Raw genomic sequence first — 72089 nt, 5'->3', positions numbered from 1 at the left:
ACGATGCGAAACTCCTAATGCCCGATTATTTACGAGGCAATTCAAAGTCATAATTTAAATACTAAGTGTTATTGTTAATATCAGAGGCGAGGGCCGATCGGGGGCCGGGGACGGGGAGGGACGCGGGGGGACACGACCGCGATCCGGGTCGCAGTGGTCATTAGCACGCCCGGTCCTGCAAGAATGGCCGCTAGATGTGTGCTTATCCCGGCAATAAATCATTACAATATGCAATATAATGCCGGAGAGGTCTATCTGCTTTTTCGCAGGCAGATGCTCTTTATGCCGGCCCCGGGAGGCCGCCTTTAAATCGTCCTTCTTTATTGTTTGCCGGCGACGGCCTACCTGTGTTTAATTTTAACCTTTTGTCTCTGTTTAATTTGCGACGGAGCGACCCGCTCCAACGCTTATCTCGCCCTCTCGGAACCGACCGGCGGGATTTTGACCAACCCAGCACATTCAAACACCTACCCCCTTTACATTGATAGCTTACGTCAAACTAGATAGTTTTAATATATTGTCAAAACTTAAATCTAAGCCAACTTGAGTTTACATCAATATGGGAAAAATTATACTTCAGAAAACTAATTCGATGTAAACCCAAGGGAATCGATCGCGTAACTTCGATCTTAACACGTTACTGGCAAAAATCATTATTAATTAAATAATTAAAATCAGGTCGACGTAATGTGATAAATTTATGGTAAAGTTCGTCGCAGGTATCGGCGGTGGAAGTATACTGTAAACTGTTTGATGACGTACCTGCTGATGACTGTGACGAGAAAGGTAATATAAAGAGTATACTGAAGAGAGCTCAGATAGAGAGTTAATGAGTTTTCTTTTCGATAGGTCAGCCATTAAGATCGTGTTGTTCCAGAGTCAAGAGATGTTATGTATTCTTCAATGTACTCTTCAACGTACTTTGTCTTTGCATTTCCCAGATTGTTTCCATACAATCTTTTTTATATTTGATTTCTTCAATAATTAGACATGTTTATTATGTTGTTTTAATCAAAAAGAGACTGGTGGCTCCACCACATTTCGCGTTGATTAAAATTACTGAAGTTTAAAACGTGAGCTGAACGTAAGTCTCTCACATTTGTTTACTCATATATTGTCTTGAGCTTTAAGAATTTAGTTTGTTCCTCCAACTGCTTTGATATCATCGCTAAATTACCCGCCAATTTCCATTTTTCCCGTATCACTTTTTCCCCAATTCTACTGATATGTATTATGAATATTTAGATTTTTTCCTAGAAAGTCTGCCTTGTAATCGGCCATGGTTCTAGAAGCAGTGTGTCGATTGCTGTGCGAGAATTTGAATTATTTCTTCAAAATATTTTTTTCAAAATCTTTTGAACGGTAGTCGCATGTAAACCTTTTTCGAACAATATGTTTCCAACGTTGCATCAAAACAAATTAATCAGTTAACACGCGGCTTGAAATCAAAATCGTTTGATTTGTCGAAATCTAATATGTTACGTTGACATTGCCATTGGAGCATTGATTGAAAGTTTTAGCCCAATTTTGTACACTAATAACTGGAATTTATTTATTCCGGCATACAAAAAACATTCCTTAAACTTCTATTTCACGTATATGGAATTTAGAATGTCCATATAGCGTTTGTTTAAAATTTATACAGGTTGATTTGATAAGTTGGTAAACAGTGTCTACAGACATAGTTGATCAGCACGGCCCGCCGTTGTGTGGCCCGTTTTAAATATTATATACACAATTACACAATATTGTATACAAAATATTATAGATATACAATTATATAAAAAATATAAAGAAAATGAGTCTCATAAATTATCATATTATGATGCGAACTAAAACTAACGGGATTTTATCGAATCAAATGGTGTCTTCAGACGCTTATATCATTTTTTAGAATGCAAAACGAATTTTCAACCGATTTGAAAATACAATCGAAACCGTAGGTACCGTATGAACGGGTGAGTAGAAAGTAAATCATATTTTTAAATGTTAAACTGACATTAAAACTATAAACAAAACGCAAAAAGCAGACTGAATACAGTCACTCCAACACTATAAGCTAATTCCCACAGTACATACATGCTTCAGAAAACTACAGAAAGCTTAAATCCCTACGGGAAAAATGGGAACTACTATCTCCCAATGAGGACCCTGAAAACGTGAAATTAGCTTTTTCTGCACTTACAATTTTGCAATGGATTCGGAAACCAAATAACTTGGATTAAGATATATTGAAAAACTATTCTAAAAATATACAGTGAAAATTCTAAATATACAAAAGACAATTTCACGCTTTTACCTCTTTTGTTAAAACTCCAATAGATTAAGCAGATTACCAAGGAAAAATAGGTACCAAGGTGGTTCCCGGTGGCGTAGAGGTACAGGCTCTCATCTACCAATCTGAAGGTAGTGGGTTCGATTCCCACTCCCGGCATTTCATCAGCCGACTATTTTTATTAAAATAAAAATAGTTTGGGTACCTAGGTCGACTCAGCCTTAAATGAGTACTTGGGATTCACAATCCTGAGGTAATAATAGGCGGTTGAAGCGTAGTGCTAGCCACATTACCTTCCTTGTATACCGAACGGCTCTAGTATGGCTTGCTACTCCTAAGGCGTTAAACGCTATATACGGGAGCTATGATTATTATTACCAAGGAAAAATTATAATGGCCGGAGACAGACATCCACAATGAACCGAAGCAAAATTATCTCAAAAATGCAAATGCCAGCGTACGACTAGCACCGCGATACAAAAATGTATTTTCCGTACAAAAATAGGTAATAAATGCTAAAGTGGTTTTAATCCGGAATAAAAGTACTAGGAAAGTTCTTTGAAAGTAGAACTTGGGCGAATGACAAGAGTCGTACACCAGTAGAACAATCAAAATATCGAAAAGTTGTGTTAATTAGAAACGCGGCGGCTGCGGTGGCAAACTCAACAAAACAATTAGGCGGCCGGCATTCGATTTTCTTGGCATCCCGGTCAAAATTTCAATTTTAATAGGAGCGGCTCGGGCGCCAGCAAGTAAACCCATCAAACTTGTTAATTACCTGTTGGGTAAAATTCCCTTGAGAGTATTTTCGGTGGCGTAATTTCCACGATTGTCGGTATCAGACTCCTCTTTCTCGTCTGAGCGCGCTGCGCTATCTCTAATTTCCTCTCCCTTGGCCCGAGGGCGAGACGCGCCACACACAACGGAGCCCACTCGTTTTGTTTCGTTTCTGCTTGTCTTGATGGCGGTGGTTCCGCGTTTCTGCAGACTTTTAATTCTGGGCCAGGCTTTTATTGAGCAACAGTTATTTCTCCGAATCTACCTTGTTAAACGGGAGAATTCACCTTTCGTAGCAAATGTTTTCCTTTTCTTGTTTACAAAATGGGTTCATTTTATTTGATTAAATTCTAGATTGGATTAATTTTTGTAGTATATATTTACGTTATTAGTCCGGTAAATCAATTTTTGAAGTAAAAGTGAGATAGATGTTTATAGACGAGGGGACATAAGAGCAGAGTTTAGAATTTTGAAACGGTTACTGTAAAAAACGCTCAACGCTATGCGGTAAATAGACCGAAACAGATCAAGGTCGCGTTTCTTCGCCTAAATTTGGCGCGTTTCGGGTTATTTCGTGGTGTCTTGATCTATTTCGGTTTGTCTCGGCTTAATTTCGGTTCTTAAAAGCGCTTCAAAACTACTTGTGAAATTGCGGCGAATGACGTAGAGGATTTTTTAGCGTTTCCTGTTGTCTCGTTCAATTTTGTTTCGTTTCGAGCTATTTCCAAAACGTGGCGGTATCTGTACCCGAGGCAAAGGACTTTTTTTCATAAATTTCGGTGTAATAGGTAAACCTAAATGTTTCTAAAATATATGTTGTTACGATGATATTTCGTTAATCTTTTATGTTGATATATATTCCACAAAAATTATATTTGTTATAAGACGCGTTTATAATATGTAGAGTAGATATTTAAGAACAAAACTGGGGTAGGTGTGTAATCTGCAGGAATATAATTAAATATTTTTGTTATAATGAATTAGTATATAAAATTGTATGTTATGTTTGTTTACGCGGCCTTAATTGATTAATATAACTTGATGAGTAATACGGGCAACATCATCAGTATATCGAGTTGATAAGGAAAACTATTGATTGGCCCTATGTCAATAAAAGTATGGTCCACGAAAATTTTTGAAGTGAAACTTCTTTACGCTCGATGGGAGTTAAAATTGAAGGCCGCGAATCAGCCTTGATTAGAGGTGGGAATTCTAGTTCCTTGGGAGGAACTAGTTCCTTAGTTCTATTTCCTCCAGAGGAATAGTTCCTTGAACTAAGTCATTAGTTCACAATAGTTCCCGACTAACACTGACATCCCCCTTGCTTGCTAATGCGTTTCGTTGTCAGTCAGAACTATTCAGAGTATGATCTGTATAATTTTTATAATGTATGGAGATGTAACGAGACGTGTAATTTTGTATGTTAAAACATATATAGGGAAATTGGAAGAACTTTCGTTGCACGTCATTAATGACACCATGCGTCGTCTTATGGAGTTTGCTAGTGGTCGTATTATGATGTGCAACGAAAGTTATTTTAATTTCCCTTATAGGTAAGATTTATTGCAGATAAAAATATAAAAAAGAAACTCAAATCAGAGTTTAAAAACTATATCACAAATCAATTAGAGCAAATATTACAAAAATTTTACGAAAAATTGCATTTTTCCTCACTTCAAGCTTTTTGTTTTTGTCTAAAAATTCAGAATATCTACTTCGTTTTATAAGCTATTTCTTAATTTTAAGGACCTAAAGTGAAACATTCCCATAAAATATTTAAAAAACAAACAAAAAATCAAAAACAGTATCCACGACAATTTTCTGTGGTAATTACGCCGCGCCGCGCCAGCTGTGGCAATAGACAAGGTCGAATCCATTGTCGTCGCCTTGTATTATATCTCGGATCTTGAACCGAGTGAATAGATTCTCGTGAACTAGTCTTTTAATAGTTCCTCTATGTCCGGATCCGATAACATACGGCTGGCACTCCCCACGCCTGCCTAGCATCAATCGCGCTGGCTGATCCATACGTAAACTAGTCTTATTTAGTTCCTCTAGTTCCTTTAGGTCCGGATCCGATAACATACGGCATATGGCTGGCACTTCCACTCCTGCCTAGCATCGATCGCGCTGGCCCGATTCGTACGTACGTAAACTAGTCTTTTATTTAGTTTAGTTCCTCTAGGTCCGGATCCGATAAAGTGCGTCTGGCACTCCCCACTCCTGCCTACCATCGGGCTACGCGCGCTATCCGATCCGTCGCCATCGCATATCATTCTATATCGGTCACAGTCTCGATCTCGGAATAGGTCCTGAGGAACTAGTTCTTTGAGAAACCAGGAACCAGTTCCTTCATTCCGGGTCGGAATAGTTTATTGGAACTAGTTCGTTCACGATATATGTTGTAGAGTAACCTCAAGCCTTGATTGATGGCTGCGTGACGGTATGACTTTATAATGACGCGTAGGTCATGCGAAGCATCAGATCAAACAATTGATCGTTGACAGGAGACAGGAGATATGCCTTATTTTGATTATTTTATAGGGTTATGGCACAGGTTATGGTTGAGAATTGTTTTTAGTTCGTTTAATTTAATAATTACTAAAACCAGCAGTTCCAAAAATATATTTAAAAATAAAAGATAAAAATACAAAATATTTATTATCTATTAACATGGATTTGAAACGATAATAGGTAAGAACACTAAATTGATTTGAATAACGCTAACATTTGCCCATAAAGTAGTGTTGCTATCATAATTTCTATGAAAATGTGACATCTGATTTTTCCCATGTAGTCTCTTCAAATGGTCTAAAAGGAATGGCCCATTATGCAGTAAAGACACTGTTGTTGAATCATTGGTAGGTCTTTTGTGGGCATTTCACAAATAAAATCAATTGTCTCATCAAAAACTGAAAATGCAAAACAGACAAGTAAGCTTTATATGTATATATATATTCCATATAAATAACCATACTTACGTCTATTTATGTTCTACAATCCAACCATATTTTAACCAATATTTTAATATCCTAGCCTAAGTAAACAATCAAAAATGTACTTTTTATATCAAGAATAGTAATGGGTATACCCAGTTTCGAAGGATTTCAATAAATCTTTAATATCCAGGATTAAAAAATACGATTCTTGATTTGAGGTTAAGTCATTCTTTACAAACATGAGGTTATCCACGGGCCACGGGTCATCCTGTCACCAAACTAGTAAGGGGCTTTCTTTAATATATCGATAACATATTTTTCTACACAGAAAAAATACTCTCGTTTTTCCCCTTTGTATGGCAAAAATAACTAAGCTGTAGTATGTTTGGGACTAAGCGTATATTGCTTTCTTTGGTGCCTAATAACATATGCCTATAAAGTTGTGTCGCTATCTTAATTTCTATAAAATGTTTAACAAAAATTAAAAACATAAAATTAAAAAAAGCTAGAATAGTATACGGTTTTCTATTAACTCTATTTTTTTGAAGTTTATAAAAAGCATCCATAAAAATATATATCCTTCAAATCCTTCAATTTAATAGTTGTTAGTAAGAAGTAACATAGTGCACACACCGTTTTTTTTTAAAGCAATGTTCTCTTATTGTTTTAAGAAAAAGTTGTAAAAGATACTTTTGTATATAATTATAACATGGTTTGATATAAATCCATTAAAATAAGAATAATTAGAGTATTTTTTAAATAGTTTAATACCGTGGATTATATCGGCCAAGTTTCCGAAAAAACGCTTAAACACGTATATTTTATTTTGTTTTTTTACATATTTTAAAATTTTTAAAAATGTGTACAGGTTGTTTGAAAAAATCTGGTCATTTATTAATCACGATCCTGCTTAAAAGCGCTTTGACGTAAAAGCTGATTTTTGAAAACAGATTGACTTAATATACAGGGTGTTCCATTTAAGAAGGGATTTTTCGAAGGTCCACTCACACTTTTTTGAAACCATCCCTCAAGAATTAAAATATTTTTATTAAAATACATCCTGAGTACATACTTTAGGTTTGCACTTAAACAAAAAATGCTCAAGTTTTTATTCTGTTGTTTTAGATGCCCGAGATTTGCCGGAATTTGTATAGGCTGTTTCATAAAATATGACCATTGAGTAATCACGATTCTGCTTAAATTGCTTGACGTTTAAAGCTAATTTTTGGTAAACGGATTGACTGTGGGGTGTAGAGGTTCGATAAGGAGGGGTTTCTCGAATCTCAAATTCCAAGAGGGTGAAAACGCCCCTTAAATATTACAATATTTGTTATTTAAAAACGGTTAGTCTTTTCGGGAAAACGCTTGGACAAGCATAATTTATTTGGTTTTTAGATATTTTGAAATTTTTAAAAAATCATACAGGGTGTTCCAAAAAGTTGGGTAATTTCTTAACCACGATTCTGCTTAAACTGCTTGATGTAAAAAGCTTATTTTTGGCAAACGGATTTTTCGAAAGTCACATTCCAACGAGATGAAACTACCCCTCAAATATTACCAAGTTATATACTAATATCGCCATATTGTTTCTTCTCATGCTGACATAAATTTGAGAAAATTTTATCCAGTTTGTATGTTAATGGAAATTCTTGCTTTGCTTTATCATCACCATTACAAATGATTAATTCGACGCGAACGAAACGCTGATACACGCTAGTGGAAATATATTTCTTTACTATATTAAGAATATTAGACAATAATTAAAACTAAATATTCTTGGCTAACTTTAGAGGAATAGCCAATTTAATCTACCATAGGTAACAGTTTTCTAAATGCACTGTTTTTGATTTTTTATATCAGTATAATTGTATAGTGGTATTACTTTACACTCTATTACAAACTAATGATTTTAATTCATATTCCATGTTTAATTATTTTTCTGAAGCCACCACAACGTTTGACCTTAATTGCTCCACGAAATAGGACGATAAATATAAGCCTTATAAAAGTCTTATAAAAATTTTGTAAAAAATGATCGAAACGTTTTCATCCTCTTTTACGCAAGATATACTAACGTTTAATGATATCAGGTAGTAATTATTTCTAGCTGATATCATAAACCTTAACAGGGATAGGAGTATTTAGGCCGACAACTTAATACTCCAAATCAATAGGCATCTACCTCAGCATCCTTTAGGTAAAAATCTACGCTATCGAAAGATGCGTACAATTATAATAATAATTTCGATAGGAACTATCGGAAACAATAAACAGACATCTTATTCGATAGTCAAGCGGTACTAATAGCTATCAACTCAGTAACCATCAATTCAAAGTTGGTCAAAGAATGCCTAGAAAAGCTAAACAAATTAGGCAAAGCAAATTAGGCAGCTCACCAAGGGATAGAAGGCAATGAAAAAGCAAACGATCTAGCTAGAAAAGGAGCGAACACTCCAACTGGACCAGAACCGTTTTGCTTGCCAAGTGGAAACCAGCTTAAAGCGGAAGTTAAGAACCTGGAACTTCATCCTGGGCTCCATGCGTAACCTGGATTGGGAATAATCTACCCCGGTCTAAGATACTCGAAGATATTTCTCAGAACTGACGACCGAGAAAAATCAAAGATTTTCCTTCCCGATCTTCAAATTATCACGTGGTTTTTATCAGGACATTGTCTCTAGATACTGGCTTTTGTCAAAGACCTCAGACTGTATGATGAGTTATAACTCAAGAAAAGGGGACACTCAATAGATCTGTAAGGTCGCGGTTAGGTTGTTACATTCTACATCCTATATATTAGGATGTAGAATTTTTGGGATTATTAGATTGTAACGTTTTTAGTTCGTTACATGTATTTTTTATATATAATATATGATGTCTGGCCTATCATCACCGGATTCCCTCTCGTTCAGGCCGGATAGTTTATTTGACGCGTAATTTTTACGTTCTCTAGTCGGCAACTCTGCTATCGTTTCACTCTTCTGTGGAGGCGCTGTCAACATCGCTTCTGTCGACTCTCTCCGTGCTTAACTTCACTTGGCTTTGACCGTCCGACTGTCACCGTCAAAAAAAATCCTTGCTTCGAGAAACTGCAATTATAAAAATCTTGCTGTATAATTTGAATCAGCTGCTATTTCGAAGTTACAGGGTAGATTTTTGGATGTCCCAACTTAACCTGTATTTGTATTTTGCTGGCACGTTGGCGTCCCTTTTCTTTTGTCCTCCAGAATGTTACATGTAAGAAAGGACAGTTTCTTTGTTTATTATTGAGCCCTCGGAAGTAATTCGAGGGTCCAAGGTACGGACTATTTACAAGGTACGGGCATTATCCAAGGTCCTAGTAGTGTTCCAAGGTACGGGTAGTGTCCCCATATTGCCACAGTATGGATACAGCGTAAGCCCCATGCTGCTTCGCTCCCATTTCTAAGCCTATTCAGTAGCTACGGCTGTGTCAATTCATGGTGTCCTCATTCTGGCCCCTTTTGTTGTATTGGATGGCCGAGTACAGAGATGCGAGACCACCTCACGCTGTTACTGTTTGAAGCAAGATTATATAAAGAACAGCTAAGTTTAGATTTAAATTTTAGCTTATATTTAACATTTAACACATTTTCAGTCTTAAACAATAACGTACATCTTAAGTAATATCGTACAGACTATGTTTAGTGGTTAGATTGTTAAGAACATTCATCTCGATTTAATGTTTAAAATATAATTTAGATCTTAGGTTTCATTGCATTACGTCTTGTAATGGTATTACTTTTATAGATATTATTATTGCACTATTTTAACAGATGAATAACCAAACATAGATTCTAGAATCTAAAGGTTGCAACATCTTCGATTTAACATCACATAAAATATATCAAATTAATTAAAGTAATACTACATTTCATACATTCTCTTAAACTTTACATGTCTTGTATTTTATCATAGTTGTTTTCAAGATTTAGTACAACTCTTAACACCACTTTCTTTGACATATAACTACTATATATTTACTAGAACTTTACAATGTCATGTACCAGCAAAGAATATCATGAATGAATATAGTCACTAGTTTTAAGTAATAAACAACTGTGTTTTTTTCTCTGTTCATGCCTGGCGCCCAATATTTATAATTTCGAGTTATTATTGTTAATTAGTTCTTTCCAGTGAAATACCTTATCCACGACTGCTCTACCAACGAAAAGCTGCCGTTCGCAGTGGTAATGTTTGTAAAAAACGCTACAAGATATTATTAGTAAAAACAAAAATACAAAATATTTCATATAATACAGAAATTTTAAAATTATTAATGTTACCCTATTGGGTCTTTAGGTAGTAATTATCTATTTGAATTTTGATTTTATGGAATGTCAATATATCAGAACGACATACCGTATCTCAAATAACATACCGGAGAATAAATCTTAAGCGGGCGTATCTAAAAAATCGATAAACTCTTATAATCCCCGTACCGGCAGGAAGTGAAAGACGAATGTTACCCATAATGGGGGTCATGCATCACGGCCCGATGAAAGTTGTTCCTGCAGATCAGCAGCTTCAGCAGGAGGAGACTGTCTATCCTTGCCACCGCGGCGGTGAGTTACGGCGGCCGCGCCTACCGATAAAGCGCTTTAATTAAAATGCCGTCTTCGCAGGATTGATGTCCTGCAGGGATGGGAAGTCGTCCGCTTTTCGACACGGGGATAACGGATTTTGTTTGCCGTCGTGCGGTTTTGTTCTTTCACCGTTTATTGCCTCACCTAAATATCGATTCAAGTCATCGAATAAAAAGACTAAGAAGTGGGTGAATAGTATATTGTTTTATTTGTAGTAAAAATTACACTTTTTCTGGTGAAGCTGTACGTTTGACATTACAGGCGAGGCACAAAAAGTCACAAGTTTTTTTCAAACGTCCACAAATAATATTTTAAACAATTTCAAACGTTGCGAATAATTTAAAAAGATTTAAAAGTAATACCTTGTAAATAATTATATAACAAGAAACTATAAGTACACTCGTTGAATTTGACATTTTATATCTATCTATGCCTAGGCGTTAAAATGAATTTTTGATATTGTCAATCAGGTCGCAAAAATTAATACTTTTGTGACGTTTGAAAAAAAATACTATTTTTATATTCATGCATTAAAGACCGAAAGGATGCCATGTTGCGCGAAATAACTTTTTTTGTCAGATTTGTCATATTTATCTTGAGAAATTATAATTTTTGAAAAGTATTTATGCTAATGTTGTAATATTGTTTGTTTATTTTTCAAATGGTTTCAAGTAAGTGTAAAAAAAACTCTGGAAAGACTTTTTAGCAGGGCTTGCAATACAGGTTCGACTTTCTAAAAATATAAAAATTATGGAACACAATTAAGTAATTATATTGTACTATTTAACTGGAAATATTGTCCAAATATTTTTAACAGGAAGTCTGATAATACTAATTATAGTTACTCATATATAACGTTTACATGCCTTGGGAGTAGCGAGATAGAGCTTGCTATACAAGAGCCGTCCAAATACAAGAATGAACTCACTTTGAAAATTAGAAACAGAAAATGTGTGTCGCCACACCAGTAGAAAATGTCTACTAGTAATGAGCAAATTAAAAAAAAATTGGCGCCGGAATATGTTAATAAAAAGTTTATAGGCAGTTCTTTTAGTTTCAAAGTAAAGGAATTTTTCCAATTTTTTTTATCTCAAAAACTGCGACTTTGACTGATTTTGATGTTATTACAAATTTTGTTACAAATATTATTCCTAATCTTAAATTGAAAACCGCGTTTCGCTAGCTACTGTAATTTTAGAGTTACGATTTTTTAAAATTTTTAACCCCTTCCCATACCCCCTTACCAACCCCCTACCCCCACCAAAAACTAATGGCTAGATTCTTCACAGTATTTTTGTGCCGCAGTATTTTTGTGCCAAATTTGGTTGAAATCGGTTTAGCAGTTTTTGAGTTATCGTGTTACAGACAGACAGATAGACACCATGAAAATATTTTGTATTTAGGTCATTTATGACCCAAATAACTCATTTTGAGTGAAATTAAAAAAACTTTTTTTTGCCGATCTTAATAGCCTACCATACCTATTGGTATGGTCGGTCGGCTAAAAATATATTAAATACCAAGACTTGGACAAGCCCCCTTGGTGGTTTGTTGGTAATATTAGTCTTGCAGTTTAATAAATAATCTTAGTCTTGGTATAGTTTTTGTTGGATCCAGTCTTGGTTCTGGTCTTGCTGCAAGAGAATACCATTCATCCAAGGAAATGTTATGAAATATTAAATATTGTTATTCTTAATATTTTACTCAAATTTATAAAAACTAAGTAAAATAGAAATAGTAAGTATGTTATTAATACTATTAGCATTCAGGATGATTCTACTAGTTTTAATTTCTTTTATTTAAGTAAACAATTCTGAAATTTGTATTAATTGTTGTTTATAATTTTAATAAGAGTTTCGTATAAAAATATATTTCTCCATAAAAAATAAAATAGCATTATATTGCTAAGTAAGTGTCTGAAAAATATTTGGTTTGTAAACTAAGATGGACCAATTTATCGGCAACTAGTAAATGCAATGTGATTATTTATTTATTATTATTAATATAGTAAAAAATAAATAATACTTCTCAAATAGGAAATTGAAAAACTTTTTTAAACAATTTAAAAATTGTTGAGGAAGAAAAACACGCATTTTATGCATAATCTAATATTTTATGATGAACCATTTAATATGTGGCTCATTTAATTGTAATATAAAAGATACCTATACAGCTTATAATAATTGTTTATTTTAAAGTTAATGGATATATTTAAGTTTGTTGTAAAAGTAACTAAGGTCCCACAGATGAATTTCATTATTGACGAAATACCCAATAATAAAAATATAACTAGTTTTAAACGATTTTCAGACCAATTTTAGTTGACTAAATGCATATTATATTGGTTGAATCAAAGTACATTATATATAGCAAGGTAGCATTGAAATAAAAAAAACTAAGCATTATGCTACAAGGATCTCTCCGGTACATTTTATCCTCAAAATCTCCTACATCCCTGACACGGCAGTTTCCACTGCAGACTAAAAAAAAGTCAGACCGTTCCAAGACAAACAAATACCTGCAATTTCTTGCTGTCAGTCAATATCTAGAAGGTACCCCTTTCTGTCGGTCCTCCTTCGTGCCGACGCCAAGATGAGACGCTGTCAACTGTCAGTCTCCCGGCTCATCAAACGTCAGGAAATGTGAGTTAGCGACCAGGAGCGCAGCATTGAGGATCGGTGTAAAGGAAGTCGAGAGGGGAGTTTAGATATTGGAAAGGAAGTTATATAACGAGTACGTGTATTTACAAATAATAATAACGATGTTGTCATGCAACATAGTATATAATATGATTTAATAAAATTATATTATTATAAACAATTATTTCAAACTACTGAAGCTAGAGTCGGTTAAATGGGATAAGAATTGCATTTTGGTGAGGTCAAACCTTGGTTAAACATATGCGCCTTTTAAGCGCCATAAAGGTTGATTCTCACTATATCTTCCGTTTCCATTCCATAACCATTCTATATCCGTTCCGTATTTTTTATTTTATTGACGCCATACGTAAGCTTCCGTTCGGTATCAGTTCCATACTTTTTATTGTACAATTTATATTTTTACGAAAGTTTGATTTTAAAAATTTGTATCTTTTGAAAAAGGTAATAGATTTAATTATGAAATGAAAGAATAAATAAATATCAGCCAGATGTTAACAGAGCTGGTACAAATGTAAGAACCTTCCAACGCTGTTTCCGATAATAGGCATTGTCCTATTCATTTACATGATATAATATTTTATGTAAACGGAAGGAAAACGGGAAGTAGCTGATACGGAAGGTATAGTGAGAATCAACCTTTATGCGCTCATTTATTAAGCTTTTCAGCGATATAACCTATAAAATGTTTTTCTTCAAAACAATACTGAGTTAGCCAATTCTTATCTTTTTATCCCTCGGACAGGCGCGTACTTTAGAATTACACGCCCGGGCGCGTAGCGGTACTCCGTACCGCATTTATATTTTATTATATATAAGTATTCTGTAACTTAAAATATTTTATTGTAAAATTTAGCATGCTAAACCGTAACATGCAACATTTTTACTTGTTACTTTGCCAACTCACAAATCTAACCTAACCGAACATATAATAAAATAAACCAATCAAAACCTTTTATAATATTGAGAAAAAAATATTTTTGAACACTGGAAGAAAATGAAACTTTATTCTAAATGTTTAGTCCTCTTCTATAACTCTATGACTGTAGCTTTTGCGGACAAATTTGTTTCATTTGTTGCAAAAACAAGTAGTTTTATGGGTTTCACATACATGGCAGGGACCAAGGTGCTTCTTATTACTAGTACCAGTACTTCTTATAACTAGTACCTTTATCTCTGGAGCATATTTAGCGAGGCAAAGAAAATATCTGCGAAAAGTTTGTATACTGGCCCTTTCCGCCATTACTACAAATTATATATATAAAATATATTTAACATATTATAAAAGCAATCGAAAAAATTAATTAACAATTTAAAATTACACCAAATAAAGCAAAATAATTAAATAATGTGATAACTATTTTACTTACATAACAACGCACTTAGCGGCACGGAGTACCATAACTTCTGTAGTTTCCCGGTTTACGACAGAATTGCTACTGAACCAAATCGCTGGATACGAAACTACTACGACCCGGGGTGTCAAATATACCTAAATAAGAATATTTAATGGCACCACCGATCTACGTCCAATGGATATTTTGTTTTAACCAAATTAGTTAAATTGGTGGTAACTGAATTGTTAATATGAATTTTCCAAATGAAGAAAAGCCTGTGAGATTATTAGTTCAGACGTTGAATGATCTCTTTTTAAAGACGGTTTTCAAGACATGTTAGAAAATTTTAATTTAGAGATTCGCGCATCAATAGAGTGGTTCCAATATGACTTTTATTATGGCGCTCCCCCTCATAACGAAAGAAATATTAAAAATTGTTTATATCATAATTATGCAAACTCAGGGATAGGAAGGGGTGGATCAATGCTATAGGCCTCCTCATTCACCTGAGATATCCGTTTTAGATATTTTTAATGCGGTATGGTTAACAACAAGATTTACAAGACAACATATAAATCAAGAGGGGCACTGGAAGGGGCAGTACGGGAGAAGTTTATTAATATCGACCTCCATTTTGTGAAAAAAAGTTTCTTATTCAGTTTTAAGAAAATGTACTCAAAACAATGGCGGATTTTCTGAATATTTGCTGAAATAACTAAAAGTGTATGTAGTGATATTATTTTATTAAGTTTTAATTTGTTAAATGTAAATTGTAAAAAAACAGTTTTATAAAATATTCTGCCTTTTTATAAGTTACAAATCATAATGGAATAAGAATACCATGCCAACTAAATAAAATTAATCAAAAAAGATAAAAATTGCCTGTAACTTCGTAATTTTGCGAAAAAAAAACATATTATGGCTTATATCGGTTGAAAGCTTCAAAAATGGCGCCAAGTCATTACCAACTATGTTTTCCATTTAAAAAATATATGTTTGTCATATGTTAAAAACGACACGCTTTAGAAAAAAAACGGAGAACACAATGCCATTAAAGATGTAATTATCTACTGAATTATCTACTTCTATCTGAAAAATGTTTGTTTAAAATAGATTATAATGGAATTAGGGAGCATTTTTAAAATAGCCGAATTTTGTTTTTTTTGTACCTCTAGTTAACCATAAACTTTTTAAAAATCCGAAAGATGGAAAGATGCATATGTTTGTACTCACAAAACTGCAATTCTTTCCAAATTTGACCGACTCTCTAGTTTCAGTAGTTTCCGAGATCAATAGAGACCATCGTAGAAAACTCACCCTGTATAAATTATTGTTTTCTGTAATGTTTAACTAAGTTTTCTTGAACACTTGCTAGTATTTTTTTATTTCTAATATACAGAGTGAGTCTTAAATAAGTGCAAATATTTTCAGGGCTGGTAGATCTCGATAAAAGAAACATATTTTCTCTTTACCGTTTTTCAAATAAATCTAAAATAACTGAGATATTTTACTTAGAAAATTTCCAAAAAAAAAAAGATTATTTGTTAAAGTTTTGATAACCATTGTATCTTTTCTGGATTTTCCTTCTTGTAAATTTAATCTACTACCTATGTTGCCATATTATCAACAAATCATATTGTTTAACTAAAAAAATGGTCAAAAAATTTTTCAAAAAATTTCCAATATCGAAATTTTTTTTCTCGCAAAAAAACCATAATCGTGTTTCTGGGATCGAAATATACTACTCCTAAAAATATTTGCACTTATTTAAGACTCACCCTGTATATTTCGATATTTAATATACTCTTATATCTCAATGGTCTAATTTTTCTGAACTTAAGTACTCTTGGATTTAAGTACTCCCTAGCAGTAATTTACAAATTTTGGTTGCAGTATGGTAAAAATAAATATAATTAAGTTGGCTCTGAAAGCGACAGCCAAATAATTTACTTTGGAAACAAATTTAATTATTTTTCAGCATTTCAAATTATAATAACAGTGCCGGAAATGAATGAAGCTGACAATCATACAAATCATACATACAAAGTGTTTTCATTCATAAATAATTTTCATGGTTTAAATATATTTGTTCCTTTTTGAATATTTATTATACTGACGATTCACATAAAATACCAGCTAAATTTGTAATTACGAAAACAAAAGATACGGTAAAATAAAAGTATCTTATTTTAGTATAAAATTTTTCAGTTTTTTTTATTAAAAAATGAACAAGCATATTACAGATATATAATTAGAATTTCATGAAATATAGGCTAATAAGGTTTTTTGCTAGTGCAGTTATTGAGACTAACTCTCTTATTGAAAACACTCAGGCACGAGATTTGTATCATATAACGCTGTTTCGGGTATTAAGAAATAAGTCAAAATGAATCCGAACTAGGCGTCGCCACAGAGTGGCAGAATTTAAAAAAGGTGGTCATAACTGGTTTCCGAATTTTATCAGTAAATACATTATTTTTAATCTAAATCGGGTCACAAGGCACACCTTTGAATTGGTACAACATATTTCTCATTTTTATCAGTTTAGTATGTCCAGTATTTTATCAAACGTCTTTGTTATTGAACATCGATATGTTTCGAATTTTGATACGCTTGATTTCAAATAATTAAAAAGTGGTAGCCGTTTATTGTTGAGAAATGGATATTACAGCGCCAAGTAAGTTATAGTTTAGTTTCTAAGTAGTTGCTAGATTGACCGGCAAAACCTTTTATTTTTACCTATATAATTTAATTTCAAAAGTAGATGCAAAAACTTATTAAAAAATAATAAAACGTATCTAAAAAGTATAGTGCCCTCTCAGTCCCGATAACGGTTTTCACACCGTTTACAGGGTTGTTCACCACATACGACACGGAGTATTGTAGCTAAACGATGAGATTTTTACAAATTGTAAGTTTGGGGTTCGTTGAAGGACTATTAGAGCTACAATTTAAAAATATTTTTACAAGATACAGAGTGTCCCAAATACATAAAAAATATCAAAGTTGTATTTTTTTAAATGGAACACCCTGTATATTATTACATTTTTAGTTTCTACGATTAAAATAAAGGTAAATTTGATCAAGGTTTATTATACTTAAACCTTACCGTTTTTGAAATATTTTCAATTTTGTGAAATTGCAGTAAAAATTTTAAAGCTTCATTTCTCCAAGGGTATCAAAGTTTTTAGTACTAAATATTTACTGAAGTTTATTTACTGATCAGTTATTGTGTTGCAATAATAAAAATAATACTACCTTATACAGAGTGTCTAAAAATTTATTTTAAATAATTATTAGCTTCAAACGGCAATAACTTCTTTAATTTAAATGGAATGCCCTGTATATTTCAGAAGAATCAGATGCACAATTAAATTGTCTATCAAATTGTATTATACCATTTTTTACCTATCCCTTCAAGTTTTCGCAGAAAATGCATTTTCTTATAATTTAGACCTCATTTATCAATATATCCATGGAATATTGACATTTTAGATTGTCTTTAAAGCAACAAATGTACAAAATGTACAGGCTAGTAATATTATCGTTTTTAGCAAAACGATAATATTACTAGCCCATTTGTATGCAAAAAGAAAACTATTTAAATCTTTATAAAAGAGTATACCATTAATTAAATATAACACCATTATTTCCGCCCATATACTAATTAATTACATACTTAATTGTGTTCGTTAATAAATTATTCTAAATAAATGTGGATTTGAGTCAGAAATCAATATGATAATAAGTTATCAAAATTAAAGTCTCTGTTGTTATAAATAAGTATTTATTAAAAATGAAATATCATTTTTAAGGTGTTTTTTTTATCACACTGTCTAATACCCATACAAAATTCAGTTTTTAGTATTTGGAGCAATTATTATTAATCAACGCAAACAGTCAGTTAATGTAGTCTGAATACTGGAATCATATTAATTGATCCCCTTTAACAAATATTTAAACAGTTTTTTATTTTTTAATAAAATAAACAAATTATATCGACAATATTAGTATCTGTACTCTTTAAAAATTTGGTACATCTTTAAAAATAATCTAAAATGTCAATATTCCATAGGTATATTGATAAATAAGTTCTAAATTACAAAAAAATGCATTTTCTACGGAAACTTAAAGAGATAGGTAAAAAATGGTATAATATAATTTGATAGACAATTAAATTGAGCATCTGATTCTCGTAAAATATACAGGGTGTTCCATTTAAATTAAAGAAGTTATTGCCGTTTGAAGCTAATAATTATTTAAAATAAATTTTTAGACACTCTGTATAAGGTAGTATTATTTTTATTATTGCAACACAATAACTGATCAGTAAATAAACTTCAGTAAATATTTAGTACTAAAAACTTTGATACCCTTGGAGAAATGAAGCCTTAAAATTTTTACTGCAATTTCACACAATTGAAAATATTTCAAAAACGGTAAGGTTTAAGTATAATAAACCTTAATCAAATTTACCTTTATTTTAATCGTAGAAACTAAAAACGTAATAATGTACAGGGTGTTCCATTTAAAAAAATACAATTTTGATATTTTTTACTTATTTGGGACACTCTGTATCTTGTAAAATTATTTTTAAATTGTAGCTCTAATAGTCCTTCATCGAACCCAAAACTTACAATTTGTAAAAATCTTATCGTTTAGCTACAATACTCCGTGTCGTATGTGGTGAACAACCCTGTATATTCAGCTAAAAGAAGCCCCAAACAAAGTTTCCTCCTCTTGACTACTGACCGAAAAAAATCGTTTTAAATGGTCTAGTGTATGTGTGCTCTTTTTTTCTTAAAAAAGTTTTTTGCGTCAATAAGATAGTACAATGGAATCTTTTTGACAAAATCATCGGGAGCACATCCAAAAACACTGGTTTTAACGAAAATGGCCCTATTTGAAAAACTTATGGAATGCGACTCACGAAAACTGGAGGACAAGTTGTTGTTCTTGAAAAATTACGTCATTGACAAAACTGAGTGCCCAGGAGATCAATCTGTATTGATTCATAGAAAACTTTCTCAATTCAACTCATTATTCAAACAGAAATATGAAGCAGCCCGGTACTTACGGGAAAGACTTATATCTCAAAACCAAAGCTGGTTAGAAACAGTTCTTGAATTTCCAATATTTTCCCAAAAGTCTTCGAATGTATGTAACAGTAACTTGTAATGTAAGTAACAGGCATAGACCAAACGGTTATTTATCATCAAAAAGTGATACTTCTAACTCTATCCAGTTCATTTGATATAAAAACAGATTTATTTAAAGAATACTGCCTATACTCTGTTTTTTTTCTCAGGTAAGATTTCGACATACGATGACAGAAGAAAACCAGATGACGTCCCATACCAATCAATTCATTTTACTAAAAAAGTTTCTAATAATTTTTAAGTTAACTATGGATGGGTTTAAATATAAATCCGTCATACGTCGTCTCTTGTTGTTTTTAACCAGTTTTATTGGTTTATTTCAAAAATGACAGATCGTATTTCAATTTTATTGGTTTGCCGAAACGATGAACGACAAACGGACGCCGATGCGTATGAACTCGCCTTTAGATTTTTGACGCTTGTCAAAGTCTTGCCAAATTAGGGGTTATAATTTTGTGTCAACTTTTGTCAGTTTTGTCAAATACCCTGCATTTTGGAAGACGATGCATTTTGATTCGTGTTATTACGTGTGTTTTGTGTCTTTTGAAGTCAAGTGGAGGAAAAATCGAGTGAAAATTAATTGTAGACCCAGAGCACAGCTTATGGTTAATACTCGCTGCCCAGGCAAAAAATCTTATACACCAATAAAGTTACCATCTTTAAAATTCGTATACCATCTCGTCGTAGATAAGTGCATCTCGAATATGGTAGAAGGACCATACTAAACACATACTAAAAACCGGAGTAGTTGTAAAATATCTACATCACACGATAGGTAAATAATGGATTTTAGTACTGCACAAGAAATATAATGCCAAAGGTACTGGTTTAAAAAAATTAAGATTAAAGTTAATTAATCAACCTTTAGGGTACCTATAAAATTTGGTAAGTGTTATTAATAATAAAATAGTTTGTTTTATTTATGTTGCTTTATTTATTCCTGTGGAATATTACAAATTTGTATTTATAAATAAGTTATATTGATAAATATAATCATAAATGCGGCAAGTTTCATAAAGCTTGAACGAAAATAAGTAAGAAATAGTTTTTTTTTATATTTTTTTGGTATGTGGTGTCTTGTTCTTGTTTGTTTTGTATTAACACATACCGTTTTTTATTAAATGAAATAACTCGATTACATTTTTTCAGTTTTATACAGTTTTTTACAATATTTTGAAGTAATCACTTGTCAGTCAAATTTTAAATATAATAATTTACCATGATACAAAGAATACAAGGTATGATATTGCGCAGGTTGGTCACTACGTCACAGGTGATAAACGGCACCATTGGTCGACAAGCTCTGCGCGCCAATTTCAAATTGTCAAACAGATGACACAATAAATGTGAAAATAATTTTTCAAATATCAAGCTAGACGATTTGACATAACATTTGGGGTTATGTCTTTAGTTGTGTTCTAATTCTTCCCTATTTTAGGTCTTTTTTTATTAGTGGCAATATTGAACAATATGGATATTTTTTGTATGGCGTATGACGTCACAGGTGGTATGCGCAAACTTAACGAAATTGGAGCCGCTATTGATCATACCTTGTTTTCTTTGTATCATGATAATTTACTGCTATGCGTTCCAGTTGTACCAACTTATTTCTTTGTAAAATAAAATAAACTACTTTGAAATTAAAATGACAGACACATCTATCACTGTCAAGGATCTTCTCGTTGGACAGACTATAGATACAGCTAAGTTGCTTATCTAGACGTATCCTTGGTACAATATGCCTACTACAGTGCATAAAGTATTATTTCACTCTGCTGAAATAATAAATTCGTTTCTGTTCCCTGTTGGTCAAATGACTGAAGAAGCGCAAGCATTGAAGAAAACGATAAAAAAATACCATGAAGGGTTCTCCCGAAAATTTTCCAGGAAGCAAACTATGGAAGATGTTTTTAATAGACTCTTATTATCATCTGACCCCTTAATATCCAATCTTAGGAAGCTACCAAAAAATAAAATTAGATCTTTCGACGGGGAAGTTATGAAAATGTTACTGCCTCCTGCAGTTGACGATTCTGAAGGTCAAGACCAGCAAGATTTCGACAATGATGTTCAACATAACAAATCATCAGATTGTGAAAATACAGAACAAAGTGAAATGGATGTGGATTAAGCTTTATTTTTTGGTAATGTATTTTTTTTCCTATAAATTTTCACCATTAACACACAATGACTCATTTCGTATTAATCTTTGAAAAAAACAGCTATGTAGCTGTTTTCTCAGCAGGGCCGCTGAACTCTTTGTAGAATTATTATAGCAATGGCAACAACGGTTTGCCTGTTTTGTCACGACGGATTTAACAGCTCATGTGAAAACACGCGGACGGTCCGCTCCATCTGAAAGCACTGTAAACAAAGTGCTCGTTACATAATCAAAAAATTAAATAGACATATAATATGAGAGGATAAAATATAATTTGCAATATTCATGGTATACTTTTTTTAATCGACAAGTGATTAAATGTTTTGTAAACATCTTCTAAAATTATAATTATGTACCTTTAAAAATGTTTGTTATAGCAGAAATAGCCCTAATTATGACCTCACTAGAAAAGTCGGTGATTAAAACTATGCTCTCTACCTTAGTTGAACTCATCTAAAAAGATTTTTTAGATAAAATAATAAATTATAATACAAGGTGCCCGGTGATGGCGTAGAGATACAGGCTCTCGTCTACCAATCTCAAGGTAGTGGGTTCGATTCCCACACCCGGCATTGCATCAGCCGACTATTTTTATTAAAATAAAAATAGATTGGGTACCTAGGTCGACTCAGCCTTAAATGAGTACTTGGGATTCATAATCCTGAGGTAATAATAGGCGGTTGAAGCGTAGTGCTAGCCACATTACCTTCCATGTATACCGAACGGCTCTAGTTTGGCAAGCTGTACCTTGCTACTCCCAAGGCGTTAAACGCTATATACGGGAGCTATTATATTATTATAATACAAGTTAGACCTGAAGATATCAAAATATTCACTTTTTAATTTTTATTTTTACAGTTTTCACAAATTATACTTCATAACACATTTAGAATAATTATACAGGGTGTCCCAGAAATAAGTGCGAGTATTTTAAATGGTAGTATAGTTTAACCCCAGAAACACTCCTATGAGGTTTTTTTGGGAAAAAGAAATTTTGAAAATTCAAAATTTTTTGAAAAATTGTTTTGAATTTCTTTTATCGAGATCTACCACCCCTTAAAATACTTGCACTTATTTCTGGGAAACCCTGTATAATAAATTTTTCGTATACTCGCTATTTAAACCCCTGTATTTGTATATACTAGTTGTTTACGATATTCTCCAATGATGGTAGCACCGGCGGAGAAGAACTGCAACGCACAAGCCACAGAACAGCTATTTAGCAACTACCGCACCTGATCGTTCAACATTGTGGCAAGTGAAAAATGCGTAAACATCTAAAAATAAAAAGAAAAAACAGCAAATTGGTCGAAGGAATTTATCCTTATCATTTACTCTGATAAATTTTTAAATAAACTATTTAAATTTCATTCCTTCATATTTTCTCAATGACTCGACCGATTTTCAAAAACAAAGCGGGAAAGTATAGAAAATAGAAAGCCCTTTTCACTGCGGTGCCACTTGACCCCCCTTCCCATTTGAAAAAAATTGGGGGATGGCACCCCCGCTTAGCGGGTTGAAGATTTTGCAATCATTTTTGGGACAAAATTTGTCCCCCTCACCAACAAAATTGACGCGTTTTTAAATTTTCTGAAAAAAAAATACCCTGCGGAACGTTTTCGATGGGCCACCCTGTATTTGATCCAATTTAAAAGCATGAAAATAAAAATTATATTGATATAACACGAAAAAATACGATAGTTCTTTGATTTATTTTTATTTAAAATACCTACGTCGTTTATTTTTATAAAACCAATATTTATATATAATATAATAAAAATAACGATGACGAATATATTTACCGTCGAATTAATATGCTTTAACAAAATTAGCCCGACTGTCTGTCATCCTGCAATAACATTTTTAATTGCTAGCCGCTGCCGAATTTTATCCAATAATGCAGCAGTAATTTTATGAAATTCCGGTACAGTTTGATCCAAAGTTAATTATTTCAGAAACTGATTGATGTCCCAAATGAAAATTATAATTGTTATTTAATATTTAATAATCCGGATTTGACGTAATGTCAATCACGAATTTATGCACAATGGGATTAAAAGCTGCGCTTGGCCGGGTTATAAATATAATACATTTTGCAGCAGTTTTGCAGCAAATTTGTTATTTGAGTCACCGGCGCGCCTATCGATCCAGTTTGATTTTCACGTAAATTATCTGCTTTAGATAATTATGCGCCATTGTCATTTTGTTTTAGTGAAACAGGATTGGGGTTATTCAAAAATAATTTATGGAATAATTTCTAAGTAAACATACACAAAGGAAAATACACGTGTGAAATATTTGTTTTATGTGTTATATAATTAGTTACGTTTTTTATTTTTAATTCTATTTTACATTTTGATTACTGTAACCTGATTTTGTAATCAAGACAATAAACCTTTTCAAACTGAATTTAAAGTTGAAAAGAGAAACTTGAATGCATAATTTTTTATTTATGATTCGCCTTTATTTGTCACCCACAAAAGTAGTTTCTTCTTGCAATAGGGTTATCCATCTCAAAAAAATCAAAGCCTCTTGGAATACGGATATCCTATTTTGTACTATCTCTTTAGTTGTCCAGATGCTTTGTATGTGCTGGGTATGTGCTGGGTATTTACGTTCGCACACATTTTGCTATACTACCGTGGTTCATTCTTTCTACATGTTTTTACTACTCTTTTGTGTATTTCCAGTTCCTTTCTCACCTTTTGCAATCTCTTAGTGTCACTCCGCGTATTTTTCCAAATACTTATTTCTGTTGTTCTATGTGTTGTTTCTATGACGTAGACAAGAACTGATCTAAGACAAGCCTTGTTTATTCGAGTTTTTCTTTCACTTAACACTAATTTATTTCTCCTTATGGTATCTGTCAGGTAGCCAGATATTCGTACTGCCTTTTTTGTTTGTAATCTTGACCTTCCTCTGAATAATTTCTGTAACCATAGATATTTACACCCAAGTAGTTAACCTGGAAGAATTGGTTAATTGTTTGGCATCATTTTGGTTTTTGCCATTGCACTGATTGCGTTTTTTCCACAGATATCTGCATGGTAAGGTATTCAGATTTATTAGTTAGTTTCTAAAAGTCGGCTGTAGGTTATCCTCGTTCTCTGCACTCAATATCGCATTGTTTGCATAGCACACAATTCTGAGGGATTTCTGACTCATAATGTGTCTGACCCAATGTGTATCCAATGTCCACAATAGTAGTATGTATGTCGTAATAAATCTAGACACGCGTAACTCCAGTTACCATCAATTTGCTCAGATTTATATAAATATGTTCTTTTCAGGAACTAGCTGATGCTTTAAGGTGGTGTTTAGTCAGTAAAAGTCTTTTTTACTTTTCACCTGTCATACTTTTTCACCTGTCATGGAAGTAATTTCAAACTTCCTTAATGAAATTAAGGAAGTTTGTCTAACAACAATTCATAACGCTTGAATTAATTGTTGATACATTCATACATAAATAAAATGAGACAATATTAAATCGATTAATTCTAGTTTTCTAAATTTTTGTTGACTGGAAAAAGGTAACAGATATGGAACGGTAGCGGATAGACAACTAACTTTTATTCCATAAGGATATTTCGAGACTTTTAATTTTTTCTTTTTATTATATGCTTAAAGCCACGTAAAACTCAAAATTTGAAGTTTGTGAAATATTTAGAACCTCTGTGGATTCATGTCTTCAAAAAAGTCTTCTGGATATTTTGCCACTTGCACTCTAAGAAAATCTACAAAATAAAATAGTTATTTTTTTAACACATCTGTGTTAATACAACGGAGACCGATTTGTTAGCAATATTTTACTAATAAAAGAAATGTTCCTTACTGACAAAAATGCTTAACGTTTCGAGAAGTATAACTCTTTCCGTCATCGTCAGGACCAAAAAAACCTCAAAGAACAAAGAAGAAACTATTTAAATATCTAAATACAAGTATTCAAGAAAATCTTAGTTTTTTCAACATATACGACTATTAACAATCATTGGTGTTCTGTTAATATCATATTATATCTAGCTAAACTTCAAAATTAACATGTTTTACCTGATCAGAAATACTCAATGAGGTAAAACCAAAAGGCCTCAAATTTTCAGTATATGATTATTTTTTATTTGTTTTTAATTTTTACTTGTATCAGCTTCTCAAGAAAGGCCATCTCACACTTATCCACTCAGGAACGCGGAGCAAGATCTTTATCTACCTACCCCACGCTCAGAGTAAGTTAAAAGTTCAATATTATACAACTCGCAAAAAATCCACAATCACCTGCCATTTGATATCAAATCCATAACATCATTTTCTTCATTTCGCAAAGCGTTGAACTCTTATTTACTAGACAAGGCTTTCTACGCCGTAAATAAATTATATTTTGAAAATCGAATTTGATCCTGTAAACACTTGTCTAATGTTTGCTATTGCTATATTTACTAATGACATCGAAATAAATTTATTTAGAGGTCACTGATATTTACTATAAATTAACTAAATATTTTTGAATATTATTTTTATTTTTTTGTCCTTTGACATTGTAAACATTTATAAATGTTGATTTTAAACAATAAGTCTGACAATATTATTTTTAGTTAGTTTTAGTTTACATTTGTCTACAAATTGAAAAATGTTTTGACAATAAAGGCATTTATTTATTTATTTATTTACTTATTTTATGTTTATTTATGTTATGTTTATTAAAATCAAAAAAGCGATAGTCATACATTAGTAACCTCTATAAATGCTTGAGCAATACATTTATTTATATTAGATAGTATTTAAAAAAATTACCTCTTTTATTTTTCGTTTAGGAGCTATCGATTCTTTCATCACAAGTTTTGCGTTGTTAAAATCTACTCTATGCCCTGTCTCCCATGAATGCCGAGAAATCTTAGATTTGCCTTAAAATTGACCTTTTTCAAATAATCTTTATATGTTTTAATTCGAACATTTAACGGTCTAAATGTTTCACTAATATATATTTTATCACATTCACATGGTTTTTTTTATATTATATTTTTCATTTGTTGTGCAATGTATATTGGTTTAGTGCGGGTTAAAATGGATCTAAGTGTATTTTGTGTATTGAAGGATGTTCGTATGTTATATTGTTTTCCTATCCTCCCTATTTTTTCTGAGACATAAGTCTCGTATGTATGGAACGGTTTGGTTTGGTTGTATACTTTTTTTCATTAGGGCAGTCTTCGTTTCGGTGATTTGCTTTCAGTCAATTTTCCTTCGACCATTTTTTTTCGTCAATTTTTTGGATACTCAAACAGCTATATGCAAAGTCTAACTCATTTTTGACCATAGTTTGTGTTTAAAAAATCAGAGACTTATTTTTTTGAAGTGTGTTGAATTAGCCAGACTGTAAAAGGGAGCTGCCATGATAGAAATTTTATTTTGTCTCAACCAACTATCAGGAAAAATGTGTTATTTTCTTTTGCACGCATTTTCATAACTTAAAACAAAGAACTTATCTCAGATTCCATCTTTCTTGTAGTGTAACAATTAGTATAACCATTGATATAACAAAGAGCCCTATCTCAACATATGTCTCTTCGTCATAACAAAGAATTCTAGCAATTGAAATGGAGCAAATTTTTAAATAAATATAAAATGAAAAAGGTTTAATATTGAAATGTGCAAATTCGCTATGCTAAAAAATGCTCCAGTGGGCATATCATGACGTTGATATCTCAAAATCGTAAAAAATCGAGTTACGCCTTTTCGTCATAAAGCCGACGAATCAAAAAATAACTACTAGCTAACTAATTCTAAGTATAGATTCAAAATATATTCTCTATAGTATACAACGCAATCCATATCGCTACCCCTACCCCAACACTCTTCTACTCTCCTATCACCAGACTCCTCTCCCGACCGACCGCCCCGTGTTTCTTGCTCGGCGCGCGTGTGCTCGTCTCAAATCTGGCCAACGTCTAGGGGACAAAAAAAGACACACTCGGCAATGTAAACGCACAAAAACGAGACACATTCAATCGGACAAAACTGTTGCCACGATAGCCGAGGATTACGTTTCCCCAATTCTTCTCGAATGCGACCCATCCTCGTCTTCTGATCTCCTTATACCGGTGAGGTGGTCTCTTGTTCAGAGAGCTGAGCGGGCGCCAAAATCCAATTACGTTAGAGATGGGTAAAAATAACCGATATTTACATATAAAATATCCGGTTATTTAAAGGTATAGTCTATCCAACGATAAAATCATTAACAGTAATAGATGTATCCATCTTTTTAATTTATTTTTATTTTAATTTCAAAGTAGTTTATTTAATTATGCTTCATAACTTTTTAACTTTAATTAACTGACTGAAATGATTACTTTAAAGTTTTATGAGTAAAAAACTGTATAAAACTGAAAAAATCTAACAGAGTTATTGTATTTCAAAATTTAAATTTACGTGTTTGTTAATACAAAACAAGGGTGTATGTTAAACAAAATACCGCATACAAAAAAAAAATTATAAAAAAAACTCACTTCAAGAAACTTCCTGCATTTATTACTATATTTATCGATATAACTTATGTACAAATAGAAAAGTTTTAAAATTGCACAGAAATAAATAAAACGCAACATAAACGAAACAAAATAGTTTATTCATAATAATTTCAATAATTCACACATACTGAATTTTATACCTTAAAAGTTAGTTAATTAACTTTAATCTTAATTTTTTTAAACCAGTACCTTTTGACTTTATCTTTCTACAGTACTAAAATGTATTATTATTTACTTATTGTGCGATGTCTTTATTTTATAGCTACTCCAGTTTTTAGTACTATATACGAGATGATGTACAAACTTTATTGGTGGCTAATACAATACTCTGGACACCGAATATAAACTGTGCTCTGGGTCTACACTCAATTTTCCCTCGATTTTCATCCACTTAACTTTAAAAACACAAAACATGAGGAATAACACGTACCAAGATGCAAAAGTAATTCGCAAATGTTTATGATTGTCCCAGAACGCAATTTATTTGACATAATTTGACACAAATTATTAGCTATAATTGGGCAAGGGTTTGAGAAATCTCAAAAATCTAAGATCGAGTTCATACGCATTAAGGGTACCTAGAAGCATATATATGCCTTATATTCATTATACAATACATTATACAACTTTGAGCTTTCGCAGGAATACTGCGGGTTCTATAAAAAACTCAATAAAAGTGTATGTCATCTAATTCCAAAACTAAATGAGCCACCCAAAAGCGAACCCATCCAAACCTAACCACAAATATATTCTTTAAATTACTTTAATGTTTTTTCTGCATAAGTTATAGGTTTTCCCGGACTACAAACCTGACGCCAAGTTTATTAACGAATGAAGATAATCTTCATTATTTATTCGTCCAATCTGCAATTTTTTTTATGATGCTTGATTAAAATGACCTGGTTGAAGATTGTAGCACTTGTGAGTGGTCTGGTTTATTACTTAATTTGAACGTTAACTAATTATTACTAATTATATATATATATATATATATATATATATATATATATATATATATATATATATATATATATATATATATATATATATATATATATATATAATATATATTTCCATTGCTACGGTCTCTATTTAATCATGTGATTTAACTGAATTTATTAATTAATTGAATTTGAAATAAAACTAAAAATTTAGGTTATCTGAATAACCGGTTAAATTGCGTCTGTTTTATACAATTTTTTAAATACAATTTCAGTTAACATTTCAGTTAACCGCTCATCTCTAAATTACGCTAGGGGAAACTGGGAATTACGAATGAGTCTTTGTAGTTTTAGAAATACCCGCTTGGCTTGAAATTGGCGCGCTTTTCTCAATATAAAGCACTGCTGTCGCCATCTAGGATTCTTTTCGCCAACTCTAGTCATGGTATTAATCGATACGTTTCATATACCGCTATTGTATAATTATCTCGTTTAAATATACAGGGTGTTTCAAAACAAATGCGAAAAACTTTAGGGAGTGATTCCTTGTTCAAAATAAAGGGTAGATTGTTTTATAAATGTTGGGTCAAAAGTCAACCATTAGGGAGATATCGCGGTACAAAGGTGGCGGAAAAATAATGTTTTTATTTTTTATCTTGAAAACAAAAAGAGATAGATTAATGAAATTTTATGGAAGCATTACTGTTATGAAAACACACTTTCTGGTAATTTTTTCACTTTTTTAAAATGAGTGGAAGGGGTTGAAATAAACTACCCCTATCATTCTTGTTAACGAAATTTAAAGAAAAATCTTATCAAACACATGCAATAAAATTAATTTGGATAGCTTAGTTTGTTTAGAAACTTTTTTATCTCTTGTGTTTTTTTGATAAAACTCACCGATTTGACATTAAAAAATAAAATGTAAATCATTACATGTCAGGACTAAAAATATTTTTAGATTAAGAATCTAGTGATAATAACGATAATAATAATCATCTAGATAATAACGTATTGCAGTAGAGTAATGTCAAATAAAATAATATTAGGAACATCCTAAAAAGTAACAGCGGCCGACTAGATTTTTTCCTAAAAAAAATACAGCAGCCCACTAGATTCTTTATCAGAAAATGTTTTTTGTCCTGGCATGTAATGCTTTACATTTTATTTTTTAATTTCAAATCGGTGAGTTTTATTAAAAAAATACAAGAGATAAAAAAGTTTCTAAACAAACTAAACTATCCAAATTAATTTTTTTGCATGTGTTTGATAAGATTTTTCTTTAGATTTCGTTAACAAGAATGATAGAGGTAGTTTATTTCAACCCCTTCCACTCATTTTAAAAAAGTGAAAAAATTACCAGAAAGTGTGTTTTCATAACAGCAATATTTCCATAAAATTTTATTAGTCTATCTCTTTTCGTTTTCAAGATAAAAAATAAAAACATTATTTTTCCGCCATCTTTGTACCGCGATATCTCCCTAATGGTTGACTTTTGACCCAACGTTTATGAAGCAAACTACCCTTTATTTTGAACAAGGAATCACCCCCTGAAGTTTTTCGCATTTGTTTTGAAACACCCTGTATATTGAGTAAAGTTTTTTTTTGAATATTAATAGTTATTAATAATTGAACATAAATATATTTGGAACATTTTAATAGAGGTGCAGGAATAGTAGTATCATAATAATTTACTAGAGATACACGTAATATGTTAATTGATAAGTTAATTGGGTAATGGTAACTAGGTAAATTTAGTGTGAACTGATTTGTAATCAACACAATAAACTGTGTGAATTTCAATTTAAATTTGAAAAGAGAACATTCTTTGCATAACTTTTTTATTTATGATGTACTTTTATTTGTTGTACACAAAAGTAGTATGTTGATATAAATCTAGACTAGTCATTACTTTGCTCACATTAATACCTTTATTTAAGGCAAAGTATATAATATCACTATATTCAGAATATAAATATGGTTCAGGTAATGCAAAATGGTAGGTAATTTTTTACCGAAACTATTATCGGTTTAATTAAATTTATATTAAAGATTTATGTTTTCAGATGGACTACTGGCATCAATACGGCTTGTTACATAATACTTTACTTACTATAAACAAAAATTACCCACTTAACTTACGTTAACATAATAACATAACGTAAATAAGTAACGTAAATAAAACAGCGTAGATTTTAATACTTAAACTATAAACAATTGATATTCTGAAGCTATTAATTTATAATATTTAATGACTTGAAAAAAACTACATTAGTTTGAGATACAAGGATTTAAAACTTCCTGCCGGTAAATAATTCTAAATTTTAATTTTTTATGAAAACTTGTATAGTACAGTTGGGGGGTTGGAACCTTTGGTGTTGTACAGCAAAATAAAACACTAAATCACTACAATACACCAAAACACTTTTATTTTTAGACTAAACGCGCGTTTCGCTAACCATGTTAGCATCATCAGCAGATGATTAAGACTAAAGAGTCTTGTACATACTTCTACAATAAGATTAATGTAATATTGTATGCAATTTATTTTTTAGGGATATTTAAGATATATTTGATATCAATTAAACTTTTACTTACGTAATCGAGGACGCGATTTTTAAATTCATTGTTGCCAACCGTCGACATATTCGGCGCCGTGTATAGTAAATTCCAGTTCTAAGGGGGTGAAACCACCCCTCAAATATTACAATATTTTTTATTTAAAAAACGGTCAAATTTACTAAAGAAACGCTTAAACACGTATATTTTATTTTGTTTTTTTACATATTTTAAGATTTTTTAAAAATGTATACAAGATGTTTCGAAAAATCTGGTCATTGATTAATCACGATCCTGCTTAAAGCACTTGACGTAAAAAACTGATTTTTGGAAAACGGATTGACTTTAGGGTGTAGAGGTTCGATAAGAAGGGATTTTTCGAAACTCGAATTCGAGGGGGATGAAACCACCCCTAAAATATAAGAATATGTTTTATTTAAAAACCGGTGAGTTTTTCGGAAAAACTCTTAAACACGTGTATTTTATTTTGTTGTTTTACATATTTTAAGATTTTTTTAAAATTTATACAGGGTGTTTCATAAAATATGACCATTGAGTAATCACGATTCTGCTTAAACTGCTTGACGTTTAAAGCTGATTTTTGGCAAACGGATTGACCGTGGGGTGTAGAGGTTCGATAAGGAGGGGTGTCTTGAATCTCAAATTCCAAGAGGGTGAAAACGCCCCTCAAATATTACAATATTTGTTATTTAAAAAACAGTTAGTCTTTCGGGAAAACGCTTGGACACGCTTAATTTATTTTGTTTTTTTACATATTTTGAAATTTTTAAAAAATCATACAGGGTGTTCCAAAAACTTGGGTAATTGATTAATCACGATTCTGCTTAAACTGCTTGACGTAAAAAGCTTATTTTTGGCAAACGGATTTTTCAAAAGTCAAATTCCAACGAGATGAAACTACCCCTCAAATATAACCAAATTATGTAATAATACCGCCATATTGTTTTTTCTCATGCTGACATAAATGTGAGAAAATTTTATCCAGTTTGTATGTCAATGGAAAATCTTGCTTTGCTTTATCATCACCATTACAAATGATTAATTCGACGCGAACGAAGTCGCGGGTACACGCTTGTATATTTATAATTCATTTATTTTTGTTTCCTAAAATATTTTGACCAAAAGAAAATATAGAAAAGTGGGCAACGCTGTGCCGGTCAAGCGACTAAAAGTTTATTTGGTATAAACTGTATGAATACTATTATTATAAGAAAAATACAATACAATTAAGATTTCCCTCTCACTTATTTTATTTTGACAATTTTACTCTGAAAAAAACTTCTAAATCAATCCAACACCTAATCCAAAAAGAAAAAAATTCAATTCATTTGAACTTTAATCCAACAAGTACACATCCATTACGGCTAGCTGAAAGCGCCTGCCCCGTTGATTCATGTATATTTCTCGACAAGCTTAAACCATTGAAAATTATGTCTCCCCGTATAATGCGGTCTGGAACCCGTATCCAGTTACTTTTCTGAATTATGCACGCAGCCAGATAAAAAATGTAAAATCTACTGGCGGGTTATTATCTTGTGGCTTAACAGTCTCCTTTTTTCTTCTTTATGTTTCGGCTCTATCACCGGTTTCATTTTGGAGCATCTAAATACGTTCATGCAAATAAATTAAACAATGTCCTGTTAGTTACACCATTTATACAGGGTGGCGCCTCTCATACGCCGCGGAAGCTCTAAGGAGAACGACAGTTTGTATTGAAATGAAATTTTGTGAGCATATGTAGGTTAATTCAGAGCATTTTTTAAAAATATAGAGAGTTCTTCAGGGTGTCCCTAAAAAAAGTTACATATCGAAGTTGTGTTTTTTGTAATGGAACACCCTATATATTAATTGATTTCCGGATTCCAGGAGAAAAGATAAAAAATGGCAAAAGATAAAAATAAAGGTGAGTTTTATAAGAAAAGTCTATAACTAAAATGTAAGGTTTTTGACATATTTAACATTTTCCAGCAATAAAGAACAATTTATAAATTACAATAAAAGCTACCTAAATTAGAATTTACCTGGTATAGCCTAATATGTAGTTAAATTAACTATGTATTTAAAAATCGAATTAAAACTTCCAAAGGTTATACAGGGTGAGACAAAATTAATATTGAACATTGTCACCTTTAAAAGCATGTTACTCTTTTATCTTAAATGGAACGCTCAGTATATTATTCCGATATGCAATAGAGAATTCATGTCTCTTCAAAATACTATTAGGGTTGCCTACCCCTCAAATAAAGATTTTCCTAGATATTTTCATTTACATGTTTTGATCTGAGTAGATCTTTGATAAAATCTAAGTGGCTGTGATACGTCTGATGTTACTTCAACATAGTTGTAATATTAGTTCAACTTGAACAACTAGTTATCATTTTGTGTCAGTTAAAACAAAAAAATTTCTGAGAAATTTGCCGAAAATGCAAACTTATCCTACATCAGAGAGAATTGATCTGATTCTATTAGTTGGTGAATGCAGTGTGCATTCACCAATTAATAGAATACTCAAATGCTCCTGATTTTATCTAGTCTGGGCTTTTTATGGGGATATGTTAAAAACAGTGTTTACAAAACTCGACCAACTATTGTCGACAATATGAGAGAAATTATTGTAGCTGAGGTTGCAGTAGAACTCCACATATGCCTTTTAAAATGAAAAGACCCATTTGAAAAAGCAATCATTTTATGCAGTTAACAAGAAAGACAGCATTTGATTTCATCTAGCTAATTTTTGTCACATAATTATAGGTTTATATCGAGTTTTAATTCTGTAATAATTAAAATATGTTTTAAACGTGTATCTTTTTATTACCGTTGACTATTTTACTCTACAATCTTTAATTTTTGTTTAATTAACAAAATATATATCACACAGCCACCTAGATTTTTTCAAATAATGAAGATCTACTGACGCAAAATCATAAAAATTAAAATATCTAGGAAAATCTTTGTCTGAGGGATAGGTAACCTTAATAATATTTTGAAGACATATAAATTCCCCATTGAACACCGGAAAAATATACTGGGTGTTACATTTAAAATAAAGGAGTAACTTGCTTTTAAAAGTGACTAATGTTCCATATTAATTTTGTCTCACCCTGTATAACTTTTTCGGGTCAAATTTCAATTTGGTTTAACATACAATGGTTACTGTAATTAAATATCAGGCTATACAAGGTCAACTAAAATTTAGGTAGCTGTTATCAAAATTTAAAAATTACTCCTCATTTTCACAAAATGTGAAATATGTCAAAATCCTCAGATTTTAGGTATATACTATTACTTCTTTAATAAAACTCACCTTTATTTTTTCTAGAACCCAAAAATGAATTAATATATAGGGTGTTCCATTAGGTAAAAAACGCAACTTTGATGTGCAACTTTTTTTGGGGACACCCTGTATAAATCTATATATTTTTATAAAATACTTTTAGTTAACCTACATGTGCTGCCAACATTTCATTTTGATATAAACTACCGTTCTCCTTGGAGCTTCCGCGGCGTATAAGAGGCGCCACCCTGTATATCAAGAAAGACAGCACCGAATTTAATGATCATTGTTTTGTTGGATTTGTCTCAGCCCTGAATAGCTGAATAAGTATTAAAATATAGAGTGGTTCGAATTGTATTCGGGAAGTTTCGACAGCATATTCTGCAGATATAAATAAGTAATCTGAACTAATATCGATATTTGGATGAAAATTAGGGTCTGTGTGTTTTTTGACATAAGAAATTTGATTTCGATTTTCGATGTCAATATAACTTTTTAGGGGGCGCCACCTACATTCTTTTTCACTGTTTTGAAGAGTAATAACTTTTCGTTCATACCTGTATAAAACTACTGTATGAAAAAATATACATTTTCATCATTTTTTAATTAAAAAAGGTATTTAGAATGAAAATAGTCAATACATGTCATTATTGACAAAAAAGAAACATCTTGTGTAGATCGTTAAAAGCAGAAATTATAAATTTGGGAACATATTTTTTTAAAATTAATCATAAATTTTTCTTTAAAAAAATCATGATAAAACAGTTCCTTTTGAACCTTTGACACAAAAAATATCAAATTTATTATTTTAGTCTAATAACTATCTAGTCAACATATTTAATTTATGCCAATGATGACATGTATTGATTATTTCGATTCCAAATATCTCAAGAACCATTACTTGTAGTTATTTTTATCAGAGACATTTTACGTAAAAAATAGCGGAATTATATATATTTTTTTACTCAGTAGTTTTATACAGATACGGACAAAAAGTTATTACTCTTCAAATCAGTTAAAAAATATGTAAATGGCGCTCTCAGCAAGTAGGAGTCATATTGACATTAAAATCAAATTTCCCATGTCAAAAGACTCCCAGACACCAAATTTCATCCAAATATTATCAGTTCAGACATTATTTGAAAAAATTCGAAATAAAAATGGAACTAAAAACAAAAATTTAGTTTGTAAAAAGTTTGAAAATGTATCATAACATATAAAACCATGATATACATTTTATTAAAAAAAAAGATGACACTCAACTGTAATTTGGGACAATCTCAATAATTTTTTGAATATATTTATTTCAAGTAATATGTATATCAATTAGAACATTACTACATATCTACAAAAATAGAAAGACTTGCAAGTGCTGCTAGACAGAGTACATGATGATTTGCAAATGGAGCCTTTTATATATTTTGATATATTTTAAAGTTTTATATATTGTGTTCTAGTGGACCGATTTTGATGATTTTTTAAGCAAATTGAAGCTTTATTATTTGAATTTTAGTAACTCTTTCTAAATTAAAAATGAAAACTGCCATCTGTCAATAATACGAGGGAAAACAACATGCTGATATTTTGGTGAAAGTTTGCAACATCCTATGGAGTACGTCCGAGCAAAGAATTTTAAAATACTTTATCATCTAGATCTATCTTTCCTCTATAGTTTGTTTTTTGATTCATCTCAATAGCTTTGGAGATACTCGACAATTGACAGATGGAAACTTTTATTTTTAATTTAGAAAGGGATACCAAAAAGTCAAATAACTTAGCTATAAATTGCTAAAAAAAACCATCAAAATCGGCCCACTATAACAAAATATATTAAACTTTAAAATACATAAAAAATTTTAAGGTGCCCGTTTTTCGTACCGCTGCTGAGTGTATAATCTATATCAAAATAACGAAATGGATATTTGTGGGTAAAATACAAATTAACCCAATTACAATAACAATCAGCGGACACAATGTTGAATTATTACCACATTCGGATAATTAAAAAGCTGGCTAATTAGTGACAACAAATATGACAAAAACATATATTAAAAAGTATAGATTGAAAGAAAAGATAAAAGATTGCTTACTAACAGAAACCTGTCAATGTAATACCAATCGAGAAAACTACATATAATCTACGTTGTTACATATGTTTCACTCTCCCTTACGGATGCGAGACAGGGACAGTAAGTCGATAATATCAATAAAATAGTAACCTTTGAAATGTGGTTATACCGGAGAATCTATACGATTTCTTGAACCGAGCACAATAGCAATGAAGAAGTTCTTAGACAGCTTATAAAGATCGGAAACTCTTAAATACCATCAAGGCCAGAAAGACAATTTTTCAAATTTTTGGTTTCTTTGGGGACATTAAAAAATGTAATAAACGGATTCTTCCAACCTGTAAAAGTTTTACTGAAAATTAATCAGAATTAATTAGGGTTTTAGATCTATCGCGTTTTTAGGTCTACCTTTGATAAGGCTTGTTCACTGCCTAATATTTCCTATATTAATGTATGGCTCCCAGTCCTGGACGATGAGACAGTCAGAAATGAAAGAAATTGACGCAACTGAGAGATGTACTGTTGGCGACGAATGGAACGAATGGACTGTATGGAAAGTCTCATTATACAGGGCAAGGTTCCAGAAAAAAGACTAAGAGGCCACTCGCTCTCCCAATGGATAGACCAGCTATCAAAGCTCACCCACAAGCCACTGCACACACGAACACAAGACAGGGAAATATGAAAACAAACTACGCACACATCACCTGACCACTACATTCCTTTTGTAGGAATAAAGACACAGAGAGAGAGGTTAAATTTTAATTTTAATAAATATAATCTAAATCGGCAACGTCCCGCCACCACTGCCTCGCGTTACGACTCACATAAAGAGAACGGTCCTTTGCATACATGGCGCAGCCTTGCGCGAAGACTGATCTTATTCGTTGCACTGGTGTCAGATAAGTGTTCTTTATGTTAATGATTATATGCATGCTTTTAAAAGTTAAGCTATGTGAGGTGGGGAAAATTGGATCCATTTTCGTAGCGAGCGACGTAATTATTGCCAGGGCCCTTCGGTGGCGCCGGAAGGAAATTTCCACTGATTTAACTCGTCAGATATGATAAGCTCTCGATTACTGATGTAGAAATATCACAATGGTACTTGCAGTTTTAATGGTTAAAGTTATAGTTTTATGCTGCAAAGAATATAATTACGGTAAGATTTTTCTTAACCGTTATGACAAGCAGAATACCATATGAATATTGATATACAGGGTGGCGCCTTTCATACGACCCCAAGGCTGCAAGGACAACTAGAGCTTGTATTGAAATGAAATTTTGTGAGCATATGTAGGTTGATTTAGAGCATTTTTTATAAATATAGGGAGTTCTACAGGGTGTGCCAAAAAAGCTACACATCACAGTTGTGTTTTTTTGTAATGTAACACCCTATACATATTAATTGATTTTCGGATTTTAGGAAAAAATAAGGTGAGTTTCATTAGAGAAGTATATGGCTAAGATGTAAGGTCTTTGACATATCTAACAATTTCTTAAAATGAAAAACAAATTTAAAATTTCAATAAATGTTACCTAAATTATAATTTATCCGATATAGCGTATTATATATGTACTTGTAAATAAAATTAAAATTTGACCCGAAAAGTTATACAAGGCGAGACAAAATTTATATTGAATACTGGTCACATTTAAAAGCAAGTTACTCCTTTATTTTAAATAGAACAGCCGGTATATTTTTTCAATACTGAATAGAGAATTAATATATCTTCAAAACACTATTATGGTTGGCTACCCTTTAGACAACGATTTTCCTAGATATAGAAGAAGAATATTCCAGAATTTAATTTTCTATTAATGTGAATATTTTATGTGAGTGGAACAAGGTTAGATTCCTAGTTTCTTTATTTCTATTATTGGAACGAATGGTTTCTATTTGAAGGAAGAACTAGAAGGATACTGGTTTCTTTATTCCAGGAAGAGAGAACCCAGGAATTCAGGTTAAAATAGGATTTCTGTAACGAAAATTTTATTTTTGTGGACTTGTGTATCCTATGTTCGAATAACTTTGCTTTAAATTTGCTAGCTACCGTGCCGTTGCCAATCTACTTGTAGAAAATATTAGATCTTCTTAAGAAGAATTAGAGTCTATTGCAGTAGTTTATGTTCTAAGAGGCTGAGTTTTGCTTGAATTTACTTGCAATTAAAGATCCAATTTTTAGGTTGATATTCTATGCGATGTACACAACATTACCCAGAAAGTTTCAAAGTATAATATAGATTTTCTTCTACCTATTTGTAGTCTTTATGCTCAGCTAATAATATATTGTTTTGTTGATTTTCCTAAAAATTTTAAAGGCCCACGTTGGGCACCAAATATGCGGCGCTTTTAAATTTTCAAATTCAAAAAATACTATAATTCAAAAAATACTAAATGAACGGTCACACAGAGGTCTCCAGCAATATCTCCCGTAAATCATACTAAAAAGAATTAAAACACACTGTCGAGAAAAATGCACCTTGTGAATAAAATGATTTTTAAATTCTTTACTTTGGTAAACTATTTGAAAAGGTGTTTTAAATTTTCACCAAAATAACAACATTTTGTTTTCCATACAGATGGGGACTCTAATTTAAAAATATACTAATATATAAGATTTATATAATTTGGCCAAAAATTGCTTAAAAATTATCAAAATTAGTTATCTAGAACAAAATATATTGAAATGTATAATACATGAAATTTTTATGTAGATTTCAAATATATCTTTGGTCAACAACTGTCTGGTGCTTTATATGTATAATTTAGCTACCTATGTTATCGCTATTTTATGTAAAATTTTATTTTATTGAATATGAAGCTTCTTATGTTGCAAATCTAAGAAACAACATTAATTTAATTATTGATTACTTAGTGTAGCACCTCTAATTTTTGGCATATCAGACAAAACATTTTTATTATCACTTAAGTTATTAGTCTTATCTACATTAATATTCTATGTGCCACAAAAAAATCAATTCTATAAAATACAAGAATTGGTATGAACTGGTTTTAAATCACTGAAGTTAGTTTGATATTATTTTTATTTCAACGTCCGAGAAAAGCGTCGGTAATCTTCGACATTGCTGCAATTCCAGCTCATATTTACAACCGTTGCAATCAGCAAATCCGTATAACGGACATAGCACTATGGGCCAATAAGTTGGACCCGACGCGAGACATAATATCGGCGTTTGACTTAATAAACTTCGCTTTTTATTTGATAGATCCCGCTCTAGCTCATGTAAGTTTCAACATAAATAGGAGGATTAGCCTTCGAACGTCTGGATCGCCAATATCCTTTATCGAACAAGTTTCAGTCTAAAAATAAGACGGAGTTTGGTTTGTTTATAGGTTTAAATAATCGAAGTCTTGTTTTATATGGAGTTTGAAAATAAATTTAGAATGTATTTCTTTCTTTCTATTATCTACTATACAGGGTTTCCCATTTTTTTATGTTTTATGAGGTTTCTCGTTTATGAGGGGAGATACAAATATGCGGTTTTTACATCACTATGCTAATTATTTTTTTTGAAACTATATATGCTACACACAGATTTGTTCTAGCCCTCTTAGTTCCTGAAATACAAATTTTAAAATTTTTCGTTTATCGACCCTCCTCGTATTTTCGTTATCCTATAACTTATCAAAAAAGTGAAAACTGAGTTTTGTAGAGTTTTTCATGTACAGGGTGTCCCACTAAGAATAGCTCTCGGCTGTATCTCGAAAGTACTAATCGTAGGGCTTGCGGAAAAAAATATTTATAACTAAAGAGACTATGAGAAATTGCTGGTTAGGTTAGGTTGTCTGATAATCAAGATAACAATGACAGGAAACAAGAAACGACGCCTCAGTGAATTCATGTCAATTAATTAAATTAATTGCTTTTAAAGGGATAGTTTAAACATTAAAATATTATTATATCATTTTATCAGCAACATTTTGATAGTCTCAGCAGCGTTTTTTGTCTTTCGATGCTTTTCTAAAAATTCCTTTCTTCAAAAGAGAAAAAACGCTGCTAAGGCTATCAAAATGTTGATCTAATAACATTTTGACGTTTATACTATTACGTCAAAAGCAACTTTTTTCCAAAGCCTACCATGACTTCACTGAGGTGTCGTAGAAATGATGCCATCAAAAAAGTTTTGAAAATTTCAAATCAATTTTATTTTTTCCTGTCGGTACTTTTTAGAAAATCAAAAAACTAATTACAAATTCACATAGCGACTTTATTAGGGCTATCTGACAGTATTTTTAGATTTTCATATTCGCTGATAATTTGTGAAATATAGAGGCCAACTTAATTTTTTTTAAATACGGCCCTGCGTTTTTTATTTCAGGTTTTGATAGAACTCGGTCTCCTTAGTACAATGATATGCCGCACTTTATACTTTTTTGTATTTTGGGTACCTTAATAACAACAAAACTATTTAATTATTATTTAAAATAATGTCAAGCCCGACTCTGTTTTTTTAAATTATTTAATCTGATTATATCGCAACAATATTGATCAGCGCTAACTAACATTGAATAAGGAAAATCGAGCCAATTAAAAGATTCAAATAAATAATATCCAGGTCAGCAATTTAAAGATATTATTTTTAACTTTTTTTGTTGTTAATTTAAAATCTCAATGTACGATCTAGTAATATGCATAATATTAATCGTAGTTATTATAAATCAACTTCTACAAATTAGTTTCTAGTGCTCTACATGTTCGAACGGGTTACCACCCTCCCTATTGCACAAATTTATTTTTCGTTCAATTTTATTTATAGCTCTTTGAACATATCTTCTTCTTATACATTCGAATGCATTTCGTACTCTTTATTGTAAATGTTGAAATGTATTGATTTCACTTTTACAAATGACGTCATGTAATGGCTCCCCCTAGACGACAGGTCCAGGAACCTCGCTGGCCATTACTGCTCTCTCTGCCATTTCCAATCCATCTTCCGGGCAAGTGATTTGATTGTTTATATTATATTATATTTATATTATTTATTTTATATTATTTTTTAATAACGATGAATAGATTAAATATTTAAAAAAAGAGCCAGACTTGAAATTAATTTAAATAAATTGTGTTCAAATGTCCGAAACGAAAAATACTAAAATATTAAATGTGACATATCATTGTACTCAGGAGACCGAGTTCTTTCAAAACAGGAAATAAAAATGCAGTTCCGCATTAAAAAAAAATAAGTTGGCCTCTGTATCTCACAAATTATCAGTTAATTTAAAAATTTAAAAATACTGTCAGATAGCCTTAATAAAGTGGCTATGAGAATATGCAATTAGTTTTTTTAGTTTTTTAATTTTCTAAAAAATAACGACAAGACAAAATAAAATTGATTTTCAAAATATCCTGTTTTTTCAAAAAAATTCACAGTCCTTTACAAAGATGCAACCGGGGGGGCATTGAAAATGATGAATAAAAACGTAAAAATATGATTAGTGTTAATATGAGTATATTACATACATATGTTTAAATAACGAACTTAACAAAAAACAACAGATTTAAAGATTCACTGAAAAAGTAGTAATGTTAAAATTAAATAAAACATTATCAATAATAATTATGCGATCGCACCTATCCGTAAAACAAGTAAGCAAAAAAAAGAATTCTTACGGAAAGTTACACTTTACGATATAGTTTTTTAACTGTTAAAGGCAAACCCCATTTAAACACAAAACTTTTTAATACCTACTACTGTATCTAAAAGACTTTTTTTTAAATTACTAAATTCTTAGCCACGCTTCTGTTTTTCTTGGCTGTTGTGCGTCACGTCACAGATTAACAGGCCCACGTTTGCACCACAAGGCGATGCTGCAGACCACTAGGTAGAGAAATTTATGTTATACAACTTGTAGTCAATCTACACAAATATTATCAAAAGCTTTTTTTCTTATAAAATGTGTTCAGATTTTGTAAAAAGTATAAGTCAAAATCGCAAAACTTAAAATTGATGAGTTTCTTAGTTTTTAACTAATATAGTGGCGAATTACAAAAATTCCTTTTCAATGAAAATTAATCAGTTACATAAAATAATTTAATAAATTACTAGCTTTTTCCCGCGACTACGTTCTACGTTCGCGTTACACCTCGAATCGTTCATGCATTGATTTAAATGATTTTCTACTTCTTTATAGAGAGCTAGTGAGCATAGATGTTTTTTTATTTTTCATCTTTTTTTATTTATTAAGAGCACTAATACTCTCTTTATAGGTTATTTTTTATTCTTTGAAGGATAATTGAGGAAGATATATTTCGTTATGATGTCACTAAATAAACCCTTGTATATAATTTTATACTGTCTGGTTTATAATGTTATAGTATTGCATTTTCGTACAGCAAACTTTCATTCCCTATTCTACTCCCTAAGTGTATACATTTCATAAATTTGCTTTACCTTTGTGCCCATTTTTATGTGTATAATCCAGAGGTCACCAAGCTTTATATAAATTTTTACTAACTTTACCCATTTGGTTGATGAATTTCAAAAATTTCTTCTAATTCTTTTTGTAGGATTTCATTCTTCTAGACCAAATAGTAAGGAATTTTCATACAACAAACTGTTGATAATTTTACTCTCTAAGAGGATGAATTTCCTAAAATCGCTTTGTGTAGCTAATTCACTAATGTCGTTTAAACGAACCTTTGTGCTAATATTTATGTATGTAAAGCTGGCGGCATGAAAATCTCTAAAATATCTAAAAACGTAAAATATAATCTAACTGACACACCACTGACAAATAATTTATTTCTGGAGGTATTTTGTGTAGGTGTTTTTCAGGTATGTTTTAGTCTTTAGTCGTTTTACACAAAGAAATAGCCATTAAGCACTATAAAAATACTTCATAACAAATCTACACATATATACCTTTCATTTAAAAAAAGAATCAATATTGGTAAAGCGGTTTCGGCGGGATGGATGCAACAAAAAAACCCTTTGAGGTTTTATATATGTATGGATTAATTATTTTTCCAACATATTTTACTTTGCAAATTTTTATAAATATTCAGACTCGCTAATATCCCTAATATCGACTACTCCACCGTGTCCAGCCTGTTTAGCCAAACGTAGGCCGAGTCCTCTTCGGCGGCGTCGTGACCCTGGCCGAAGGAAGAGTCTTGAAGACATTCACCCGCGCATAGGAATAAGTTGACTGCGTAGCGTATTGCGTATTAATCGATTCTGAAACTTTCTATCTCGTGTATAACATGTTACGCAAGTTTATTATTTTAATCTCGATTTTAATAGATAAATGTGATAGATAAAAAACCAATCGGGAAAAATCCAAAACCTACCGTTATAGGAGGTATAAGATGATTAAACTTATATAATGACAACTACTTATCGGATAACAAATTAATTACTACTGTCAGCTAGTTCAGCTACTCTGTCTAGGTAGAATATACCTGGAGTACATACACCTACCTATGATGTATGTAGATTAAAGCTTATTTTGACGTTACCCCTCACTTCGGTGTCACAAGCTGAATTTTTCAGGGATGGAAGTACAGTACATGATATGGGGACCCTTATTCCGAAAGTAGTACAAAATTAGACCGGGTAAAAGGGCACTATCATCAAAAATCGATATATTAATACCACCGTATAGAGAAAACAAATATTATTTTTTGATCCAGTACACAAAGTCTTCGTAGGGAGTAATCTTTATAATTACTTACGAAAACATTTCCATTAGCGCTATAAAAAAAACTTTAAACATGAATAATCATCTAATCAGTGAAAATTTGGTTTAAAAATAGATTTTTTTAATATTTCATTTAACGAAAAACGAAGGCCTAAATGAAAAAAAGAAACAATTTAAAAGTTTCGCTTATGTCTTGACAAGGTATCAAAGCAAACCCCATATTTTTTGCTTTTAAACTAATAAAGATATATCAATAAACAATTAGCGATATAATGGTTTTTGCGCGCGCTGGCCGACTGCCGCCGCTGCGCCAAGATTTCCTATACCCTTGTATATATGACGTCATGGTGTGGCAAATGTAGCATTTTAATTCGATTTGGGCTCCCTTAACAGGAACATTTTCAATGTTAAAACTCAGCAATTCTTGAAAATTTTTAAACTCTCTTGATGGCATCAAGAGGTGGACATCCTAAAGCGCAACTTTGTCCCAATTTAACCATGTTCGTATCTATTACGGTTACCGAGATACTAATGCTCGTACCTCGAATTTGTAGCACCCTGTATACTCATTTTCACAAATAAAGTAAAAATATGCATTATTTATGCAATATTTAACTATTTAACACAAATCAACCTAGTTTAATGTCCAACTGTAATCCAAAATTATAGACAAAAATTATTCTCAAAAACATTTGTTCTCTTAAAACTACTAAAACATTGACGAAAGATTTGACGATCGTTAGTCTTTCAAGGGGAAAGCGAGAATACAAATACAATAAGGGTGAATTAATGGCATCTAGAATGAAATTCTCGAATAATGATCTTTGTCGAGCAACAATTGAAATCCGGCTAGGTAATTTGTCAGTTTGAGTGTTAAGCGTTAAAAATGAGGCGCGGCGAAAGGTAAAGTAAATGGGAGGAATATTTACAAAATCTTTCGAAAAGGTACTCCTTTTTGAAAAAAAAATTATTGTTCTTGAAAAAATGTTTCTGGCATTCTTAAACGATTTTTTATTATGCCTATTAGTTAGCAGTAAAGGCAGTAACAGTTAATATAGCAGTAACTGTTAATATTATTACAGTGACACTAGTTGCCTACATACTGTTACACTTAAAGAAGCTGTGTATTTACTTATTTACTTATACTGTTACACTTAAAGAAGCTGTGTATTTACTTATTTACTTATATAATTTAGAAGGTATAAAGTATAAAACTGATACAAAAAAATTTCAAACTTCCATTGCCTTAATTCTTATTTAACTTATACAACATAACATTTTAGTTGTATAACTGACAAGTATATAGTAAGTATAAACCTTTAAATAAAAAAATTAAGGGAGGTGTATAATGCTATCCATTTATTCATGCAAGGTAGACGGACAAAGGGCCCTAGGGTTGGGATCCTTGACAGTTCTGTTTGACGATTCATTTGACAGTGATGGGAATACCGGTTTCATATGAGTCGCGTTACAGTAGCGACCGCTCCAGAAAAATACCGCGACAAAATAACGCTATTTTGTAATCGAGGTTCCGACTTCCACAGTGTCGCGGTCATGGCTTATGCAGTATTTCTGGCATTAGTTACCTACTCGCAATCAGTGTTGTCAGGTTCTCAAAATTGTAGCAGCTGCTACAACCATTCGTGCCATGAACTTAGGTACAACTGATATTGGAGATGGAGAATTACCCTCTATAAAACCGTCCCAGCTACTGACTTTTGTCAAAGCTCTGGGACTGTATGATGATTAACACAGTGATTAACCCCCTTCCACTCATTTCTACATTCTACCACCTCAAAATACATTTTGCTGAGATTTATTGACTTTTCCACCACATTTTTTCACAAACTGCAACTACTCCCAACCTTGCCGTTATCTCTGTGCTCGTGTAAATTCATAAACAATTTCATAGACAAATTTGTATACAATACAGGATGACTAGAAGAATTTATGACAGTGGCAATACATTGGGTTTCAATTTTAGAAATTAAACTATTAAATAATATTCGCCATCATTCAGAGTGAAGAATTTTGATTTTTTCCAACAATAATTTAGATTTATATATTCTACTGATCCAGGTTATAACCGCTGCAATTTAAAGAAAAAAAATCACATTTGTAAGATAATAACATTTTTCTATCTTTTGTTCTTAAAATATGTTTGCTTTAAAAACTTAAACAATAAAAAAAATGACATAATTAGAATCATTATTCCATCATATATAAATACATATGCTAATTTTTTTTTATCTAGATGTATGTTTTTGTTTTTATCTACATATATTTCTTACTCATGGGAAAATTTAGAAGTAAAATGTTAATGTTCATGTCAGGTAATCATAAAATCATTCTTACGTTATTCCCGTATATGTTAGTAAAACGTAATTCTCTTTCTTGTTAGATTATATTACTTTAAATAGGATTTTATTTTTAATCAATTGAGAGGGGCTTTACAAGTTTCCGTTTTTTTTTCAATCATATTTTCTTCTTTATATATTCATATTTTTGTAAAAAGGTTTATTTACCTAACATATATTTATTATCAATCATATACTAAAATGCACTAACTAATTTATTTGAATTTAATAGAACGCCTATGGAGAGCGGTGTTTACTTTATAGAAAATGGCCCTATATTTTTTAAAATTTTCAATGCTGAGAAATACAAAAATATATTATATTGCAACATAATATATTTAATGTTAAAATCAAGAACAAAGTTTAAACCACTGTCAAAAAAATTCTCTATTGGTGACCGGTTTGGGCAATTCTAGCCATCATTAGACCTTAAAAATAGATATATACAATAAAACTTATATAAATGTCTAAAAGCAAATAACATTTTTATTTTATTTTATTTGCTTTTACGTTTCATCTTTCTAACAACGCTATTTTATACCATGCCTAGTACATACCAAAAATCGCTATTTCGAAAGTAACGTAGCGATGGGAGCACCAACGCCAATAGTAACCGACCAAATCGCGACAGGCGAAAACGGAACCCTAGAAGCGCTCCAGCGACTGCTGGAACGAAGTAAGTGGCTGCCGCGCCGCGCCGCCGAGGTGGAGCGTCGATAGTCAGTTACAGCAGGGACCAGTTACTTCTGTTCGCGACAGGGAACTAAAACTCCAGGAGCGCGACGGCTGGAGCGAAGTAGGTCGCCGCCGAGGTCGAGCGTCTATGGTCGCGTTCATCAGGACAAGTTGATCAGTGAGCGATGTGCCATCGATTGGTTGTTCTGCTGAACGCGCTTTTTAGCATCCCTTAGACAAGGAACTCTCTTTCCTTGTCTAAGGTCTATAAATCATAAGTAATGCATATAGTCTAAGTCATAAGTAAAGCATATTAAATTATTTTCACCCTTTTTTTGGCACAAATCGAGGGAATTAGTCAACCGAGAACAATAAACAAAATGGTTTGTTTTCGTTTTCCAAAACATTTTGTGACTTTTGGCGTATGTGACGTTTAATCCATCATGCATCGGTAGAGTAGCGTATTTTAAATCTGATGGAAAAAATGGCAACTGATCCCAGAGCACTCACAACTAATCGGCGCGTTCAGCAGAAAATTAGTGATCCCTGCGGTAGCGCTACGTCCTGATGAACGCGACCGATGCCCAGTTACAGCAGTTACTTCTGTTCGCAACAGGGAACTACAATTCAAGGAGCGCGACGGCTGGAGCGAACACGTACCGATCGAGATCGCGTGGCGCTACGTACATACCAGTTCCTGATGTTACTGTTGGCGACCGACGAAATCACGACGGCTGGAGCTAAACACGTCGCTATGCGGTTACTACGGTTCGAGCTAACTTCAAGAGCGATTATAAATAATTTATTTGCAAATTATAAATAATTTATAATTTTGTCGTCATTATGATCGTCGTTCTTCAGTAACGACAGAGCGCGACACGACGTTACAAAAAAATACCGCTCCAAAATCGCGTTACTCAAATACCGACACATCACTATTTGACACATTTGAATTAGATTTGAAATGTTGTGAATTTGTCAGTCTTTACTGAGCTTATTTTATGTTATTTATTCTACTACTGATAGTTGTTTAAAGATAGTAAATATAAAAAGAATTGGAGCAGAACTTAAATTAACAGTGACGCTATTGCGATTTATCTAAAAAAACTCTAAAATAATTGGTTGTATAGAGTGCGGTGGTCAAAAATCGAGGAAAATAATGGAATAACTTTTCGCTAGTAAGTGACTATATAATATACATACCTGTAGTAAACCTATATCATTTATGAGATTCACTTAAAATTAAGTAATTATGTATTTTTTTCTTGTATTTTGCTTTTATTTACTACTTGTAAAAGATTAGATGTCAAAGAATTTATTTAAGTTAATTTGATTTACCTGCTTTAGCAGCGTATCGGATGTTTGTGTTAATAAATATTTATTATAACTTATCAATTTTTATTAGAATTGCATATTTTTATAACATTTTTAATAAATATCAACATTTATTGACACTTTTTGGGGTCGTCCCAAATTTGAAGACAGTTTTAATATCATATATGTCTTACGACCGAGAAAAACCAAAGATTTCACCTTGAATTCAAGGAAATTCTTAGAAAAGACTCAGAAAATCTGTTTCTCGGCTTCAGTCTACTGAGGTATTTGTTGAGGAGATCCGAAGATTGTTTTTACTTAAACAAAAACAATCTTCGGATTGTCAAGGGGTTTCTAACAGGACACTGTCTCCTCAACGAACACCTCAGTAGGCTGAAGCTGAGAAACAACGGCGAATGCAGATTCTGTTGGGAAAACAACAGAAACACCAGAACACCTTATCACTGAGTGAGCTTTGGTAGGGCTGATGTCGAGGATGGAGAGCTGGCCTCCGTAGAGCCATCTCAGATAATGACTTTTGTTAAAGCCCTGAGACTGTATGATGAGTTATAGCTCGTTATAACTCAAGAAAAGGGAACACAATAGATCTGTAAGATCGCGGTGATTAACTCCCCTCCTAAACATTCTACATCATAAATGTTTGGCTATTTGCCTGATCTTTTCTGATGTTTCTCTTACATATGGAATTTTGAAGAGAAGATAATCTTTTAGCCTCAATTGAATTTTAAAATGCCATCCAATTATTTAATAACGTATTATAAAGTACTACAAAATCGGTCGATTATTGTTTCGATGGACCTCGTAAATCTTCTCCCTGCATCGGCGAATTTAGAACGTCGAGCCGACGACGTCTAATTATTTCAGCTGGTCGTCGTTTTCGGATCAAATGTTCTACCGCTTAACCCTTGTCCGGTATTTGTCACTGTCTCGCAGGAGCCTTTTCTTCAACGCGATGCCAAATTGCTGCAATTTTCTAATGATATACGCTTTCCATTACGTAAAATTTTTATTCCCCAGGGTAGGGGGTCTACGGCACCTCCATTATAAGAGAATAAAACTCAGTTTTGTTGACTGGCCAACAAATCTCGAAATGTGCCTATTTATGCTATAATTTATAATTATATTTGTTTTGCTACCACAGCAATTATTTTAGTATACTTGAGAATTTCTTTTCAGAGAAATAATTTCTTTCACACACCTATAGATACACATCTGAAGTACCTAAATCTTTTCCATAGTGCATTATCAAGCATTTTTGATATAATGATGGTTATTTCTGATACTTTCAGAACGGACAGAAACCTATAAAATGACAAAGTAATAACGGAAACAAAAAAGCAATGTCATGGATCGAAAAATTTTGGTAAATACGACCACTTCTATAACAGGGTACCAAAAGAAAAAAGAGCACAACAAGGCATCTCAATTCTAACCGCAAAATACCTGAGAAGGCATATAACATCATGGCAACTAGTAAATGAAAGATTAATTAAAATAAATCTGACAATTCGTGGGACAAAAATGCATAATAATATATAATAAACAACAATTGGAGTATACCGTTCTGGCAACTGTTACTTTTGGGTCGGCATTTACATGTGTGGAAGTAAATCGCATAGGGATCTTATTAAGTCGGAGTGAGAGAAATGCGACCGACCGATGCGACGCGCGACGGTGTGCTGTTGCGGCGTTGCCGATACGCCTTTCCCTATCAGGTAAAGTAAAATCACGATCGCTAACCGCTTATTTTTAAAAGACTTTTTTTTCAAGAGATAACTAGATTAAATCATTAGACATGTGTCTGAGCATCTGTAATGGAATTATAAGGATATCGTTAGGGTATCATTTTTTTTTATAACGAGAAAACGTCAGTAATCGCGATAATTTGAAAACTCAACTTTTTAACACATAATAGGCCATAACTCAAGAACCACTTTAGATATTGAAACTTTTTTTTATTTTCAAGATCGGATATTTTACAATATGTTTACATAAGAAAAATTCGATAAGTTTGTTTTTTCCATTAAAAAGTTGTAAACAATCCATCCATTTACTTTTAGAGCAAATCAATTTTCAGCAATCGTGTAATTTTTTTATTGATAAAGATTTTCACATACTGTCTACAAAGAAAATACAGCAGAAATATTAACAAAGTTCTTGAAAAAACTACAATCTATTATTTCTAATAGATTTCGAGATATCGATTTTTGAATTCAGAGTTCTAATAGCGCGACCACTATCGAACACCCACTCAATTTCACTTATTTTTACCAAAAATGCAAGCGTTTCTAGCTTGCACTTAAAAACATTCAAGCTATAGGGAAAATTACAACGACTCGTTAATAAATAAACAAATTAAGTATCGCGAGACGTAATTAAATCGTAAAGCTGAACGCATGACGTACACCTTTCCCTAGAACTTTAAGTACTGACAGAGTTATTGATTGGGTCGACAGGTCAACTGCGACAAATCTGCTATATCCCCTTCCACGTCTCTTAGCGATGTGCACAGTTTCTCGGTTTATTTCATACGTTTGGCAACGTGTTTACTGTCCTCTCTTTGTTCAGTACATTATAAACGCATTTTACTCTTCTTACATACGGAAATCTCGACCCAAGACTAACCTTTGCCAGCCCTTAGTATGCGGTAAATGATGACAGCAGAGAGAACTAAAAGAATAACTTTTTTGAAAGCTTGCACCAGTCGGCCAATCTCGAGAAATAATATTGGAAGATCTAAATAGAAAAACTTGTTCGCTGAACCAAATACCAAAGACAAAGTCCCACACCGCATAATCCATAAATTTACGTTACCTAAAACCATAATAGATTGCCTAATATTATTAAGTCAGAACACCACACTTAAATTTTATGATGTTAGAGTTTATAGAAGCGCAACATGTGGCAGTGATCATTACCTATTAAACGCAAAAATAGGATTTCCCATCAAACAAACTACAACAAAACATACAAAACAACTAGATCTATACGATAAAATAAACCAAACGAGATACAACATAGATAGCTTAGAACATGAAAGCACCAAAAACTATATGCAGAAAGGCTCAATCAAAAGCTTAAAAAGACTTTGAAAATAGCAATGACCATTACAACCACATAAAGAAATACTTAAAGGAAGGTGTAAATGAAGCCTTGGGTACATACGGACGGATAATGCAAGGGAAACCGTATTGATAGGACGAGAACATTGCGAAAGATATTAGGGAAAAAGGGTATTAAACTAAAGATTCTTAACAACACAAAAACAAGATGATAAAACGCTGTTTAAAGAAGCACAAGCAAACATCATGAAAATGATCACACAAAAAAGAATGAATTCAAACACAACACAATCCAAACATACCTTGGAGAAGGAAAAGCATTTAGAGCTGGTGACAAATACTTCAGTAATCTGCAAGAAGACCGAGACGAATTTAAAGAACATATATGAAATAACACAAACATATCAATTTCCACCTCATCAATTAGGATATCTATAAAAGAAGTAAAGGATGTATGCAACGGATTAAAAAACAGAAAAGCCGCTGGCCCTGGTAACATTCCAGCAGAATTAAAGTTTGAAATACACAAATTATACGAACACCTAGCAGAACCTTAAAGAAGTAGTTTGTATCAGTACCAGAAAGATCCCAGAAGAATGGAAAGAATCATATCTTACCCCAATACATTATATTGAAAGATCCTTAAGGCCAGAATAGAACACGACTTCGCTGACTACGAAGCTGAAGAACAAACTGGATTTCGGGCAGGAAGATTATCTGTCGACCACCTCTTTTGTGTCACACAAATCCTGGAAAAAATGTCATCTCTTAATAAGTAAGTCCATCTACTATTCGTTGACCTAAAAAAAGCGTACGATAGCGCCCCGCTTATTAAACTGTGGGAGGTACTGGAGGCAATAAAAATTAATGCTACAATAATTAAAGCCGTTATAGAAATCTATAAAAACTCCCATATAAGAATAAAAACTCAGTCTCCAGTGGGTTAACAACGTCAACAGTGTTTGTAGACGTATCTGCTTAAAAAAAAGCTAAAGTGTTCTCGAATAGTTGCATTTAGTTTTTTTTTTTCTTTTTTCTTCATTTTTTTGTCCGTTAGGCAACCCAACAAACATTTGAAGTTAAAATTACGTTAAATTAACCACCTGGACTATTATTGACCAACTGCAAGTTGGTCGAAATTTCCAAGAATTGACGTTAAAATTCCCAAAGTTGGGAATAAAAATAAAGTAATTTGGAAGTTAAAAACAGGTTAACAGGTTATAATGGTTATAATGTCTTGTATAAAATATGGGCTATGAAGTCAAAAATAACCGCCCTGAGGTCATAACATGGTAAAATAGAGGTCAATTTTACTAAAAAATAGTCCTAGTTTATACTACCTACATTTTAACATGGGAAAGAAAGAGAAAGAATAAGGTAAAATATTTTTCTTTTTAATATGTGTATGTAAATGAATTTCCCAATAATGAGCCAGGCAAACAAACAAGTGTAGTAATAACTGGCATGGCCGTTTGAACATTAATCCAATATGGATGAAATACCTACATATATGCACTTCCTAGTAAATGTAAATAATGTTATTGGTTAGAAGTGGATTACTGGATTTGAAAGATAATTATGTCTGCGAAGAAAATTTTTCTGTGAGATGTAAATATGATAGGCCCTAAAAAATTATGCGCCATTAAAATTTTATGTATTTTTAACAATTAATTTTAGAATAAATCGTTACTTTCAAGGTTCTAACCTAACTTTTTTTCAGCTAACTTCCTTGGTACACTTTTAAAGTTCTTAATTAGTTAATTTAACTTGTGGTAGGTAGTATTATTCATAAATGTCTGTTTATTTTTCTCAATAGTTTAGAACAATATCACAAAAAAATATTTTTTAAAAACAAATTGGATAAGAAAATGGCCGCTAATGGTGCTTTTAACTATTCGTCGATGAAGTTAGGTTTTTCATAATTTTAAAACCTTAAAGTCCGCTTTCTTTTTGTGAGGTTAAGATTTTTTTAAATTAATAACCTCAAAGGTCAAGATTTCTTGCTTAAGCTATTTTTCCTTCGAGGTGCAAGTTAAAAAATGTGCTATATTAGATCGAAGCTCATTTCTCGAAGGCCTGACTTTTGGAGTATCGCCGGCAAAACAAAAAACTTTTATTTTCTTTGAGTGACAGTTGACAATGATATTTTATGCTAAGTTCTAAGTTCGGTCAGGGGGGTGACAGTGAAATAGGAAAATTGAAAACAGTCATTAGTGTCATTCCTGTCATTCTCCTCACGACAAGTATGGCCGCCGAGACAAGGACAGCATTGTTTCTGTCTAACTATTGTCTAACTTTACAGCAGTTTAGAATTGACAGATTTCAGAGACAACTTCAGATTTGTTCTAGAACAAATCTACAAATATATTCGACGCCATTTTAATTCAGTCCGTTTAGTTTCGTTTTGGAAGTTCAATTTAATATTTCGGCTAAAATTTATAAATATAAAGGTAATAAAGTATATAAAATATATATTACATGAAGAATCCTCCAGAAAATGACGTTTCTGCAGTAGTAGGTATGTCCCATGTACCTATATGAAAAATAGGTAGTAAATAAACACTGTTTTTACATTTTTTAGATGCAAGAAAATGCTGTTATAATCTCTTTGATTAGCGATTTTTTTGAAAATGGAAACAATTTACTGCAAGGTAAGACCGTTTTTAACTATAGCCTATATTAATTATCCTATAGATCTATAAGATACATAGTAGATGATAAATTTGTTCTTTATATACCTATTTATCTTTATTTTAAAATGTGTAGAACTAGTATATTTATATTTTATATTCATATTTTTACATTGTTAGTTTTGGTTTAAAAAATCTGTTTTTCTGTTTTCAGGTTTTTGTGTAAAGCTCCCGTTTTCATGTTCCTGTGTCCGTTTTCTGTCCTTGAAGTCTGCGAATACGTGTGTTTATTTACAAATTACTGTAAGTCATGCTTATACCTTAACTAGTTTACGTTAAAAGCGCATATAATTAACTAATTGATATTGAAACAATACAATCCTCTATATTTTTATATTTATTTAGTCACGTTGTTCCATATTTCAAATAAAAATATGTGAATAAATTGTTTTTTGGTTTTATTTATGATAAGAAAATATACAAAATACATTTGAACTAAAAGAGGGACCGCCATTGAATAACCGGAAAAGGAAATGAAAATTAAGCCATCATGTCAACCTGTAAATTGGAAAATTAGTTCTCCAGACGACAACGAAGGCTTTCGATGGCGAATCGTCTTTCCACATATTCATATAACTTTATATACTCAGCCTAATCTCTAAAAAGTGAAGCCCAAAAGTGAAAGAGAAATATGGAATTCTGCATAAGTCTATTTCACCCGGATATTCATTTAACTGCGCATGCCTTACCTGAAGAAGTTTTCATTGGTCGATGTTTTTAAAGGGAAGTGGTTGACTGACATTTCACCTAACCTTCAATTTTATTTATATTTTTATTATTTATAACACATTATCATGGGAGTTGGAAAAATATCAAAAAATAGTTGGAAACAATAAACTAAACAAAATCACTATTTTACGCGCACAAATAATAAGTAATCCAAACAGAACTAAAACAACAATCAATCGGAGTTTGGCGCAATCGCAGTTTAATCGGTATCCGGGTGAAATAGACTTATGCAGCATTAATATGGAGCTGAGTTATGTTGTCTTTTTCTTACGGCACGGAAACAGCACACGGGGTTAAATAGGGAACACTGAGCATATATAGTTATATGTATATGTTTAACACAGAGTTGACACTTCTTTCTAGTTAATTATTTTATGAGTTCGGTAATTACATCTTCGAGCAATCCGATTAACTTTTCACAGTAATCATGTGTCCTAAAATGAGAATATTTATTGAGAGTCACGTGACATGTCAAATTTTTATCTTTTTGCTAGCCGATGCAATTACCGAACTGGCCTAAACTAGGACACTAACTAACTAGAAAACCAAATTAGTTTTGTTTGCTTATTATTTGTAAAAGTTTTGTGTTTTGGGATTGTAAGTGTTATTATAGAGGACTTTTTGTTTTTATTGCACATAATGGACACGTTGAAGATTGTGTCGGTAATAAAAAAGAAACGCATTGAATATTCTTTCGTTCCCCACCAGTGGGAACAAGGTAATGTGCTATGACGTAAAAATCCCTATTTTAACTATTTTAAACGGAAATCACCCCGAGGAAATTAAAAAAGGTAATTTTTAACCTGCCGTATGTCTGACTTTCTTCCAAGTCAAAAAACTAAGTTACTTTTACCTTTGAAGCATAATAGCGACTTATGAGGTCGAAATAAATTAACTTTTCAACCTAATTTGAACTCCTTCAAATAAGGTCCTATTTAAAGTTATTAACAACTAAATTTTAACTAGAAAACCAAACAATGCCTTGACAATGACCCCCGAGACAAATTTGAGGTTATAATAAAGTAACATTTGACCTACTTTAAGTTCCTGTAGTCTTAATGCCCTCAATAGGTTATCAGTAACTAGATTTTAACAATGCCAGCTAACTCCAACGTTGCTACTTTTCCAAGGCATAATTTTAGGTTATTATTAACTAGTTTACGACCTCATTTTTAGATTTCTCGCACTTTATTCCCTACAAGAAATTTATTAAGTTAAATATAAGTAAAATTCAACCAAATAGTGGTTAATTTTCCGTGGTAAATGGTTTTTTCTTCTTCCTATGCTACTTGGAAAATTTGTTTATTAGTAAACCACTGCTGACAATTAGTATCCGTTGGATTAACGCAGCAGTGTTTACAAAACATAACTATTTTATTCTGTAGATTTTCTTACAGTGACGAAATACCCATAAGACTTTTTGGGAGAGATAAAAAAGCTAATTCGAAACGTTATAATAGCAAATAAAAACTGATCTATTAACTTAAGAAATACCCAAAGACATTCCATTATCAGTATTTCCAACTTTGCCTCACCCATTCCTTTGTAACACAATCCTCTTTAAAATGAACCTATACGTTGCCGCTGTCGCGTCCATTTAAGAGTGTGACAAGTAGTGTCCGCGCCAGACAGAAATTGTTTTAAAGCCGGATCTAATTAATTAATAGTATTATGTTGGGGAGCTTCTTGCAGGAAACAATGGACTCGTCCTTCTCTCGTGATGTAGCGGTACAAAGGATCTGTCCTGACGGGCCCTTTGTGAAGACAACAACGGACGACGATGCTGGACCTCCGCAAGAGATCTGTCCCGGATGTCCGAGTGAGTGGCAATTAGACAGCGGCTAGGAGATAGGGGTGGGAGGGGTTGAGTGGGCGGAGAAAATGGAACATCATCGTCTTGGTGAATGGAATTGTCAGTTGGGTTTAAATATTTTGGTTTAACTGCACAGAAAGAACAATTTGTGTTTGTTTTTTTAACGACCTACCATATCTTCAGCGGCGAAACTTCCATTGATGCAGGTGATGCGTCGCATACCTTCGAAATATTGTAATACGTTTTTATTTAAAAAAGTCATTGAGATCTCCTATAAGAAATTCAAATTCCCATTAAAATTTAAATAATCAAATTCAATTTCGATTATTTCATTTTTATTGGTCTCTTTGGCACTTTATAGAAAGCGCTAAGACCTACGCTAAACGCTAAAAAAAATATCTCGACAGCGCGATGATGCGACTATCCTCGTTACATCTTGAACGACGCCGAACATAAGCCGAGGTCAGCGATCTTTCCGGCCGCGATTGCGTCTCCCGTTCGCTGTTTTAGTCGATAGGTTGATGCAGTTTCATAATCACATCTTGTTTGCAGTATAAAATAAAAAATACCGTCACGCGTCGCGATGACCGATTCGATAGTAGAGAGTATGCGTTCTTCTCCTTCATTTAAAGAAAATATAATTAGTTTTCGCAAATATGCATACTAGAAGAAGAACAAGATTTGATTTGATTGAAAAAAAAAGAAAAAAACTTTATTGTGTTGGTAAAATGTTAATTGCAGTTACGTATTACCCCCCTTGTATTGACACCACTCTACGCCGCTGTATATCTTTGTTATAAAATATCGGTAGTTACACCCTGCGTACGGTTGCTGTTAGCCAATAAGAGCGAACCATGTATTTTCAAAAGACAGAAAAAACTACTTATTTATACAGGGTGTTTCAAAAAATATGTGCCATCTCTCGTGGGGAGATTCCTCACGTTAAAATAAGATTTATTTTTCATATCAACATAGGTCCGATTCTGCTTAATTTCGTAGCTACAGGGCACAAAAGTATTTTTAATTAAAAATTATTTTTAATTAAAATTATTTTTTTAAGTTGTTATAATTTTTTTCCAAGTACTTTTAGTGTTTCGAATGAAATTTTGAAGGTAAAAGTTACCATAAATGCGACATATTTTAAAGCTAAGAAGGTATCGACATATTCACCAGGGATGTGCATATGGGTTATCACTGGAATATTTTTCTAAAAAAATCATGTACGCCACTGACTTTTTTTCTTGTTAGCAAAATAGTGTAAGCAGTTTAATGCCCATTAAAAGTGGCTTGATATTTTGTCGATTTCGGCCTCCTTGATGATATAAATGCAATTTTTTTAATTTGCCTTGATCCAAGTCTAATAGCAACCTTTAAAAAAGTTTAAAATCATTAACTTGCAAAAGTTTTAAATAAGTACTCATTGAAAAAAAGTTCTTATAAACATGGGTATGCATACTTTTAGAGTTACAGTATGTTAAAATTTTTTAAAATTACGTTTTATGTAATTATCTTATACCGGGTGCGTCTCAAAAGTGGCTCACCCTTATAACTTTCTTATTTTTTTAGATAAAAAACGAGATTTGGTATGTTAGTATATGACATAAATTAGGATTGATTGTATTTAATTGTTTTTGGTCACTTCCCGTTTCACTGGAAATGACTACAACTTTTGATTGTTAAATGAGACCCTCGGTATTTTTTTACTTTATTCGATAGCAAATGACACTTTGAATAGAATGACATATCATATGTCAACTTTTGACATTTTTGCATATGGTTTATTTGAAATTATAACTTGCGGTTCGTAACGAAAATTTGACTCGAAATACCAAGTGTGTGGTAACAAATTATTTGTAAAAAAATGATTTTTCCAAATATGCTAATGAGCCACCCTCGTTCCATTTGAAGAAATTGAGATATTATAAGCATTTTCTAACCGGCCAGGACAAGGCACTAAAAATATTAGACGATCAAATCTATGTTTCCAAGGCTCCTTGGGGGGTTAAGAATTAGTGTTTTCAACATAGCCAGGACACTCTAGATTGAATTTTAAAATGCGATTTTTTATTAAGCGAGAATGTCAAAAGTTGACATATGATATGCCATTCTATTCAGAATGTCATTTTCTATCGAATAAAGTAAAAAAATACCGAGGGTACCATTTAAAAATCAAAAGTTGTAGTCATTTCCTAGTTTTAATATTTAACAACCATAGCAATAATCCATCGAACATTATGAATTTATATTATACGAAGTTAGAATAAATTAGTATTAGTATGGCAACAATCGAGTAATCATTTACATGACCCTAAACACATTTTTACATTACATTTATTTATCAAAATATGTTGAGCAACCCAAAATTTATCTCATTTTTATGTAAAAATGTAATGAAAAATAGACGAACTAGAAAATCAATATTAACTAGATTTAAAGATTATACAGATAAGATATGGTAGAGCGGATAAATCTTGCAATGTTAAACATAGTTTTCATAAAGATTATTGTGTATAGATGTTAATAATTTAAAATTAATCAAACAAGTAGCAAATTACAATTAATTAGATGCCATATGACAGCGTCAAAATAAATTAATATAAAGATAATATGAACAGAGATAATGGTCCAATTCCTTTCAGTTTTCTATTCTTATTGCGGAATTACTCTGGGTAAAAAGATAGAAACCCCGCTCTACATTTTGCTGTAATATACATCTATACTTGAGTAAGATTTCCTGCTGAATGATAGCAAATGCGAACGAATGCTAATAACACCTGCCAGAAATATTCCCAGTTTAAAAGCAACATAGAGCGTATTTTAAATTTGAAATTTTTCAGCAAATATTGTCTTTTTATAACACTTCAAAATTATATCCTAAATAATTGCGTAATTTACCCCGAAAAACAAACTCTTCTTAAAAATGTCTCTCCTTTAACAGCATTGCAAACTCTTTTTTCCAATTCCTTTTATTTTTCTTTCTCGAATCTACGACGTACTTTATGTTAATTTTCCATTAAAATAAACAAACCATGTCTGGTCCTTCTCCGAGCCCTTCCTACCCCTGGACCTCTTAAAATCGCCGTCTAACGTGCAACTAACGCCCCCTGCGCAATAAAAACCGCCAATAATCGTAACCTAAACAAGATAAGCGCTGTTTCAGCCGCCCTTTGCCGCCCCTAACCCGTCTTGTTTATCGTTATGTCTCTGCGATAATTTAAAATTATAACAATTATGCTAAGTGTACTTAACAGGGAAAATTAATATTCAAAATGTGGCGCTACAACTGTTACAGGCGTTCTTACCATTAACAAAGGTAAGTTATAACAGTCTTCTGCTCGGCTGGCTGAAATAAAGTGGGGTGTAATGGGTGCGGGCGGAAATGGGGGGAAAGGGGTAACGGGTGGAGATGGGTCGAAGGGAGGGGAGCGGGAATAGAGGCAGTTAGCTATGATGTACATGTTGTAGTAGGTGAATGGAGAAAATTAGTCGTTTTCAAACATATCTTTAAAGCTTTTTTAAAAAAGATATAGTATGCTATCAAAACTGTTATTTACTGAACATTTTGTGAGTATAAGCATTTACGTTTCAGTTTAAATCAACATTACGACATGTGCAAACAGATAGAACGGAACGAATTCGGTATAAATATAAATGGTGAAAACTTGTACCACCTGGCAATTTGCAGATGACATTGTCTTGATATCCAATTGCGTAAATAAAGCTATAGAAATGTCTCACCTTTATAACTTTTTTATTTTTTCAGATAAAAAAACGAGATTTGGTATGTTAGTATATGACATAAATTGGGATTGATTGACGTATTCAATTATTTTTGACGATTGAAGAGACTGTGATTGAAATACACTTTCAAATGAGCATTTTCGATATTTTTGAAGAGAAAAGGATAAAGGTATTCTCCTCAATCAATGTGTACTACCTGTTCTGACATATGGTGCAGAGACTCTAACATTAGGTAACCAACAAAAAGAAGCCAGCAAAATCAGAATAACACAAAAAGCAAAGGAAAGATCAATGTTGGAGCTATCTCCGAGAGACAAAGTACCGAATATCGAAGTACCAGACAGAGCAAAAGTTACGGATACCATAGAAAAAATAACAACTTTAAAATGGAATTGGGCATGGCACGTTGCAAGGCCAAACCATGATCGATGTAGAATATAGAATGTTTAGGAAGGGATTTAATCACCGCGACCTTACATATCTATTGTGTGTTCCCCTTTCTTGAGTTATAACGAGTTATACCTCATCATACAGATCAGGGTTTTAACAAAAGCCAGAGACGGCTCCAGAAAGCAGCTCTCTACCCTCGCCATCAGCCAACCATGATCGATAGACGAATAGAATAATAAAATGGAGATCAAGACTTGATGGATTCAGGAGCATAGACCGTCCTCCAACTAGATGACATGACAACTTAAGACGTATCTACAGTAACTGGAGGCAAATTGCTCAAGATAGGGAGTAATGAAGTAAACGAGAGAGGTCTACGTCCAGCAGCGGACTTTAGTGGCTGGTTGATGACGATGAGTTACATTTCAGTTTAAATCAAGAATAATTTAGAGTGATATAACAAGCTCACAGTATTAAAGATATCATTCAATGGCTTGTTTTAGTGAATTCTACGTAACATTTACTACAGGCAAGAATATTTTAGTTGCAATCTGAGACATTTCGATTTTTTGCGAAATTTGCTTGTTTCCCATTTGAATTTTTTCAAAAAATTCTGATCAATCCATTTTGTAGGATAAAATATCTTGTAGCCCTAAACCCATACTTTAAAAAACTGTTTTGTTTTTGAGAATTACACTTTTTGTATCTGAGATATATTTTTCTCAGACAGTTCTTAAAGTAGTTTCAGACTTCGAATTTTTTTTTTAATTAGATATTTTGTTTAATTATATACATACATTTCAGTCAAATATAAAATATTTGTGTAGTGTGTAAAATATAGATCCGAAAGCAAATTTTGTTTTCACCACCAAATGTGTTCTTACCATCGATAATTTGCAATAACTTTAAAAAAAAATAATTTTTACCGCAGTGTCTAGGTACAGGGTGGGTCAAATTCGACGCTTTAAAATGGAAACACCCTTTTCTATAGGAGATAGACAAAAACTAATATCGGTGTCTGGAGCTCAATTTTTGTCAAAAACATGATGGTAAAAACCGCATATCGATATCTGCTACCGTTTCGGAGTTACGGGGTGTTTTTCAAAAATTTGCATTTTTAACAAATCGCTGTAACTTTTTTGCTATGGAAAATTTTGTATTTTTATGAACACATTTCCAGAGCACCTTTTTACGTAGAATTTAATGGTTTAAGTATAATTTTTTAAAATTAATAATTTAAGAATTATCAACAGAAAATTTGATTTTTTATATGGGACACCCTGTATATTTTTAATTTATTGAAAATAATTTAAAATTACCTTTCCAAAAATATAAAACACTTGATATTTTGCTCGATTCCTCTTCGAGATATAAAGTGTATAAAAATTCTCCCGCTTTAAATTAGTAAGCTTTGAACGGCACCGGCTGAAGCGCAAAAAAATTCTAGATGTGAGCATCAATTAAAACTAAAATAATATTTGCTATAAGAAATACAGAATTTTATAACAATTTAAAATATATTTAACCAACACCAACACATTTAAACTATATCTAATAACGATAAAAATAAATAGCAAACCAAGACATGAGATTTTGCTACAGGTATTCGACATATCGACCGTCTTCTGTTATGGACAGACGGGAAAGTTTTTGGACATTTCTCGCGGAATTCATTAACTAAGTGGGGGTGAAAGATACCCTCTCATAACTACTAAGTATTTTTAATTATGTCTAGATTATACGGAAGAATAAGTAACCTTTATTCTTCCGCAAATATATCCATAGGATTAGATCCATGGGCACTAAGACAGGCGGCCTCGACGGCCAACGGCTGGAATCTTGGTTAGCTATCCAGTTATTCTTGAAATTGGCTGCAAAAATTTGCTGATAACTTCAGTGTTCAGAGGCGGTGCGTCGTCTTGCTGTAAAAATATGTTTTCGAGTTCCATTAAGGGCATATCATCAATAAGGGGTCCAAAGCCTACTAATTAAAAGTGGCGAACTTTTAAAAATTCTGTATTTCGAAGGGGACTGTAGCAAAATATCAAGTGTGCTATATTTTTGGAAAGGTAATTTTAAATTCTTTTCATTTAATTAAAAATATAGAGGGTGTCCCAAATAAAAAATCAATTTTCAACCCATCCTGTACAGGGTTGGTCAAATTCGACGCTTTTAAATGGAAACAACCTTTTCTATAGGAGATAGACGAAAACTAATATCGGCGTCTGGAGCTCAATTTTCATCAAAAACATGATGGTGAAAACCGCACATTAATATCTGTTACCGTTTCGGAGTTACAGGGTGTTTTTCTCAAAAATATGCATTTTTAACAAATCGCTGTAACTTTTTTGCTATGGAAAATTTTGTATTTCTATGAAAACATTTCCAAAGCACCTTTTTACGTAGAATTTAATGGTTTAAGTATAATTTTTTTTAAATTAATAATTTAAGAGTTACCAACAGAAAAAGAAAAATTGATTTTTTATTTGGAACACCCTCTATATTTTTAATTAACTGAAAAGAATTTAAAATTACCTTTCCAAAAATATAGCACACTTGATATTTTGTTATAATTCCCTTCGAAATACAGAATTTTTTAAAAGTTCGCCACTTTTAACTAGTAGGCTTTGGACCCTTATTGATGATATGCCCTTAATGGAACTCGAAAACATATTTTTCCAGCAAGACGACGCACCGCTACTGAAACGCTGAAGTTATCAGCAAATTTTGCAGCCAATCAAGAATAATTGAATAGCTAACCAAGATCCCAGCCGTTGGCCGTCGAGGCCGCCCTGACTTAGTGCCCATGGATCTAATCCCTATGGATATATTTGCGGAAGAATAAAGGTTCCTTATTCTTCCGTATAATCTGAACAAATTAGAAATACTTAGCAGTTATGAGAGGGTACTTTCACCCTACTGAGTTAATAATTCTGCGAGAAATGTTCAAAAACTGCCCCGTCTGTCCATAACAGAAGACGGTCGATATGTCGAACACCTGTAGCAAAATCTCATGTCTTGGTTTGCTATTTATTTTTATTGTTATTAGATATCGTTTAAATGTGTTGATGTTAAATATATTTTAAATTGTTATAAAATTCTGCATCTCTCATAGCAAATATTATTTTCGTTTTAATTGATGCTCACAGATAGAATTTTTTTGCATTACAGCCGGTGCCGTTCAAAGCCTACTTATTTAAAGCGTGCGAATTTTATATACTCTATATCTCGAAGAGGAATCGAGCAAAAATATCAAGTGTGTTATATTTTTAGAAAGGTAATTTTAAATTATTTTTAATAAATTAAAATATACAGGGTGTCCCATATAAAAATCAAATTTTCTGTTGATAATTCTTAAATTATTAATTTAAAATAAAATATACTTAAACCATTAAATTCTACGTAAAAGATGCTTTGGAAATGTTTTCATAAAAATACAAAATTTTCCATAACAAAAGTTAGAGCGAGTTGTTAAAAAATGCATATTTTGAAAACACCCCGTGCTCCGAAACGGTAACAGATATTGATGTGCGGTTTCCACCATCATGTTTTTGACAAAAATTGAGCTCCAGACACCGGTATTAGTTTTTGTCTATCTCCTATAGAAAAGGGTGTTTCCATTTAAAAGCGTCGAATTTGACCCACCCTGTACACATTAACGTGTAGTAAATATAAGACAGTATTGCACGTATAACATCATTAGATTTGAGGTTTGGGGAGATATTCAAATATCAATATTAAATAAAATTGACATTAAATAATGTCTATATTTTTGTAAAAGCTTTATTTCTTTAAAAAAAGTCTTCTGTGTGTTTCGCCACTGTAAGAAAATCCACAACATAAAAAAGCTATTTTTTGTAGACACGGCTGCTTTGATTCAGTAAAGTTTTTTTTGTTGTCGGTATTTTACTAATAAAACCAATTTGTCTAACGGACAAAAATATGCTAATGTTTCAGGAGCGTATTTGTTGAAAAAATTAAAGTGTTCTTGAATAGTTGTAGATAGTAGTGTTAGATATTTTAAATAGTTTTTCTTTATTCTTTGTGTTTTTTTACATTTGATAATGGAAGGAGATATACCTTTCGAAAAGAACAGGACTGGAGAATGTAACCTACGGATCAGCTCTGCCACAATAGATCTTAGAAAAGTTCTTATAGCTACCGCGGTAATCCAATCATTCGGCAAATTTGTCTAAAAGCATTAAGCACTTAATTCTAAGATTTTTGACCCGGAGGGCAAGGCCATTTTTTGAGTTTGACTCAAAATGGCGCCTTATTTTCAAAATGGCCGATTAACAATTTGTAATTGTTAGTTATTAACAGATTTTAGCATAATATATGTCGATTTCGACAATTTTTCTGGCGAGCAATTCATTAAAACAACTCTTTTTTGAGTGCAATATTAATTTATATGATAAATTTGTATACAGTGTGGTTAAAAGCGTATACGTATACGTCCAATATAGAAATTTCGATTCCCATGAGCTTATTCCAGTAAATCTTCTTCACATGCACTAAAAAGTAGCACTGTAATGTGCAAGTCACTCCTGTCCGCCGACATGAGCAACGTTGCGAATCACAGCCGGATTTACATCCGCACCTTTCTAGCTCCCTGCAAGCTGTCCATAAAGATGAAAGTGTTGACCAAAGTGGCTCCCAAGCTTTATTGTGCTGCCCCCAACCCCAAGAAGTTGGGGTCGGTGGGTCACACTGTAACATATCCAATGATCTACCCCAAATTTGGCCAGCTAGATATGTACCACGAAGGCAGTGTTGTAACAGTGCTGCGGAGCTACGAGGAATTAAGTCTAGCGGCTTATTTTCAGTGCAGAACAGGTGCTTTCGAAGCTGATCAACTTTGGAGATTCCTGTAGTTGCAGCATACATCTTTGATGTAAAGTCTTCAAGAAGTGCTTGAATGTGACTTGGAATGTGGTCATTCGGAAAAGACATAAAAGTAAATGCATCTGTTGCTGACTCACATGACATCCATGTTTTCCATCTTTTTTTCGTTTTCCGGCAAAGAAGGAGATACTGTCACAACCGGCGAAGGCATGAAAGCTTCGGAGGCCCATACACCTTTCTCTTCTTAGTTGGATAGTGATTTTGTAAGATGCAATGTAACGTCGATTCTTTCCCGACCGAAATAAAATTCATAATTCTTCTAAACCCATAGCCTGGAGCTCATAAAAAAAAGACACGCACAAAACAACAACATCAGTGTCAACAGTTTGAACCAAAACATTTTTGGCTCCAAGTCTGACCATGTCCGAAACATGAACATCCATCCATGTCCATCTGCCTCGCCAGAAACGGAAATAGTTTGCTTTTATTGGCAGAGTTACCCAAAAAATCGCTCAATTTTTTCGCCAAAGTACCTAAAACAATAAAAGAATCTGTAATAAAAGTATTACGAGTTTATGAGTCTATTACGAGTCTTCTCTATGATGGAAATTGTCACAAATGATGGTGACATTTAGTAATAAAGAATTGCGAGTCTGTATTAACCGGAAACTCGTGTTTAAAATGGAAGAGGCAGATGGACGCATTTTTGTTGCACGTTTCGGACATGGTCAGGCTTAGAGCCAAAAATATTTTGGTTCAAACTGTTGACACTGATGTTGTTGTTTTGTGCGTGTCTTTTTGTATGAGCTCCAGGCTAGAAGAATTATTTGGGTTGGAAAAGAATCAACGTTACATTGCAGGCTAAAATCGCTATCAACTAGAAAGAAAGGTGTCGTGGAAGTCATGGATAATTGGATATGTTACAGTGTGACACACCGACCCCAACTTCTTGGGGTTGGGTGCAGCACAATAAAGCCTGGGAGCCACTTTAGTCAACACTTTCATCTATATGGACATCTTGCAGGGAGCTAGAAAGGTGCGGAAATTTAAATCAGGCTGTGATTCGCAACGTTGCTCATGCCGGCGCGCAGGACTTACTTGCACATTACAGTGCAAGTGTAAGGATACATGTATAAATAAGTGGTAAATAGTCTAACATAAATATTCTGATGTTTTATTAACTAATTTATTCTTTTTTTAGTGCATATGAAGAAGATTCACTGGAATAAGCTCATGGGAATCGAAATTTCTATATTGGGAAATTGGGAAATTTCTATATACGTATACGCTTTTAACCACCCTGTATACAAATTTATCATATAAATTAACATTGCACTCAAAAAAGAGTTGTTTTAATGAATTTCACGCCAGAAAAATTGTCGAAATCGACATATATTATGCTAAAATCTGTTAATAACTAACAATTACAAATTGTTAATCGGCCATTTTGAAAATAAAGCCTCATTTTGAGTCAAACTCAAAAAATGGCCTTGCCCTTCGAGTCAGAAATCTCAGAATCACATAAAATAGGTGTGTATCAAATTTCATGCTTTTGGACCAATTTGCCGAATGACTGGATTAACCGCGACAGCTATATTGCATTTTGACAGGCAAGCCGAGTTGAGAGAGAGAGAGAGAGAGAGAGCAAGTTAATCATATCAGTTAATATAAAGCGATTTTAAAAATATATCTGCATGACAAAAAATATAAAAGTTGAAATATTATTTGTTTCGACTTTATTTGCTTAATAAGTCATTTTGACCATCCTGTATATAGACTTTTTTACTAAACTTGCATCAGCAATAAAAAAATTATTGTTTTAAATGGTATTACGAGCTCCAGATAGTCTGACCTGTAGATCGTTTAAAACAGATTTACTAGATTATAAACCGCCATTTTGAAAAATAGCAAAAAATAGCAAAAAATAGCAAAAAAATCAAAAATTTGGCTTGCCCTCCAGGTCAAATCCCTTAGAATGCCCTTAAAAATGTCCCTGCAAAATTTGGTAGACTAATTTGCCGAATTCTGCCCTTTTTGGGGATTAACCGCGGCAGCTACTAGTAGGTCACGTCGTTAGGCATACCTCGAAGAATCTAATTTACCTATTTTTATTGGTATGGTGCCGAAGTTTCCCGAATACAATTCGGGCCACCCTGTAAATTCAAGAAAAAAAAACAAAAAAAAACTGAAAAGTCAATTAAAGAATGGTGTTAAGAAGGGAGATGTTTGGAAGGAGTTTTTTGGATACTTTACACAATAAGAAAGAATATTATTTACTAAAATATATAAAATTATAAATACCGTATTTTTTAGAGTTTTTTTGGATTTTACAGGACTTGCTATAAATAAATTATCTGAAAACATAGGATTTACCATTTTATTGTTCAATAACGGTCTACTCCGTTTTTGTTTATAATTCTGATATCATTTGAGGTATATTTATGGTTCGGGCCTCCACCAATGTCGCCGTCCTTCTTCTGATTTATGAGAATTCCTGCTACTTTCGGGACATGTCCTGAATCAACACTTCGCATCTAGATAGTCGAAATTTGTTGTCGGACCGTCCCTTTAGACCTCCTCAAACTTACATAATAGTGAGTTATGGGCCAAAGTGGCCTTTAATGAAATAAGCACGGTTATTTATACGACTCGTCTTGCGCCCGCTAACAACCCAATGTGTCATTTCGGCATTATGTGTCAGCTTCGCTTTTCCGTTTAATTAGAAATCGGGAAGAGTTTCTAGCGCTTTAAGTGGCAAAATGGGAACTTCCCTACGAATACATAAACAACAATTATTTGTACCAACAGTATATAAAACCGAATTTTGAATTTTGACTTTGACCTACATACCGCAAATTGTGTACAAGCTACTAGCCACATACATTCTTTGACTATCACAATGTTTTGTTTTTAATTGCAGCTCTTATTTTATACCGCGTTGGCAAGCCTTGTTCTTGGGTCGGTATTTACATGTGTGGAAGTGAATCGCTATAGGATCTTATTGAGACGAAGAGAAAAAAAATGAGACAGTGTTTGTACCCTGCGCTATTGCGGCGTTGCCACAATTTTCGAAGATACAGATGCAATTAATTTTCTACAGTTCAGTGGAGTAACGGTTGCAAGAGTTTTTTCGGAAGGATAACTACAATATGTCCCCGGATTGTCTTTGCAAGAGAAAAAACTTTTTTATCATTGACATTTTGAGAAAAATTTTTGCTTGTTCTAAAATGGTTAATACCATTTATGCTTTTCCAAATTTCTATACCATTTTAGAGTAACCTGAAAATAAAACATGAAAATATAGTTATAAGAATGTTATTAAAGGTAAAGTAAAAGTTTTCTCATTATTTAACTAATGTTAACTAAATCATTATATTTTGTTTTCTTGTTGTAATTCTGTTCTAAAGCTTTTCCTTATTCATTTGATCTGACAAAGACAATATATAACGTGTATGCATTTAATGGAATCTATATATGCTGTAAATAATTGCAGTTTAAAAGTAATCTAAATAAAATTGTTTACTGTTCCTTCGTGCCGATGTTTGTGAGAATTAGGCCTTGTTGAGTGTACTAACAATTTTCGACCGTGCATGGGCGAATATCTTAGCTCGCAAAAGGGCAAACAAAAACGTTACATTTTTAGTTTCTACGGTTAAAATAAAGGTAAATTTGATTAGGGTTTATTACACTTAAACCTTACCGATTTTGAAATATTTTCAATTTTGTGAAATTGCAGTAAAAATTTTAAGGCTTCATTTCTCCAAGGGTGTCAAAGTTTTTAATACTAAATATTTACTGAAGTTTATTTATTGATCAGTTATTGTGTTGCAATAATAAAAATAATACTACCTCATACAGAGGTCGAAAAATTTATTTTAAATAATTCCTAGCATTAAACGGCAATAGCTTGTTTAATTTAAATTGAACGCCCTGTATATTTTAGGAGAATCAGATGCACAATTTAATTGTCTATCAAATTGTATTATACCACTTTTTATCTATCCCTTCAAGTTTTCGTAGAAATACATTTTCTTATAATTTAGACCTCAATTATCAATATACCCATGGAATATTGACATTTTAGATTGTTTTTAAAGCAACAAATCTACAAAATGTACAGGCTAGTAATAATATCGTTTTTATCAAAATGATAATATTACTAGCCCATTTTAAGAAAATTATTTAAATCTTTATAAAAGAGTATACCATTAATTAAATATACCACCATTATTGCCGCCCAAATACTAATTAATTACATACTTAATTATGTTCGTTAATAAATTATTCTAAATAAATGTGTATTTGAATCAGAAGTCAATGTAATAATAAGATATGAAAATGAATGTCTCTGTTGTTATAAATAAGCATTTGTCAAAGAATGAAATATCATTTTTAAGGTGTTAGTTTTTACCCCACTGTTAGTTTTTACCCAACAAAATTCAGTTTTTTAGTATTTGGAGCAATTATTATTAATCAACGCAAACAGTCAATTAATGTAGTTTGAATACTGGAATCATATTAATTGGTCCTCTTTAACAAATATTTAAACAGTTTTTTAAGTTTTATTAAAATAAAAAAACTATATCGACCATATTAATACCTGTACTCTTTAAAAATTTGGTACATCTTTAAAAATAATCTAAAATGTCAGTATTCCATGGGTATATTGATAAATGAGTTCTAAATTACAAGAAAATGCATTTTCAACGGAAACTTGAAGAGATAGGTAAAAAATTGTATAATACAATTTGATAGACAATTACATTGTGCATCTGATTCTCATAAAATATACAGGGTGTTCCATTTAAATTAAACAAGTTATTGCCGTTTAAAGCTAGTAATTATTTAAAATAAAATTTTAGTCACTCAGTATAAGGTAGTATAATTTTTATTATTGCAGAACAATAACTGATCAATAAATAAACTTCAGTAAATATTTAGTATTAAAAACTTTGATACCCTTGGAGAAATAAAGCCTTAGAATTTGGACTGCAATTTCACAAAATTGAAAATATTTCAAAAACGGTAAGGTTTAAGTGTAATAAACCTTTATCAAATTTACCTTTATTTTAATCGTAGAAACTAAAAATGTAATACTACACAGGGTGTTCCATTTAAAAAAATACAACTTTGATATTTTTTATTTATTTGGGACACTCTGTATCTTGTAAAAATATTTTTAAATTGTAGCTCTAATAGTCCTTCAATGAACCTAAAACTTACAATTTGTAAAAATCTAATCATTTAGCTACAATACTCCGTGTCGTATGTGGTGAACAACCCTGTATATAATTTCTAAAGATCTTGGCACCAAACCTTCAACTTTAGCCGTCGATTCCGCAACAAGGGACTTCGTACTTATGGGTGGGGACCCGTTAAACTAACAAAAAACTCTTCAGTTTTGAACGATATAAATGTGGCATGTTTTGAATGTATTAAACTATAAACCTAGGTATGAGGACAGTTTCTATATTATTATTATTTCTCTATATTTAAGTTCA

The sequence above is a fragment of the Sitophilus oryzae genome, unplaced genomic scaffold, assembly GCF_002938485.1.
Source record: "Sitophilus oryzae breed Bouriz unplaced genomic scaffold, Soryzae_2.0 scaffold_1368_pilon_pilon, whole genome shotgun sequence".
In the NCBI taxonomy this organism is placed as follows: domain Eukaryota; kingdom Metazoa; phylum Arthropoda; class Insecta; order Coleoptera; family Curculionidae; genus Sitophilus; species Sitophilus oryzae.
Note: the sequence above shows the minus strand (reverse complement) of the source record.